This window comes from Babylonia areolata, chromosome 22 (genome assembly GCF_041734735.1).
Source record: "Babylonia areolata isolate BAREFJ2019XMU chromosome 22, ASM4173473v1, whole genome shotgun sequence".
In the NCBI taxonomy this organism is placed as follows: Eukaryota; Metazoa; Mollusca; class Gastropoda; order Neogastropoda; family Buccinidae; genus Babylonia; species Babylonia areolata.
In genome coordinates this window covers 8,515,209-8,587,297 of record NC_134897.1, presented here as the reverse complement: position 1 = coordinate 8,587,297, position 72,089 = coordinate 8,515,209, and the positions used below count along the sequence as shown (strand labels likewise).

Sequence of the window (72,089 nt, the reverse complement as noted above, 5' to 3'; positions counted from 1 at the left end):
TCCCAATTTGGAGTATAACAACAACCATAAAAAAACAATAAAATGAGATAATAAAAGCGTTAATAATAAAACTGATAATAAGAAGAATGATAAGATAGTAATAATGAAAAAAAAAAGTAGTTGTAGTTGTATAAATAAAATAAAAAATAGTTATAGTAGTATTTATAAGGTGCAAACTCCCCAGTGTGACCAAAGCAATTCCCATGAAATAATACATAAATACATTAGTGCATAACACTATTAATGGCAGACAACAGCACATGAAGACATACAAGAAAAGTATGTATATGAACAATAATACACATTGCAAATATTGATATTAATGATAAAATATACCTTACACACACACTCTCTCTCTCTCTCTCTCTCTCTCTCTCTCTCCCTTTCTCATGCACGCACACACACACACACACACAAACACATAGTATAGCTGAGTAGTATTAAAAGGGAATCTTAGGAACAATAATTGTAACTTTTGTCCTTAATGCTAAATCAATGCAATTAACAGTCAGGGATTGGTGGTGAAAGAGGGAAGTGAGGAGGGGATTAAAATGGTAATAAATTTGCTCAAATGTGGAGTGATGGCCTAGAGGTAACGCGTCCACCTAGCAAGCAAGAAAATCTGAGCGCACCGGTTCGAATCACGGCTCAGCCGTCGATATTTTCTCCTCCTCCACTAGACCTTGAGTGCTGGTCTGGACGCCAGTCATTCGGATGAGACGATAAACCGAGGTCCCGTGTGCAGCATGCACTTAGTGCACGTAAAAGAACCCACGGCAACAAAAGGGTTGTTCCTGGCAAAATTCTGTAGAAAATCCACTTCGATAGGAAAAACAAAACTGCACGCAGGAAAAAATACAAAAAAATGGGTGGCGCTGTAGTGTAGCGACGCGCTCTCCCTGGGGAGAGCAGCCCGAATTTCACACGGAGAAATCTGTTGTGATAAAAGAATACAAATACAAATACAACATTATCTTCAAACTCAATCCCATTTCTCCAGGGAGTTCTGAAAACTGACTGATAATTACCTGTCAAAATGGACAGCTTTGCTATGGTTCTTCCAAAAACTGTACCTCTATCTTGGGGAATGTAAAAGTCTTTACCACCTCCTCCTCTCTCCTTTGACTTAAAAGTGATAATAATAATTGTTTAAAAGATATTCAGGTTAGTGAGTGAGTGTGTGTGTGTGTGTGTGTGTGTGTGTGAGGCAAAAGAGATACGACAGGATGAGATATGGTTGTCTCTCTCTCTACATATATACATGTGTGTGTGTGTAATAACATTAACAACTGAATGCTTAAAGCTATTTTAGGACACACTGCACTCCACGCACTGTAAAACAGCCAAGGTCAATCAAGCATCAACATCATAAGCAAATAAGCCACTCTGCAGTATTTTCATGGATGTATAATATCTTGTTTAAAATTGAATGTTTCCTTAGTTTAAAAAAAAAAATCATTAGAGTAGACAGAATGATTTAGCTCCCTAAAATTTATTTAGGGCATTTCTCATATTAATATTACACAAAGGGAAAAATGGACTTCTGACATTCACATAACTCTGTCAATAATCATACAATTGTGTGTGCATGACAATACCACATGTTCTCTGTACTGATGGTGGGGTAACAACAAAAAACATTTTTGGAATTTATAAATGGCTCATACATTGGTCTGTTCTTATTCTCAGCTTGTCCTCACTCAGAATGTCCTGTGAATAGTGAAGAAGAAAGAAAAAAAAAAGAACAGAAAAAGGAAGAAAGATAATGGAGAACATTTTGTCCTTCCTGAAGCCTTTGTGGACAAACAGAGAATAAATAAAACGGATGGTAGTGTGTACTGTTCACCCTTCACCAAAAACTTTGTACAGATTAGCTGCAAAAGAACAGATCTAAAAAATGTATGGGTTTGGAAGACTGTTCAATCCAAAGTAGGCTAAAAATCAGTGGTCATAACTGAAGTCACCAGCTGACTGTGGGGGCTCTGAATGAATTTTTTTTAGTCCTGTATGAAGCATTCAGTTTTTTGTTGTAAAAAGTTCCTGATGATTCACATCCCTGACTACAAGCGAGGGAAAAGGAGGATATGAGGGTGAAGTGTTGGATCATCAGCAGATCAGCAAACTGAAGAAGAAAATGATAATCAGTGGGAAAATCTATAAGAAAAATATGGTATAAAAATTCAGAATTTAGTACATATATTTCTTTTCATTGACATCAGGTGAAGATTTTGAATTATTTGGTTTGGCGAGGAAGGCATAAAAGACCCCCATGTGGCTTTGTGAAGCTGACATCCCTCAAAGCAATATGAAATGAAATGAAAATTTGTAAAATACCAAAAACTGAGCATCAGGTTTAACCAAAGAGCCCCTTAAAGTACTAGCAGTAATAATTTTAAATACCACCACCAATTTCATTTAGTCCAGTTGACAATTATATGCCATTTCAGGACTAATTAACAATCCTGTTGTATCATTTTACTGCAATTCGTAATGATACGGATACTTCATGTTGTAGTTCTTGTGGGTGGGCACTGTCTTCCGTCGAGACAGCTGTTTTCAAGGAGGGGGTGAAGAGGACAAGAAGGGGAGGCCAAGGTCAATCAAGCATCAACATCATAAGCAAATAAGCCTGTCTGCAGTATTTTCATGGATGTATAATATCTTGTTTAAAATTGAATGTTTCCTTAGTTTAAAAAAAAAAAATCATTAGAGTAGACAGAATGATTTAGCTCCCTAAAATTTATTTAGGGCATTTCTCATATTAATATTACACAAAGGGAAAAATGGACTTCTGACATTCACATAACTCTGTCAATAATCATACAATTGTGTGTGCATGACAATACCACATGTTCTCTGTACTGATGGTGGGGTAACAACAAAAAACATTTTTGGAATTTATAAATGGCTCATACATTGGTCTGTTCTTATTCTCAGCTTGTCCTCACTCAGAATGTCCTGTGAATAGTGAAGAAGAAAGAAAAAAAAAGAACAGAAAAAGGAAGAAAGATAATGGAGAACATTTTGTCCTTCCTGAAGCCTTTGTGGACAAACAGAGAATAGATAAAACGGATGGTAGTGTGTACTGTTCACCCTGCACCAAAAACTTTGTACAGATTAGCTGCAAAAGAACAGATCTAAAAAATGTATGGGTTTCGAAGACTGTTCAATCCAAAGTAGGCTAAAAATCAGTGGTTATAACTGAAGTCACCAGCTGACTGTGGGCGCTCTGAATGAATTTTTTTTAGTCCTGTATGAAGCATTAATTTTTTGTTGTAAAAAGTTCCTGATGATTCACATCCCTGACTACAAGCGAGGGAAAAGGAGGATATGAGGGTGAAGTGTTGGATCATCAGCAGATCAGCAAATTGAAGAAGAAAATGATAATCAGTGGGAAAATCTATAAGAAAAATATGGTATAAAAATTCAGAATTTAGTACATATATTTCTTTTCATTGACATCAGGTGAAGATTTTGAATTATTTGGTTAGGCAAGGAAGGCATAAAAGACCCCCATGTGGCTTTGTGAAGCTGGCATCCCTCAAAGCAATATGAAATGAAATGAAAATTTGTGAAAATATCAAAAGCTGAGCATCCGTTTTAACCAAAGAGCCCCAAAGTACTAGCAGTAATAATTTTAAATACCACCACCTTTAATTTCATTTCAGGACTAATTAACAATCTTGTTGTATCATTTTACTGCAATTCGTAATGATACGGATACTTCATGTTGTAGTTCTTGTGGGTGGGCACTGTCTTCCGTCGAGACAGCTGTTTTCAAGGAGGGGGTGAAGAGGACAAGAAGGGGAGGAAAAGCGAATGATCACCTCTCACGAGGGTCTGTTAAGAAAGGTACTCTATTTTAATTTTAGTCTTGAATTACAATGACGATGCGCGACAGTGCGTGACAATGCGCGAACCTCAGCGAAGAAAGTACATAAGCACCATTTAATAAAACATACAAAAAGTATTACTAAAACAATATAATAACTATAAACTATGTTTTAATGTGCAGCACGGAACTTTAGTAGTACCATCGAATGGAAGAAAAAAAAATATAATACTTTATCACTTAAATGAATTGATCTGTGATAATAACGAAGACAATCGAATGGAAATGAACATCAAACAATTACAGAAACGGTTCGCCTTTACATTGGTTTTCTACAGTAGAGAAAATAAAAAATCCAATTAACAAGAAAAATACGAAATGTTTGATAAATAATGAACAAAAACATATAAATAATGATGATGATAATAGGACCTAACAGTAAAACTAAAGATATCCTCACCTCATCAGTGTGACAAAAGGCAAGACATTGAAACACTAGGACCCGTCCTGTTCAGCCGATTCTCACGCTCTGGCTTACAATAGCTGTGACGGGATCAGTTGAGCTATTTAGAACTGACATTGAGGAACGATGATTCCAGTAAAACCATATTCATAAGAAACACGCAATTACTTCCCCTAGCATCACAAGCAACAACACACATGCGATCTCAACCACACAATCATTCAAAGTGCCACAAAAATAAATGCTGTTACATTCATGACTGAATAACATAAATTATGCATATGGGACTTGCTCTCTTTCTTAGGCATATAGTATATACACATATGCACAAATTAATGAAACACTATTATGACTTTTAAGATACATACTTTTCAGAGCATACACTTTCTTCCTTTACAAAAGACATCACTTCAAGTGTTAATCTGAATTTCAAAATAACTGACCAAACCCCAAAATAACTAGCCAGATCCAGTGTACGCAAATTCGTATCTTTTGAATCAAATTGTGTTTTGACTTTTGTCATTGACTTACGTATCTACAATTTTCTTGCATATGCTCGCATGTGTGTCGTGTGTGAGCCGAGCCGAGAGACAGGCAAATTCTTTATTTTCGAGGATAATAGATAAGCACTGGAGCGCTTTTTTTTTTTCGTCCAGTCCCTGCCCTGAAGCGGGGTCTACTCTACACAATACTATATTATATATGTGTCATTGCGTGCACTACACAATGCTACTTAAAGTCATAGCATGCGAATTCAGTACTACATGTAATAATAAGATACACACACACACACACACACACACACACACACACACACACATATATATATATATATATATATACACACGCGCGCGCGCAGGCATAAGCATGGTATTAATAAACGACATAGAAAAACTAAACAAAAAAAACGGAACACACACATACACTCGCTCTCTCTCTCTCTCTCTCTCTCTCTCTCTCTCTCTCTCTCTCTCTCTCTCTCTCTCTCTAACACGCACACTTGCACATACATTGTGTATGTTAACAAATACTATATTAATGTGAATCTAAAACAGTAAGTCTAATAATATACAGAGAGAGAGAGAGACAAGACAAATTCTTTATTTCGAGGATAATAGATAAGCACTGGTGTGCTTTTTTACATCCAGTCCCCGCCCTGAATAGAGAGAGAGGTTTGTGTGTGTGTGTGTGTGTACGCACGAACCTTGCACGGTAACTTGGCACACACGAATTGTTTTTGCATGTGTACGTGTGTGTGTACGTCCACTTTGTGTGTGTGTGTGTGAGCTTCACATGCTTCGTGTTGTTCACGGACGGAATCGGCATGAATTCTGCCTCGGTCGGCCAACACATGCCCGGTACTGGCGTGTTAGACAGCACAGTTTTTCACTTTCCCAGAATAAACGTAACCGCGGAATGAAACTAGACTGTTTTAAGTTTTTAATTTTCATTGCTTCGCCTTCTGGTGTTTCTGCATGTTTTGTCACTGAAGGCCATGCTTCATATCGTCTGTGCAAGCTGTCGAAGAAATCTGTGAAGGATGAATGATCTCCAAACCTTTATTTCAGTTTCCCAAAAACATTTCTTCTACATTATTATTGTTTTTATTTTTATTATGAACATTTACGCCTAATCTTGACTGAAAATAAGCCTTAGCCATTTACAAATAGAACACATATGTAAATATCAAAAAAGGAAAAATTGAACACAAGATATCAAACAACATTGAAAACTATTCATCCCCCCCCCCCCCCCCCGCCCCCCCTCAGACCCACCCCCCACAAAATAAACACATGCACACGCGCACGCACACACGTCATAGCACACAATCGTAAATAGCACACAATCAAAAATACCACCAACAATTCCTCAAACTATCAAAACTCACCCACTCACAAATAGTCATTTTAGTTCATACTGGAAACGGATGAGCTGTTGGGAATTAATCTGGAGGGGGAAAGGTGTGTCTTCAGACTGGATTTGAAAGATTGCAATTAAGATGAGTGACTCAGAGGCTGATGAACTTGATTCCAAAGAAAGGGGGCTTGGTATGAAAAACTGCGTTGGCCATACATTTGGCTTCGAGCGGGGGGGGAGGGGGGGGGGGCCTACGCATACGGGTGTCAGAATGTCTCGGACACAATGCCATAGCAAAAGAAATCAGCTAAAAGTGGACAGAGGCAGTCTCTCCACAACAGCAACTGCTGTAATCAGGAAGACGGCTGCATGCGACACCGCTCAGCCATTTTGGAATCAGCCGTTTGAGGATAATGTAGTTTGGGAGCGTGAAGTTGGAAAAAAAAAATCAAATGACTATTGAAGATAGTTGTCTCTGTCAAACGTGTACGTTGGGGTGTGGAAACATTCTCCGGAAACGAATTATGGCTACTCAGATGACGAAATAAAAACTGTCGTGCACGTGAAAGTGCGCTTATACGTATCTTCGTATTTTGATCGGATCTCGATTTTACTTGAAAGAGACACTTTTGCATAACATTAACGAAATGTACGCGCAAGTTGCCCCATGAATGCTTGAGAAATCTCGAAGATTCAGACTATCAAGCAGTGTGCAGAATGAAAGAGACTGCAGCTGCTCTAAACACAAATTCAATCTTTCTCGAAAAGTCAAGTGACCGACTATTTGCCACATCAATGGGTCACTTCAAAATTGCATGGTATGGGTGGAGATTTTTCCGATCTCCCAGGTCTTGGGAGAAAGAGCGGGAGCGGGATTCGAATCATGAATCTCACGGTCTCTGTATTGGCAGATTAGCGTCTTAAAATTATTCTGCCGCCTTCCTCCTGCGGGCAACTTAGGGCAAGGTTGAGACGTTCATCTGCCAATACAGAGAGTCCGTGAGGGTCTGGTTTCGAATCCCGCTGTCACCCTGTTCCTAAGTTTGACTGGAAAATCAAACTGAGTGTCAGTCATTCGGATGAGACAATAAACCGAGGTCCCGTGTGCAGCACGCACTTGGCACACTGAAAAAGAACCCATGGCAACGAGAGTGTTGTCTTCTGGCAGTTGTACAGAAAAAATCCACTCTTGATAGGTTGCGGCCGCAGGCTTTAGGATAAATAGTGGTAGACTTTGGGGAATTAAAGAATATAGATCTGGGGTAGCATGGACATTCCCTGTGTCCTGTCCATGCGTGTCAAAACGACAAAAATACACACAAAAAATGACTCGGGGAGGTCAAGCAATAAAACTGTTCTGCTTTGGTAAGATTTTAACTTAAATTTGTATTGTAGATTCTGTTCATATAGGGTCACGCAGCCATCTTTGTGTGTGTGGTTTGTTTTTTGTGGTGCCGGGTTTTTTTGTTGTTGTTTCTTCTTCTTGTTCCTTTTCCTTTTCTTTTTCCTCTTTCTCTTCTTCTTCTTCCTCCTCCTCTTCTTCTTCTTCCTACTCTTCTTTTTCTTCTTCCTCTTCCTCCTCTTCTTCCTCTTATTCTTCCTCTTCTTGTTACAGGGCCGTTTTTTACCTTAGAAGTGCCTGTCAATACAGAAGTCAAATCAGATTTGATTATTTCACTAATCCTGTAACAAGACGAGATATCTTTAGCCATTGAAACACACACACACACACACACACGCGCGCGCACACACAAAGCAAAGAAAAATAGAGTTGGGGAGCGTTGCACTAGCGTCACTTGACGCAACTTTGTTGCAATAATAGGGCAGCTTTAGATTCCAACGCTAAATTACGTAATCCGAAAATGCGACAATTCACCTCATGATTGCAGTTCAGTATTGGGGGGGATTACATTGACTAGTTCTGGGATCTATAGCTGAAGTAGGCCCTATGAAAGATCCGATTTGCATTACATGCATAAAATATTTGTTCAGACAGAGTGGACTAACTGCTGTCTTCGTTTTTGAATAGGTGTATCCCTGTATCGCACGCACGTCTCGGACGCGTGTGTGTGTGTGTGTGTGAGAGAGAGAGAGCACGCGTGTGAGTGTGAGCATTGTGTGTGTGTGTGTGGGTCATGACTCGTGTTCAAGGAATGCAAGGTGGGTGTGTGGTGGGGTTGGGGGATGCGGTAATGTTAAGAGAACTTAATTATTACTGCATCGGTGTGTTGAATGTGTTCCACCTCTCTGTGTCTGTCTCTCTGTCTTACGCTCTCTCTCTCTCTCTCTCTCTTTCTCTCTCTTACACACACACACACACACACACACACACACACACACACACACACACACACACACACACACACACACGAAATAAACTGATTGACGAAGTAAAAACTGAGTCACAAAGTTCTAGAAGTTACCGTTGATAGTAACCTCTCTTGGTCATCCCACACTGATGATCTGTGCAAGCGCATCCCTCAAAAGGTGTTCCAGCTCTCAAAAATTAAAGCACGAAAATGCATTTATGCATTAATTCAGTCATCTGTTGATTATGCATCAGCTCTATTTATGGCATGTGGAGTACCAGTACATTGGAACCACTATGTAGAATCCATAAACGAGCTCTTAAGATTGTACTGTCAAAATCTACTCGTTTAACTCATGCATGGAGACTATCTAACCATGGATATTCTTCCACTGACACACAAATTACAATATAATAAAGCAGTGATGATGTTTCGTATAATGAACGGTTTTGCACCTCCAGCACTGAGTGTGAGATTTCAACGAAATCACTCAAGATAACACCGATAATACAGTCTTCCCAAAACCCAGAATTGACCTCTTTAAAACTAGCATTGTTTACTCAGGAGAGACACTTTGGAACTCTTTACCTACGATTATTAAAGATAAAAGCGGTATTTGTTCCTTTAAATCAGCTTACGAAACGTTTCTATTTCAGGAAATGAAAACTTCAGTGTAGACAACTTGTTGACTATCTTGTTAGATGCTGTGTTCGTTTTGTTTTTTTTGTTTTTTTTTTGTTTGTTTTTTTGTTTTCTTTGTTTTGTTTTGTTTTTTTTGGGGGGGGTTGTTTTGGGTTGGGGTTTTTTGTGTTTTTTTGTTTTGTTTTTGTTTTTTGTTTGTTTTTTCACGTTGACCAGGGTTATTGGAGACCCCCCAAAAAGTCATCGATCTATCATCATAAATGCAATCATCTTTGATTATAATAATATTTACATATTTACGCCTGAATGCTGAAATCTCAGGGTCTCACTATGTGCGTGGGGGTGGAGGGAATTAAGGAGACCGGGGTGCGGGTTGGGATAGAGAGTTCTAGTAGTTTGTTGTTGTGTAATACTAATAGTCTTTTTTCATTAGTTTCTCATGTGATTTTCAGTGGATTTTGGTCGTTGATACCTTTCTTGTTGACAGTTCTGTGTTCATGTGTTCTTCTGATGTGGCCCTAACCCACACATTCCTCTTTTTTTCTTTCTTTTACCTTAGGGCAAGGTGGAGAAAAGCATGTTTTGCCTATCTCATTACCCTGGAAAAATAAATTTTCGTTTCGTTTCTCTCTTTCTCTCTCACACACACACACTCTCTCTCTCTCAGTAAGTATAGCATACGCGGCAACGCGTACACACACACACACACACACACACACACACACACACACACACACACACACACAGAGAGAGAGAGAGAGATGAGAATGATGTTCCAGAAGTTGATTTTTACAGGATAAAAAGTAGGAAGAATCGAGCTGATTTTCATTCTTCTACGGCCAGGTCAGGATATGAACCACAGCCTATAAAGGCACTGCATGATCCTAAAGTGCCAAGAACAGTGGACCACTGAGCAGAAATGCAACAAAGCGACCTCAGTTTCTCTGAATACGTCAGTGGTTCTAAATACAGACAATGAGACAACACGTTACACTGTCTGCTGAAAAAAAAATTCGAGTGAAACATTGGGGCCAGAGAAAAGGCAGGAAAGAGAAAAAGTATTTCTGGAACTGCAAAACCGTTTTAGGCGTGATAACGACCGTCGATACCGAAAATATGTCTCAGTCTCAGCTTTTAAATATTCCTCTCTGTTGCCGCCTTAAAATATTCTTCCCATATCTGTTCTGGAATTGGGCAGGTGTGCCACATCTACCAGATTTCATTTTGATTTCATAATTTTTTGTTCAGTTTATTTTTTTTTTTTTTAATGTATTATGGAAATGCCATTAAATGTTTGTTCTCTCTCTCTCTCTCTCTCTCTCTCTCTCTCTCTCTCTCTCTCTCTTGCCCCCTCCCTTCTGTTTTTTTTTCCCCCCCCCCCCCCAAATCATCCGCTGACGGTAACGACCAAGCATTTTGGTTTGGTCCGTCCATCATCCAGGCTTCTGTGTTGTGACCACTGAGCTGAATAGGAAGGAGTAGCAGCCGCGGTAACATGAACAGCCCGCCACGCGCGACAGCCGGTTCTCCGCCATCTTGCTAGAGGCTGGCAGCGTACATTTCACTGCTGGACAGTAGTAGAGCACGTATAGTCATTTTCAGCAAAATATTTAATCGTTGTTTGGCAATAAACTGCGACAGTAGGTATGGGAAAGAGTATTTTTGTTTATAAAATATATATATATATATATATATAAAAGCAACCAAACGATCTTTTCTTTTTGACATCTCTCTCTCTCTCTCTCTCTCTCTTTGTCTTGACCATAATAATAGTAATGATAACGATTAATGAATAAGAATTACAGTATTATGTTGATAATGATAACAACAATTGAGAATAATAATGATAATAGTAACAATAATAATAATAATACAATGAATAATAATAATAATATAACAACAACAATAATAATAATAATGGCAACAGATAGTTGCCTTAGACGTATCAGTATCAGTAGCTCAAGGAGGCGTCACTGCGTTCGGACAAATCCATATACGCTACACCACATCTGCTAAGCAGATGCCTGACCAGCAGCGTAACCCAACGAAGAAGAAAAGAAATAAAGAGAGAAGTAAATGAATTAGAAAAAATATATATATTATAATAATAATAGAAAACAAAAATGAAATAAAATGAAATGATAATGACGAATAAGGATGAAATAAAATGAAAAAAAAAAGATAAATAAATAAATGAATGAATAAACAATTCAAAAAAAGATAAGATAGAAAAATGAATTTTAAAAAAATACTTTGAAAAAACACAAAAAAATTTGTCTTGGACAAAGTTCATGTAGCAAGTCGTATACTCGTAAGTCGACAAATGTCCATCAATAGGAGGACAGGCAGACAAAGAACTGTGCATGAATGGGTGTAAAAGGAAAGAAAATAAAAGGGAAAAAAAACGAAAGGAAAAAGAAAATCAGAAAACAAAAGTAGAGGGAAAAAACAAAGTGGGAAAAGTAGGAGGTTGGATGCCTAACAATAGACACCAAAAAACAGCGTCAGAGTGTGTGTGTGGGGGGGGGGGGAGAAAAAAGAAAAACAAAGAAGGGGGGGGGGGGGGGGGTAAAAAAAAAAAAAAAAAAAAGAAAGTGGGAAAAATAAGCTAGGAGGTTGGAGGTCCCACAAAAAAACAACAAACCAAAACAACAACAACAACAAAACAAACAAGAAACCAACAGCCGAAAACTGTGTGTAGTAGTCTTCAGTTTAACGTCTTCCACTTCAAGTGATATTAGACGGGGGGGGGGGGGGGGGGGTAGCGGGGGGAAGCGTGACGGGGGGGGGGGGGGGGGGGGAACGGTATTGGGCAGAGGGTGATGAATGATGTATGTGTGCGCATTTTTTTTTTGGGGGGGGGGGGGGATACAGAGCATTGGAAAAAAAAAAAGACATTAAAAGGGGAGACATAGGCACAATATAGAAGGAAACGCTAACATCAAACAACTGTAACAATTATAACAAATGTCCAATTGGACTATGCAGCAAACCTTCTGCAATAGCAGATAACATCTTGAAATTGTCAAAAATACATTCAAATGAATTTTCCGAGAAGTTTGGTAAAAACGATTTCAGACTCTGACATTCAAAGAGTATGTGTTTGCTTGAAATAGATTCTCCACAAATGCATTTAACATCTCTGCTGAACTTTGTTATAAAAGCGTTCAGCTTTACCCTGTTTGATAATGCCTGAATTTGCCTTAATCTGAATAAATTACTGAATGTATTTGATTGATTGATAGATTTCGCTTGTTGAATATTATTTATACTTTTATTTAAAACTTTGCCATTTTGCTGGTATACTTCCCTAACTTTGCTCCATGATGCTTTTTGACTCACTTGTGTAAACAAAGTGAGTCTGTGTTTTAACCCGGTGTTCGGTTGTCTGTGTGTGTGTGTGTGTCCGTGGTAAACTTAACATTGACATTTTCTCTGCAAATACTTTGTCAGTTGACACCAAATTTGGCATTAAAAATAGGAAAAATTCAGTTCTTTCCAGTCATCTTGTTTAAAACAATATTGCACCTCTGTGATGGACACAAAAATTTTTAAAAAAAGAAGCCTAATTATATGCAAACTGCATTTACTGTTATATTTATATTTTTTGTATTCTCTAAACTTGGCACTTTGACCTCTTATTCTGACACAACAACAAGAGGAGTCATTGTTATCATTTTTTGTTCAAACAGGAACTTCTTTTGCTAAGTACGGAATTTTTATTTATTTTCCAAACGTTTTGGTGCAGATAGTAAAAAAGGGAAATTACTCTGTAATTAATGCTAGGGGACTTAATTTATCACAAGTGAGTCTTGAAGGCCTTGCCTCTCTTGTTCTAGTATACAGACAAAGGCACATAAAGGTCCGTGGTTCCCTGTTGGTGTTTTGCACCTTTTCTTGCAGCCCTGTCAGCCCATTCATTATTTAGGAGACCAAGGAAACTCTGTGTGTGTGTGTGTGTGTGTGCCATCAACTTTACCTCGTTTTCTTTTTGCCCCCAGCCGCTCCCTCCTGTAAGTTTTCGTCGCAGTTAACATTTTACAGCTGAGTAAACAATTTCTCCCCCCCACCCCCCTCCTCCCTCCCTCTCTTGTCCATTTGTTTATATGCATTAAAACCAAAGTAATTTTCAACCACAACAGATTTGCCAGCTCAATTTGGAAGACTCAGAGAGAGAGAGGGAGAGGCGCGCGCGGCAGGCAGTAGCCCCCAGCAAGATGGCAGCCTACTGGCGCGCGGCCGGCCTCCCTTCTTCCACTCCATACGTTGAGGTTGATGGGAGTGACAGTGTGACGGAACATGGTCTAAGGGAGACTACCTCTACAACTCGACTGGGAAAAGGAAACGGTTTTATTGTCGTCCAGTGGTTGTAGAAAGTTAAAGTTTGTTACGTGGACAGTGTAGGTTTATTGATAATTCCAACGATGACAGACATGACAGCTGATCTTTTTAAATTGCGAGACGATAGTGACGTGGAGAAAAAACTAAGGTTGCTAACAGTTTCAAAAGCCGTTAGCCAATTCTCGACACAGCCAAAAGTGAAGGTGAAAAAAAAAAAAAGTAAAGCCCCGTCAAAAAAGAAATCTAAAAGCCCACGTGTGCCTCAGAAAACTGATAAAGAAATCTTGGAAGGCTTGACACGGGAGGTTGAAACTCTTCGAGCTAAATTAGCCGAGGAACAAGAAAAGCAGAAGGATGAGAGTAAGTGGCAGCGTAGCAAGTTAAACCAGAAACAAAAAACAACAATAAAAAACAAAATAAAAAAACAAGAGAGGCAAGGCCTGCAAGACGCACTTACTACAACAATTGAATCAAAACACACAAAAAATCACTTGCAAAACAAAAGTCATGTGCACCTCCCAACACAGAAATGTAGATCACACAAACTTGAAGTTGTCAGTGTTGGACTTCACATTGTTTTTTGTTGTTGTTTTGTGTTGTTGTTTTTTTTTCACTTTTTTTTTTAATTAAAGTCACGAAGGAAAAAAAATCAATTCTATCTCACATCTGCTTTTGTTTAAATGAAAGACTAAATGCACCTAAGTGTGACCAACACACACACACACACACACACACACACACACACACACAAGATAGGAAATAAAGTTCAGTTACATTTTATACATGTATAAATATATAAGATGTAACTGAACTTTGTTTTATACTAAGTAATGCATTATAAGCTTAATTATAGAGAAAACAATTGATACAATCTGAAAAACTCAATATGGGTATTAACAATGTGCCTGTCTGCTTTGTGATTACAATTAGTATTAGAAAAAATGATATTCACAATACATTTTCATCATATTACAGATTTTTGTTTTTGATAACCCTGATTCAGTAAGACCCAACATATATATATAATCACTTCATAATCTAGGCAATTTTTTTTAAAACAGTCACACTTTTTCTGGTGTAAACTTCAAAGTCATACATACATCTATTTGAGAAGTCAGCCAATACTCAGTTTCATACCCCACCTGAGTAGGTTTATCTGTTAAAATTGCCTGAATCTACCATGATAATGATTGCAAACCATACACTTCCTTCTTATGTGGAAAAAAAAAAGTAATCAAGAAGCAGGCACACTTCAATTCATCTGTGATGGTATTTTGCTGCTGCATTACATGCTCACACATGAAAGTCAAAATTCAAATGATATAGTTCAGTTACATTTTATTGTTCAGTTACACTTACATTTTATACATGTGTGTGTATAAATACATAAGATGTAACTGAACAGTGAGCTTTTTACTATGTATGAAAAACAAAAACTGTTAAATACTGAATTATAAACTTAATTCTTTAGAAAAGGTGTAATACAGTGTGAAAAAAATATAGATATTAACACTGTCCATGCCTATTTGTTTCAAATAATTGTTCAAACTCAAATTTGCTTTTTGTTTAAGTGGAAAAGGATTCAGGTTCTTATAAGAAATAAAGTTCAGTTACATTCCATACACAAGATGGTTCATCCCCCAGGAATGGATCAGTCAGGCCAGGGTCTGTTTTCCAGCAGTCTGAAATCAGTTATGTAGACTGCTATCAGTCATTCTATATTATTGTTACAGAGAACCTCTCTCTCTCTCTCTCTCTCTCTCTCTCTCTCTCTCTCTCTCTCTCTCTCTCTCTCTCTCTCTCACACACACACACACACACACACACACACACACACACACACACACACACACACACACACACACACACACAAACACAACAACCAACCTCCATTTATCATATATCTATTATCCTCATGAATAAAGAATTTTCTCTTGTAATCTCTCTCTGTCTCTCTCTCTCGTGCACATCTAATTTAGTAAATACATTCCACATTTGAATCCATTTTGTGCTCAAAACATGTGAACACAAACTACATAATACATTACAAATTGTATTTCTGTAATGTTACTATATACTCTGTGTGTGTGTGTGTGTGTGAGTGAGGGCTCACATGCTTTTATGTGTAGGCCTAGTGCTGAGCCCATGTAGATTTATTTGTGCTGTCATATATGTGAGACTGCACATTTTTTGCATATGTGTGTATGTGTCTGTGAGTGTGTCCGTGTGTTTAAATTATTTTATCTGTTCATTCATAAATGCACGTGTAATCATTATTCATATTATCATTCACATTATCTTCTTTCCTTTTCCCTAATATGTTCTTTTTTTTTTTAAAACAAAATATATGTATTTATTCATTAATTTATTTATTTACTTATTTATTCATTCATTCAGTTATCTCTTAGTCTTACTTCATTTCATTTTCCCTCAAGTCAAAGCCTGACTATAAGCGCATCGGGTGATGCTGCTGTCAGGCATCTGCTTAGTAGATGTGTAGTGTATAAACATTTATTGTCCAGTGCATTGACGTTTTCTTGAGCAAAAATTCAATATCAAATTCAAAGTTCAAATTCACAAGACATGTTACAGTATTCAGATCTATATTAGATTGTATGATATGAATAATATTGATTCAACCCACACATGTTCTATCTGGATTATATAGATGATATCAAGTTGATAGGATCTGTTGTTCAGGATGGCTGTGTTTCAAAGGCATGTGACACTGAGTGACTGACCCTGTTGTCTAACCCAGCGTCATCGTAGTGCAGGGCGTAGTCTGCCGCTGTTGCAGAAGCTGAGCCAGTGGGGAGTTGCCAGACTGGTCAGTATTGAGAGTGGATGGCTGACTGACTTCATCAGTGGTTGCTGTCTCTGTCGTGGTTGCTAACACCATGTGTGTAACAAGCATCGTCTGCTAGTCACATGACTGATGCCCTTTAGTGGTAACAGTCTCGGGGTAAATGTACATCTAGTTTTATAGTTGTTTTTTTTTTAAGTTGATATGAAAATTGAGTATTTTGTTAAACTAATAACATGTAGAGCCAGATACAAGTACTTCTAAATGTTGTATGAAGTGAAAAGGACTTAATTTTGAGAAAAGCCAAAACTTCAAATTTTCACGTTTCATCAATGGTATTAACTCATGGTTTATTATTTTTAACTGAAAAAGAATTGACGATTGATTGATTTTTGTTGATATTTTTGCAGCCGTGTACCCAAATGGTTTATCAGGGAATGGTACAAAAGAACTAACTAAATGATTTACTGAATTAAAGGATAGACAAGAATCCCCGCGCACAGGCCAGGAACATATAGAGGCCAGTCACAAAAGAGTTTTTCTATTGTTTTATTTACAATAGTTATAAGGAGATAAAGTGAAGAAGAAGAAAAAAGGAGAAGAAAATAAAACGGTGCCTGGAATTACACAAACAAATGTCATTAGCACAACATGTCGGCACAAGTGAATAGTAAAGCACATGTGTACATATTACAATTAAAGCCTATCACTTGGTTTGGGATAAGCAACAACATAAGATAATGCATATGTGTGAAGACCAAACACTGACATCAAATGACATTTCTAATACATTGAAATAGTGCAGTTAAAGTGATTAAAGCTAAGCTGATTTAGTGAAAGTACACTGACAGTATAGATTAGGTAAAGCTTATACTGTGTCAAAGTGACTCATATAAATTAGTTTATCATGTTGCACTATACTGGAGTAAGCTGTATAGGAGAGAGCATGACAACTGATGGAGTCTCCCGTCGGTCCGACGAATGAGTAGGCAGGCAGGCTTATCTGTCGGTGTGTGTCCTGCACTATTTAAATGTATTAGAAATGTCAATTGATGTCAGTGTTTGGTCCTTATATCTTCTTCTCTTTATCTCCTTATAACGATTGTAAATAAAACAATAGAAAAACCCTTTTGTGACTGGCCTCTATATGTTCCTGGCCTGTGCGCGGGGATTCTTGTCTATCCTTTAATTCAGTAAATCATTTAGTTAGTTCTTCTGTACTGTTCCCTGATAAACCACTCGGGCACACGGCTACAAAAGTGGCATCACCGACAGGATTTTGATCCTTGAAAATATCCTCACGATAGGATAGTGATGTACAACAAATTAGATGCAAAATCATTCCCTTTTAATGTTACAATTCTTTTATCCAAATTTAATCCATCCATAAACCACAGCCCTTTACCAACATGTGTACTTTGTTTCAACTTGGCGCTGTGAGCAAGGATGTGTCAATTCTTTAAGTATCTCTATATAATTTAAAGGCCCCTCGCCAAGCTAACGCTATCACAACTTGGTGCTTGCGAGCAGGGTTGTGCTAATTATTACAATCTCTCTTAATAGATTAAATTCACCTCTAACGCTATCACATACTTGGTGCTTTTGAGCAAAGGATGTGCTAATTCTTTAATATCTCTGATAATAAGCCCGCAGCCAAGCTACCGCTATCACATTTTTATGGCAGCTTGGGACATAATCCAGTTAAGTGATGAGGCGTTCACAAATCTTTCTCTGAATAAATATTTAATGGTCTCCTTCGCCAACTTTCCATCACACATTATCGTGTATTGTTGATTGAATATTGGATTGAACGGGCAGGTCAACTACTTGAAACAAAATGTCGTCCTTCACGGTTGCCAGGAATATGAGCACACGCTTTGAATATGTATAAATATGTGTACGCAATTGATTTTTGCCCTTGACCTTCAGGACTCAGCCAATAGGCAGTTAAAGTCCACTGGTGGTATTGATTTTAGTATTTTCCGAAAAAGACCACTTGGGCGAATGAACATACTGGAAGCCCTGTACACTGAGAGTAAAACACAAAAGCTTTTCTATGTATTAAGTATAAGTTCAAAATGTAATGTTTAAGATGAGAAAGATCAGTTTAAAACAAATTAAACCCCTTAGCATTAATACAGATTAATTTCCCTTTTTGCTAGCAGCACCAAGTTAAGTGCACCATAAATATAACTTCCATGCTTAGCAAAAGTTCCTGTTTGAACAAAAAATGATAAAAATTACTGCTATTAATGGTTTATCAGAATATCAAAATCAGTGTGCCAAGTTCACTGAATAAAAAAAATAAATGTAAGAGTAAACAGATTGTGCAAATATTTTGGCTTCTTTTTTATTTTTATTTTTTTGTGTGCCCAACGCAGAGGTGCAATATTGTTTTAAACAGGGTGACTGGAAAGAACTTAATTTTTCCAATTTTTATGCCAAATTTGGTGTTACTGACAAAGTATTTGCAGAGAAAATGACGGACACGCACACAGACAGACAGCCGAACACCAGGTTATAACATAGGCTCACTTTGTTAGCACAAGTGAGTCAAAAATCCCTGGTGAAAATAAACAGAGTGGACAGATTTGAGGTGTCATCACAGTCATCTGCTTGCTGGCATCTGGTTTGGTTAAAACACAGATCAATCAGTGTTGTTGGATGGGGTTGGGTCAGTTTTTTCCATGCCCATAAGTGTAGTCTACATTCTTATCAGCTCAACTGCTATTCAGGTTGTTCGATATGCGCGTTTGGTGTTAGAGAGGTTAATTTTGACATGCAGTTAACAGGTTTCGTGCTTGTTTTTGTTTATTAGGGTGGCGGTTTACTTAAGATGTAAATGATTTTTTTTTTTCCAGTAATTCATGTAGTAGTAGTGTAGGGACTGGCATTTGACTGCCAAGGCCTCACAGCCTTTTTTTTTAATGTCCCCTTCAATGTCTGTCTTCTTTTATTTGTGGGATACACATGTTTTCTTTTACACGTACTGTAATTCACTCGTCAATAAATTTTTCTTTTACATTGATCATGTCACAGAGATTTTTGAACACATTAGTATTTTGTGCAAATTTAGTTTCAATAGGTATTGCATTCCATATTTGTGCAATTCTATTAGCTAATGAATTTTTTCCTAAGGTTAGTGTTAAAGTACAGATAAAGTAGTTCAATTTTTAATTACATAGTACTGACTGAACACATTTGTGTGAGAAAAATAGGAATTTCATAAAATTGGAAAGCAAATTCCATTGATTGAATTTATTGTGTTTATAAGCTCTCCATCCCCTGTCTCTCTCAGAATTGCTTTTTGATCTCAAAGTCAAAAGTATTGGGTTGTCGGAATCTACACTTGTCAGCAAAGGGATGGCTTTGGTAGCTGAAGACCCATCTGTGGAAGCCCTGACATGGGAGGCTGAAAGTCTGCGGGAAAAAGAAAAGCTGAGTGATGCGGATAGTAAGTGGCTTAGCAGCTGGGTACATAAATAGAACACTGGTGAAAATACACTCAGCGGACAGATTTGGGGCATTGTCTGATTTTATCCCCTCCAGTTCCCCGGACACTGGCTCCATCTCTTTCTTTCAAAACTGCGCTCGCTCTCTCTCTCTCTCTCTCTCTCTCTCTCTCTCTCTCTCTCTCTCTCTCTCTCTCTCTCTCTCTCTTCCCCCCTTCACAAAGGCAATACATTCCATGATAGGAAGGTGATGTGTTGCATAAACTGTATTAAATATCTATAATACTTATGTGTGTGTGTGTGCAGTTAAAGTTTCAAGCCAGCAGTTGGAAAAAATTATACACTTACGACCTGAACCTCGACGTACGCTGAAGGGTCATCAGGGGAAAGTACTGTGCCTTGACTGGTCCTCTGACAAACGACAGATTGTCAGTTCTTCAGAGGTACAACTTTATATAGATAGATATAGATATATATAGAGAGATTGATAGATAGATATATACATACATACACACACCATGGTAAAGATTTGATCTTGGAAAGCGTGTTCAAAAAATAGTTTTGCCAGAAAATATGGATGTGCATGTGCACACAGATTTATGCATGCTTACAAGGACCTTCATGAATGCATATGCTCCATATATATATATATATATATTTATATATATATATATATATGTAACGGGGTGTCATGCTGTGCCAGGATGGCAAGGCGAGATGAGTTCTCGTAATTTGTATAGAGGGAAAGCCGTCAACAGGCAGGCAGATGCAGAGGTAAGGGGCTCAGGTGGTTTATTTCTTTTGGGGGGGATAATGCGACATGGCGAAATTCAGATTATAGCAAAGAAACCCTGAAACCAAACAATTACAACAAATAAATAACCATTCAGTCAAGAAATATACAAATAATAGAAATTCACTTAGTGTAAAGTAATATTATCAATAAAACAATTCCACCATATCAGCTTGATGGCAAATATTTAAGATTACCACAAATGATTTTAGTTTGCTTTAAAAAAAAATAAAAATAAAAAAAATCAAATGCAATTGCAATCAAGTTAAGCTGATTACAGTTTTGAATCCATTTAGTGAAGATGAACAAATCACACAGAAAAAATGTCAACTATAATAAACTGAATGACAAAACAATTCTTGAAAAGCAATAAAATCTCTTACCCAATATAATTAGTTAGATCACCAAAGAACATACCTTCTCAAAGTGACAAAGGCCGTAAGAACAAACTGCTGGTCCACATGTGGCAGAACTGGCCACATCAGAAAACAGACGTGAACTGCCAACTGACCACTTCAGAATGGAGATGTGATCACCAAAAATAAAACAGCTCACCGTTGTATTGTCAAGGTTCACATGACATAACTCGAAACGGTCCTGATAAAAAAAAAAGGGACAAAACTACTTTAAAAAATATATCTTAAAATAATGTAGAATTAACTCCCTTTGACTTAATTATACTGATTAAAACAAACTGATTATAAACAACTAATAACAGCACATGTATTCTTTAATACTTATAATAATCATTTAACTCTGCTAACATTTAATTCATAACATTATTACATACTAATAATTTCAACTCTGCTACATATATATATATATATATATGTGTGTGTATGTGTGTGTGTTTATGCATAATAAGCAGATCATACTTTTTCAGTGCACAAACACACATGCAGAGATGTGTGCACAAGCTCCTCACAAATGCACTTGCTCATACTAAAGAAACACGTATATATACATATAGCACAAACTTATAATAAAAAATTTTTAAAAGATAATTGATTCTGGTGCATAGTACATAAATATTAGAATAAAAAAGTTGTTTGAATGTCTTAGTGTACATATGGTTCTTTAACTCACTCAGTACGGCCAGTCCTCTCTTCTCCTCTACACAGACCCCTCAGATGTCCAGTGGGTATCTGAATGACCCAACCTTTAGCTTCCGTTGTCAGAATTGTGGTATTCTTTGTCAACATTCACCTCTTCAGTATAAGAGCCTTCCGCTTGCAATATTTTGATGATGGTAATTGGGCTGAAACACTGTTAACGTCGTCTCTTTCGCCGTTCGTATGGAGAGAGTTAACTCCGTGTTTTTGTCTGTTCATTTATCAGTGGGTATCTTCACAAGTAAAATGTGAGCATGACTATAAAGTACTTACGACTTAAGTACTTGATACTATTCAGTGTTCAAGAATATGGTCTTAACATTTGGTGGGACATTTTCTTCTGCAGATTCATCTGTGGTATTTCAAGAAGAATGGACTTCGAAATCAGTGGTCTGTTTGTTTTGTTCTGGAGACCTTGTTTCCCATAATTGACACATGAGCAGTTACACCACAGACATTCACTGATACAGTCATGCTGCATTTGATGTCTGTTACATTATGTTCATGCATTTATATCAACAATGTCTTTGTTTCAGGATGGACAGGTTTTGATATGGGACGCATATAAACGTAACAAGGTGCATATTGAATGGTGCAGTGGAGGAGAATCTGTACCTCTGTTTCTTTTTCTTTTCACCCACTTCCCTCAGCATGTTCACTTGTCTGGTCTGTGTCAGTATCTGTTGTTAGCTTGCTCGCTCTCTCTCGCTCTGTCTCTCTCTCACTCTCTCTCTTTCTGTGTCTTTCTCACTCTCTCTCTCTTTCTGTGTCTCTCTCACTCTCTCTCTCTCTCTGTCTCTCTCACTCTCTCTCTCTGTCTGTCTCTCTCCATATATACATTCATGCATTCTTGTTCTTCCCTTTCCCCAGTGGGGATGCCAGGGTTCTTTCAGTATAATAATAAATAGCATCCCCACCTGGAAATTCTGTGCCAGAAATGTCCTCTTATCTATTGTTATCCTAATTTCTGTCTTTTGTCTTCCTTCACTGTTGTCTCCGTTTTTTTTCTGCCTTCCCAGTCTGTTCACCTTTCTTTTTCCAAGCAGACTGTGACACTTTTTTTTCTCTCTCTCTCTCTCTTTTCCACAGTCTATGATGTACTCTCTGTGTTGTTTTGCTCTGGCGATTAGGTAGTTCAATTGTCAGCACTGGGATGGGCACTAGCTGTCTATTCTGCTGTGTTATTTGCCTACATAGCCATTTTATGGGGTTTTTTTTGCTTGGCTTTGAAGTATTGTTGTTGTTGTTTTTTTCCTTTTTTACAATTTTTTGCAAACTGGGGATAAGTGAAACAGAATGGCTGACATCCTCAGCACGGTCAAGTCTTACTTGCCCTAGGAGCTAAATGGTCAATGTCATGAACTGTGTTCTATGGGTTTGTCTTTTTTTTTTTTTTTTTTTTTTTTTACAGTGGATGTGATGATTTTGTGTTGACGTGGTTGAGCATTTGTATGGTTTACAGTCCTGATATGGCCCTGTGTGATCGGCTGGACTATAACTACAGTATAAGCAACAATAAACTATGCTCTTCCCTCTTTCCCTGTCCGTCTCTGTCCAAGACAGCGTTGGAAGTTCATCACTTCACTCCACTTTTCGCACAGCTGAAAGGCAGATGTGGAAGGCATTTTTTTTTTTTTTAAGGATAGAAGGAAAACTTGGATTGAATGTTAAAATCAGTTCTATTTCTTGGAGTTAGTGAAGAAGACGGACTGTGTGACCGTGGTCTTCCATGCTGAGTGTGTGTGTGTGTGTGCTGGTCAGGAATATTCCATAACCATGCCAACGACCTGGGTCATGGCCTGTGCCTTTGGACCAACAGGGGCTACAGTGGCGTGTGGGTAAGTGCTGCTGGTCCTCTAGCAGGCATGCCCACCATTACAGAGGGCCCATGTTTGTCCCGGAAAATTGATGAAATGGACAGGGTGTCCTGGAAATACATATCTGCTGCATGTCCTGGGGAAAAAAAATCTGACATAACATTTTTTCCTAAAGTATCTAGTGGGTATAAGTGTACTCTTAGGTGATGCTTCATTAAGAAGACACTTCATTAAGACTTACAGAAATGCTGCCAATTATTACCTTCGTGAAAAGCTGGAACTTTCCAAACAGTACTGAAGCTATTTTGTGAAAGTCCACTCGATTTTCCTCACCGGCTAAGTAACATTGGCAAGACCAATGCGCATGCAGGTAAGCACCACCTGTGTATGTTTGCTGAGATGTTCCTGAAAATAATGCCCTGTCCCTGATTCTAATGTGTGTTGCTCCTGAAAAGCAAATTTGGAGGTAGGCATGCCTGCTCTACCTTTTGTCATGCTGTCTTCTACTGCTGGCTGCAGCTTCCATGTGTACATGTTTCTGTATGGAAACTTTCACAAATGTCTTATGTATGCAAGGGTTTTGTGTTTGTCAGTGAGTGTTTGTGTGCATGATGTGAGTATATAATCCTGTTTCACTTTTCTGTGTGTAGGTATTTTTGTGTGAATTTATTCAGTCAAGTGAACAGTTAAAGGGGACCAGTACTTAGATTTCACAGCTGAGACACATATGAGGAAAAATATACATAAGACAGTATGTGTGTGTATATATATGCATGTATTGAATTCTTTCTTGTCTGAAGTGTCATTGTCAGACAGCAAAAACAAAACAAACAAAAAAGCATTGCAAGCAAGCCACTGAGAAACGACCTCATGCTGCCGCTCTTGGACTGCAGCCACCAGGGGCACACAATTACAGTCGGTTACTGGTGCATTAGAAAATGTCGGTGTCAAAATGTATGAGAGTGATGTACGGTATAGTCACCATGTGCTGGTATATACCACCTTTCTTCTTTTTTCTCAACTCTGTGAAGGGAGTGAATCCTGTCAAAACACTTTGACTTTCCTGTTTGTAGAAGGGTGTGCATGAAGTGATAAAAACAGTTGCTTGATGAAGATGTGACTGGTGTCTTAGCACGGAATCACCACAGAATTTCTGATCCTGTTTTCAGTATGTTAGAAAGGAACTATTGGGCACAGCAAATAGGAAACTTGACTACTGTAACTCTCTATTGTCTGGTTTGCCTGCTTCATCCATTCAGTCCCTTCAGCACAAACAAAACTCTGCTGCCCGACTCGTCCTCGGAAAGAAAAGATCTGAGCACATCACTCCTCTTTTGCAACATCTCCACTGGCTCCCTGTCTCACACCGAATAAAGTACAAGATCAGCACTCTATGCTACAAAGGTATTCACAAATCAGCCCCTTCCTATCTCTGTGGCTGCCTTCACCTCTACGCTCCATCTCGCTCACTACGATCAGCTTCGGATCCACTCTGTTTACGCATAACCAGATTCAAACTCTCGACTGTTGGCCGCCGTTCTTTCTCTGTCTCTGGACCTTGCAATTGGAATGAACTTCCTCTTTCGCTTCGTCAAGTCTCCACGCTCAGCTCTTTCAAGTCTGGTCTTAAAACCCAACTCTTCCCAAAATAGCCTCCCTTCCCTGCCTCTTCCTTGTCTTCAGTTTTTCCAGTTTTAGATTTATGCGTGCGTGAGAATGACTGGTGCGAAAGCGCTTTGATTTGTCTCTGCACAAGATTCAGCGCTATATAAATACCATTATTATTATTATTATTCACGATGAAAGTCCAAGGTTTTGTGCCTAATTTTCCCGGTGCTTTTTTTGTGTTCTTTAAAATGAATATTGACAATGTTTTAAGCCCTGGCATGACCCATTGTGGTCAGCTGGCCAGCAAGCAACAATGATGACAATAACAGTAAGTTTCTGAGTTTTCTGTGGCAAGCCAGACAATGTGTGTGTCAGTTCCTGTGTGATCTAATGCAGGCTACATGCAAATGTGAGGTGTGTCTGTGAGTTGTCTGATGTGTGTGTGTGTGTGAGAGGTGAGTGTATGTGTGTGAGGGGTGTGTGTGTGTGAGGGGTGGTGTGTGTGTGTGTTGACAGAGGCCTGGACAACAAGTGCACGGTCTACCCTTTCATTATGGAGGAAGACCCAGTTTCCAGGCAGAAGGTGGTGGCCACACACACCAGTTACCTCTCCTGCTGCTCCTTCACCTGCTCCGATTCTCAGGTAACCTGCTGGGAAACGGGTGTCTGTGTCAGTAGGTGGGGGTGTAGATAGAATGTTGGTATCGTTTTCTACATGTGTAATTTTTTTTATGCCAGTTTTTTTCTTGTTGATTGTGATTATCTCTCTTTATAGTAGTACGATGCTTTAGATTTATTTTGTTAGAATTTCAGCAGTGATGACCAAAGATAATTTTCTGGTTTTAAACTGGGTAATGCAGGCTTGTTATTACTGTTGTTTGCTGTGAGTAACTTAGGGTATTTGTTAACAGTGGTGTTGTCATTACAAGGTTCAAATGCATTGTCTCATAGCTGGCAGGCAGGTAGCTGTGATTGTATTTATCATTGTTGCAGGTTAGATATGTTGCTGGAAGACAGTTTATTATGACTTGGATACAGATGTTTATGTATTACTTTCAGCTTGAAGGCAAACTGAAGTGACTATAAAACTTTCAGTTTGGTTTGAGGTTGATGTTTCAGTTGTTTTTTCCAATGAAAAATATTTTGGACTTGTGCATTTTTTCCTTCGTAGCTTAACAGACTATGTAATACAAACTGATCCAGGTGTTCAGAAAAAAGTGTGTTTTAATTTCTAACTCTTCCAAACACAAGGAAAGAGCTAATGCCGAGAACAGAAAAAAGCAATATCCAAAGATGCACAAAGACAAGATACAAAGAATCAAGGGATGAGAAATAGGTGGGGGGTGCGGGGGGGGGTGATAGGCAGGACTGTAGAATAAGGTAGAAGACTGCATGTCCCCACCCCCACAACCGGAGGGGGATGGGCGGAAAGACAACCCCATTGGGTTTTTGTAAACCTCTATGAGTGGGCTTGGAAGCCATTTGTACAACGTAATTTTGTTGTACACAATCCAAAAATTTCGTCGCTGGATGGTCCTCATTTTTACAGCTTACCACATTTTGCCAGTCAATTTCTGGATAATTAAAATCTCCAGAGACAATAACCTTGTTTTTAAAACTGTTAAATACATAGTTTATTAGTTTAATTACACTAGCATGATCCTCATAATCCGAGTTGGGAGATCTGTACACTACTCCAAAAATGATGTGCTGGTTACTACCAGGTAATGATATTTTACAAAAAATCGAAGGAGAAAAGATCCAAAAGTTCACTTGACTCCTTGTGCACATTGAATTACAACAATACTTGAACATGTGTGTGGGTGTCAGTGTACATTGACAACTTGAGTGTGGGTGTCAGTGTACATTGACAGCTTCAGTGTGGGTGTCAGTGTACATTGACAACTTCAGTGTGGGTGTCAGTGTACATTGACAGCTTCAGTGTGGGTGTCAGTGTACATTGACAGCTTCAGTGTGGGTGTCAGTGTACATTGACAGCTTCAGTGTGGGTGTCAGTGTACATTGACAACTTCAGTGTGGGTGTCAGTGTACATTGACATCTTCAGTGTGGGTGTCAGTGTACATTGACATCTTCAGTGTGGGTGTCAGTGTACATTGACATCTTCAGTGTGGGTGTCAGTGTACATTGACAACTTGAGTGTGGGTGTCAGTGTACATTGACAACTTGAGTGTGGGTGTCAGTGTACATTGACAGCTTCAGTGTGGGTGGCAGTGTACATTGACAACTTGAGTGTGGGTGTCAGTGTACATTGACAACTTGAGTGTTGGTGTCAGTGTACATTGACAGCTTCAGTGTGGGTGTCAGTGTACATTGACATCTTCAGTGTGGGTGTCAGTGTACATTGACATTTTCAGTGTGGGTGTCAGTGTACATTGACATCTTCAGTGTGGGTGTCAGTGTACATTGACAACTTGAGTGTGGGTGTCAGTGTACATTGACAGCTTCAGTGTGGGTGTCAGTGTACATTGACAGCTTCAGTGTGGGTGTCAGTGTACATTGACAACTTCAGTGTGGGTGTCAGTGTACATTGACAGCTTCAGTCTGTGTGTTTGTGTGTCCTTGTACTCTGGGCTGACAACTTCATTCCGTGTTTCTGCATCCATGACTAGTTCATACCGTGATTGTGTGTGTAGGGCTGACAGCTTCATTCCTGGATTGTGTGTGTGTGTATGGCTGATAACTTCGTCCTGCCATTTCCTGGAGCTGAATGTAACACTGTGAACTTCATTGCCTGAGTTTGTCATTCATCACTCGTTTTTTGTGACCCATTTTCGAGTATTTCCACCTCTGGCATTTTGGTGTGCAAAACATGGGGATCAGTGTTTCGGTAAGTACAACTGAATCAAAAACCATTGTAACATGGTTGTGCAGTTTTCTTTTCGTGCTGGCACAAACAAGATCACACTTCATTCCGTCTGTAGAATCCGGCACACTGGATCTTTCCAACGGACCCATCTGTCAGATTTTCTCTTTCACTTTGTGTATCCCCCCTTCTTTTCCAAGCCCCTTGCTAGGTGCATGGAATGCCCCAAAAAGCATCCCTTTTAAGACACCTTTCTAATTGGGCCAAGTTTATTTTTACATCATCTACTATAGTAGAGAAATCTATATATATCTAATTAACATTTTTACCTGTTTTATACTTTTTTCATGTATGTTTTGTACTGCCGACAAGTAAAATTGTTAATTAGAATATAAGAATATCTAACCAGAAATGGACATGTTCATCAGAAACCAATATACTCATTTGGGTACATTTATTTTGGACTTCAACATAGAAGAGTAGATGGGTAAAAATGTTAATTTTGCCAGAATCTGTATGTTTTCATAAAATGTTTAAAGATCAAGTTTAGTTTTTCCAGGCTGCATAAGGTCCACCACTGGCCTCTCAGTCTCATGGAGTATACAGACAGCTGTTTCATGTACATGCGCACCATGAACAGATCAAAAATATATTACAAAAATAAATAAATAAATAAATAAAATGAGTGTTTGAGGCAAACATTGACGGTTACTGAGTGGTTACCAAACAATAGCTGTGGTTTATCAATGTCAAAGCTGGAAGTGTGTGTGCATGAAAGCACCTGTGGCTATGTGTGGAGCTCATTACACTGGCTGCATCGTCACCACTGTTTGCCCAGAAATCAGCATCATTTCACCGTGCCCTCAACAAGAAAAATGGGCAAGTTGACAAGTGGTCCTTGATGAGGATAGTAATAATGGATACTTGTTGAGCGCTTTCCTCCCTTAAAGGGAGCTCAAACCGCTTTACATTAAATGAATGCACACACACACACACACACACACACACACACACACACACACACAAAAACAAACAAACAAACAAAAGGAAGAGGAAGAAAATGATTTAGAGCACAAAAGTGTGAAATACTCAGACTGCATATATTACATCACTTAATTACACACACACACACACAGAGTTTGCATGGCTTATAACTGAAAAATGTATGGAAGGTCTATGGATAGGTGTTTTCAAAAAGATATGTTTTCAGACACAGTCTTAAAAGATTAACTTTTTTTTTTTAGCCATTTATATCAGCGGCTTTTGTGTGTGTGTGTGTGTGTGTGAGCAGGTCCTGACAGGCAGTGGCGACAGTACCTGTGCCTTGTGGGACGTGGAGAGCTCTCAGCTGGTACAGAGCTTCCATGGGCATGCAGGCGATGTCACGAGCATCAGCGTCACACGCTCAAAGATGGGGAACACCTTTGTGTCAGGGGTAGGTCACATGCACTGCACTTTATACTGTACAACCTGTGAGGATGTCTTGAAAGAGCATTCGTGTTGTGAGCGTGAATGTGTCGGTATACATGAGGGTATGCTGTGATATGATAGGTACATTGCTGTAGCAAGTGTGGGCTTGTGTGTGTGTGTATGCATGACATGTATGTGCATGAGTGGTGTAATAGCAGATTCAAAATATGCTTGTAATGAGAACAAATTGTGCCACCCACTAGGGAAGCAATGTCTGTCAGGATTTCATTTATTGATACTTGAAAAAGGCTATAGCAAAGTGAGGCAAGGGCAGAGCAAGAAAACTTACATACATGAACTGCAGATAAACCTACATTTGGTGTCGTATGCTGTACCATGCCAAACTGATGCAGCCTAGGTCTATTGGCTTGCTCTGTTTCGCCAAAATATGTGGACTAACTCAGTAATAAGACATCTCACTATATTTGTACACATGTGTATCGGTGCACAAGCTCGTGCTTGCAAGCACACAGAACATTTTTGTTACAACACAAATGCTGCCCTGTGGCTGGGCAATAAACAGTACTGATAAATAGAAGTTGCATAATGCCCATTCTTTTTTTTTCTTTTCTTTTTCTTTTTCTTTTTTTTTTTTTTTTTATTTTTGACTCACTTGTGTAAACAAAGTGAGTCTATGTTTTAACCCAGTGTACGGTTGTGTGTGTGTGTGTGGCTGTGTGTGTGTGTGTCCGTGGTAAACTTTAACATTGACATTTTCTCTGCAAATACTTTGTCAGTTGACACCAAATTTGGCATAAAAATTTTTATTACTTGTTTACACAAGTGAGTCAAAAATTCAGTTCTTTCTTGTCATCTTGTTTAAAACAATATTGCACCTCTGGGATGAGCACAAAAAATAACAAATGAAGCCTAATTATATGCAAACTGCATTTACTGTTACATTTATATTTTTTGTATTCTCTAAACTTGGCACTTTGATCTGATATTCTGACCCAACAACAAGAGCAGTCATTATTATAATTTTTTGTTCAAACAGGAACTTCTTTTGCTAAGCATGGAAGTTTTATTTATTTTGCAAACGTTTTGGTGCAGATAGTAAAAAAGGGAAATTACTCTGTAATTAATGCTAGGGGACTTAATTCGTTTTAAACTGATCTTTCTCATCTTAAACATTACATTTTGAAATTGTACTCAATACATAAAAAGCTTGGATTTTTTTGTTTAAGTGTATCACAAGTGAGTCTTGAAGGCCTTGCCTCTCTTGTTCTTTTTTAGTTTCTCACAAATCAGGAAGACCGTGTCCCTCCTTGTGACTCGTGATGTATACAGTTCATGAAGTGTATAACATTGAAGAAAAGTGTTTCATTGAGGTATTGATATTTTGAACTTGATTTTAATTTTACACAAATTGAAACATGTGCATGAACTGGTCTTTTTACATTATTTTTTATTGTTTTCAGTTTGATTTGAAATTTCCTTAGACTGAACAAGACATGTATGGTTTTTTTCCAACATTGTTTTTAATTGACATTTAACATTGTTTTGTGTTTCATTCAACTGGTATTAACTGATGGTTAGCCCAAGAAGTGATGAGTACAGTGGTGTTTAGGAAAAGAAGTGATGAGTGCGGTGGTACTAAGGAAAAGAAGTGATGAGTGCGGTGGTACTAAGGAAAAGAAGTGATGAGTGCTGTGGTACTTAGGAAAAGAAGTGATGAGTACAGTGGTGTTTAGGAAAAGAAGTGATGAGTGCTGTGGTACTTAGGAAAAGAAGTGATGAGTACAGTGGTGTTTAGGAAAAGAAGTGATGAGTGCTGTGGTACTAAGGAAAAGAAGAAGTGATGAGTGCTGTGGTACTAAGGAAAAGAAGAAAGAAGCACTGAGTGCAGTGCCGTGCGGCGCGACCTGTGATGGAGGGGAATGAGATCCTGGGGATTGAGAGAGCACGCTGCTCTCAACACATCCCTTTGGCTCGGACCTCTCCTAAGACAGGCGGCACACATTGGCCCGTGTGTGTCAATCGGCTACCCCTTCGTGGGGCTGGGTCAAGACTGGCAGTTTAGTGGCTGACGAAGGTAACCCCCGTAGTGCTCGGCTCTCTGTCCCCGGGAGCTGGGCATGATCGGGGGGGAGCACGTTGGAGCTGGGCTGCTGGTTGTATATCCCTCCCGAAACCTGGAAGGGGTCAAGCTGGTGTTCCCTTGACCCTGGCCCCTAAGTTGGACCCCATGGTGGGTGGGTAAGGGAGGGATGAATTCACATTTTTCTTTCAACATGAATCCTAAACAAATACACCCCCCCAAACTCGGAAAAAGACGACGACAGGGAACGGACGACTCAGACTCTGAGTCGGAGGTCGTCGAGACCTCTGGTTTTTGGCCATCATGGCTAGTGATGGAGGGCGCTGATGACGACAAGCCCTTGTCAGCTCTCAGCCCCTTCGCTGTCCAGAAGGGCTTTCAGTGCCTGGCAGGATCGCTCAGATCCATCAAGAGGCTGAGGAGCGGAGCGTTTTTAGTACAGACAGAATCCAAAAGACAGACACAGCTCCTTCTGAAGGCGACCACTTTCGTGGATAGGGCAGTGAAGATTTCCCCTCACAAAGGTCTCAACTGCTCTAAGGGAGTCATCAGATGCCCGGAGTTGAAAGGTGTGTCTGAGGCCGAGATCAAGAGCGAACTGTCCTCTCAGGGAGTGACCGATGTGTACAGGGTGACGGTGAGGAAGGGGTCGGACAGAGTCCCGACCAACACTTTCTTCCTCACCTTCTGCTGCCCGGATGTCCCCAAGGACATTCGGGTCGGATACCTGCTAGTTAATGTCAGCCTGTACGTACCGTCCCCTCTGAGATGCTTTAAGTGTCAGAAATTCGGACACGTGAGAGACAGATGTAAGGAGGAAGAGGCGTGTGGCACCTGTTCGAAGGCGGCGCACCAGGGCGATTGCGTCAGTGCAGCCCTGTGTGCGAACTGCGGAGGTGGCCACCCGTCCTCATCGAAGGACTGCCCCGCCTGGAAGAAAGAAAAACAAATTCAGAAAGTCAAGACAGAACAGAAAATTTCCTTCTTTGAGGCAAGGAAACAGGTGGAGGCCGCGTCGCCTAGGACGTCGTATGCCTCTGTCGTCAGATCCGGGACGGTGGACGTCGCAGTCCAGACGACGTCCACAGGAACGCAGACGGACGACTTAACCGCCTCGTCGGAACCGTCGGCCTTGGGTGGAGGCGCTGTGTCCACCCCTTCCCATCCTGCGCGGCAGTCCTCAGGGGCTGCTGGGCGGGAGAGAAAAGCCTCGGGCGGAGGCACGTTGTCCGCCTCCCGCCCCACCCCACCCCCCGGGCCCCCTCGCCCCGCCTCTCGTCTGCCTGGCCCTCGGGCTGGCGGAAGTGGCCGGAAGCCCCCCCGCACCTCCAAAACTCAAGGAGGGGAGGGCTGCGGCCACGGCGGGATCGGGAGGGGCCGAGGTGGTGGATATTCCGACCCGGTCTGAACCCGAAAAATTTATGTCAAAGAACAAATATTCCATCCTGGCGGACCTTGAGCCACCGCAAGTGGAGGAGCAGGGGGTAGCGATGGAATAGGCTGCTGCTTTATTTATTTATTTATTTTTTTTAAAAACCTTTTTAATGGCAGTGATCCACTGGAATATCCGGGGATTCTATGCCAACTTCCAGGAACTCCAGCTGCTTTGTCGTGCTTTGAAACCTTCAGTGCTGGCACTGCAGGAGACTCTGCAAAGAGATGGCAAGGTTTTATCTCTCTCTGGTTTCAACTCCGTTTTTAAACCCGCTCAACCGAAGCAAGAGGGGTTGACGGGAGGTGTCGCTCTTTTTATTCGAAAGTCCCTTTTATACAGTACAGTTCTTTTAAGCACCCCTTTACAGGCGGTGGCAGTCAGAGTCACGCTCGAGAAAACCATCACTGTCTGCTCTCTCTACCTTCCCCCTTCCGTCCGTGTTCTGAGGCAGGACCTCATGAACCTGGTCGACCAGCTCCCACGTCCGTTTTTACTGTTGGGCGACTTCAACGGACACTCCCCGCTCTGGGGAAGTGAGATGACATCGGCCCGAGGTCTTCTCTTAGAAAACCTTCTCTCTGACATGGACTTGTGCTGTCTTAACGACAAGTCTCCCACTTACCTGCATCTGTCCTCTGGAAAGCTCTCGTGTTTAGATCTGTCGGTCTGCGATCCATCGTTGGTCCTGGACTACGAGTGGAAAGTGCACGACGATCTGCACGGGAGTGACCACTTTCCTGTCGTCCTCCGCCCCACAGATGGAGAAGGTGACTCTCTGCCTGACCGCCTGTACTACGACAAAGCAGACTGGAGTTTTTTTACCACCAAGATAAGAGCGGAGCTGCAGGAAGAAACAGTATTGAAAAGCAAGGACCCTGCTGACGCTCTGACTCGGATCGTTTTAGATTGCGCCAAAGCAGCAGTCCCATCGTCTACCTCCAAGCCTCAGGTCCCTAGAACGCCCTGGTTCAACGCGGAATGTCGGGAGGCCCGCAAGTCTCGGAAGAGAGCGCAGCGACGCGTCTTTCGGAGACCGGAGTCCGATAGCGTTCGAACCCATCAACAGCTGAGGGCGAAAGCCAGGTATGTTTTTAAAAAGAGCCAGAGGAAGTCTTGGAGAGATTTCTGCTCTTCCTTAACCTCCAACACACCCAAGAAGAAAGTGTGGAGGGTTTTAAAAAGAATTAAGGGCAAAAACGCATGCCCGACCTTCCACCATCTTAAACTTTCAGACGCTCTGGTCACAGAGAAGAAAGCAGTTGCCAATTTGCTTGCCTCCACAATAGAACAGAACTCGAGATCTGCTAACAAATTTGCTCGCTTTCTTAAAACCAAAAACCTGTCAGAAAAAACACCATGTAACTTCTTTTCCGACAACACAGAGAATTACAACCTTCCTTTCACAATGAACGAACTTAAATCTGCCCTTCAGACCTGTACGGATTCCTGTCCAGGAATGGACGAAGTCCATTATAAACTCCTAAAGCACCTTCCCCAAACCTGTCTGGACACCCTGCTTAAAGTTTATAACCACATCTGGGTCACAGGCTTCTTTCCACCCTCCTGGCGGAAAGCCCTCATAATCCCGCTGCCGAAACCGGGAAAAGACCCCTCGAACCCCTCCAACTACCGCCCAATTGCACTGACCAGCTGCGTCTGCAAACTGATGGAGAAGATGGTCAACGGTAGACTGATGTGGAAACTAGAGACCGACGGCCTTCTGGCGAAGGAACAGTGCGGTTTCCGCAAGCATCGCTCTACCGTTGACCATCTGGTTCGTCTGGAAACCACGATAAGAAATGCTTTCGTCAACAAACAACATGTGGTGGCCATATTTTTTGACCTGGAGAAAGCTTACGATACCACGTGGAAATTTGGTATTCTTTCTGACTTGCACAAGCTCGGCTTCCGAGGACACCTGCCTCAGTTTATCCACAATTTTTTACAAGACAGACAATTCCAGGTGAGAGTCGGCACCACCCTGTCCGACATTCACGAGCAGGAGCTGGGTGTCCCGCAGGGGAGCATCCTGTCGCCTGCTCTGTTCAGCATCAAAATTAATGACATCGTTCAATCCGTTCAGAAAGGATCGGACAGCTCGCTGTTCGTGGATGATTTTGCTTTATATGCAACCGGCAGCACGTACGCCAGCATCCAGCGACGGCTTCAGCTCTGCGTCAACAAAATCCAGTGTTGGGCAGAGGAGAATGGCTTCACATTTTCGTCCTCCAAAACTGAATGCATCCACTTTCATAATTTTCGCCAATTCTATCAGGACCCTGAAATCCGTCTGGGAACATCCACCATCCCGGCGGTCAAGGAAGCCAGATTTCTAGGGGTCGTCTTCGATCAGAAGCTGAATTTTCTCAGCCACATTAAACAGCTGAAAATATCTTGCCTAAAAGCCCTGAACATCATCCGAGTTGTGGCACACACGAACTGGGGTGCTGATAAGAGGACTCTCTTGCACCTCTACAGAGCCCTGGTCCGGTCCAAACTGGATTATGGAAGTGTTGTATACGGCTCGGCCAGACCGTCCTACCTGAAACTGTTGGACCCTGTACACCACCAAGGGCTCCGTCTCAGCTTGGGTGCTTTCCGCACCACCCCTGTGCACAGCCTGTATGCAGAGGCGGGGGAACCGCCTCTTTCCAACCGCAGACTGAAGCTGACCCTGAACTATTATTTGAAATTGTTTTCGGAACCTACAAACCCTGCTTACGATGCTGTATTCAACAACCCTTTCGATAAGAAATTTACAGACAACCCAAACTGCATACCTCCTCTCGGACTCCGCATTCAGCCGCACTTGGAAAATGCCGATCTGGATGTCGGTGGCATCTCAGATTTCTCTAAGTTCCCTGACAGCCCCCCGTGGACCTTTACAACACCTGAGGTCCGATTTGATCTGGCCTCGTACCGTAAGGACACCACCAGTTCTCTGGCCTACAGAACCTACTTTTCGGAACTGTGCCACAAATTCCCCACCTTTCAAGGCATCTTCACTGACGGTTCCAAGTCAGAGGACGGAGTCGCCGCATCTGCGTTCTGTCCCGCCTTTCCTGACCGGCCCTCAACAGAACACATCCTGTCTGACAGCTCGGTATACACCGCGGAACTGACTGCACTGGTCCTGGGGTTAAAAATGGTTCTCTCTTCCAAACAGAAGAGATTCATGATCTTTTCCGACTCCTTATCAGCCCTGGAGGCGATCGCCTGCAGGAATATCACTCATCCCAAACTGCTGGAATTTTATGAAACTTTTACTCTCGCAACGAAGAAAGGATACGAGGTTGTGTTGGCCTGGGTTCCCAGACATGTTGGCATTCGTGGTAACGAAAGGGCGGACCTGCTGGCCAGGAACGCTGTAAAGAAAGAATTGTCCAGATCCTTGGTACCCTATACAGACATGAAGCGGAAGGTCAATTCTTACGTTAAAGATCTTTGGCAAGAGAAATGGAACACCCAGATAGACAACAAGCTCTTCCAGATCCGTCCGGACCTGGGGGAGACCCTCCCTTCGGGGGTGAAGAACAGAAAGGAGGAATCTGTGCTGTGCAGACTGCGTACGGGGCACACTTTTTTTACTCATTCTTACTTGTTGAAGGGGGAGGAGGCCCCTCGATGCGTTCCCTGTGACGAGCCTCTCACCGTGAAACACGTGCTCCTTGACTGTTGGGATCTGCATGACGTTAGACGCAGACATTACACGGCGGTTTCTTTGAAGACTTTGTTTCGTGATGTCCCTCCGTGGGCGCTGATGGACTTCTTAAAAGAAGTGAACCTTTTTAACCAGATTTGAAGGTTTTAAACTATGGAAGTTTTTTTTTAAACTTTGGAGTGGAAAGTTTGAAGTGGTGACTCGTTTTAATTGGTTGTTTTTTTAGCCTTGTAGTAGTAATTGACGCGGCGATAGCCTTGAGATGGCCTTAGTGGTCGGCGAGGCTCTAAGCACCATAATTTCATTTCATTTCATTTCATTTCAGTAGTACTAAGGAAAAGAAGTGATGAGTGCTGTGGTACTAAGGAAAAGAAGTGATGAGTGCTGTGGTACTTAGGAAAAGAAGTGATGAGTGCTGTGGTACTTAGGAAAAGAAGAAAGAAGTGGTGAGTGTTGTGGTACTTAGGAAAAGAAGTGATGAGTGCAGTGGTACTTAGGAAAAGAAGAAAGAAGTTATGAGTGTTGTGGTACTAAGGAAAAGAAGAAAGAAGCGGTGAGTGCAGTGGTACTAAGGAAAAGAAGTGATGAGTGCTGTGGTACTAAGGAAAAGAAGTGATGAGTGCAGTGGTACTTAGGAAAAGAAGTGATGAGTGCTGTGGTACTTAGGAAAAGAAGTGATGAGTGCTGTGGTACTTAGGAAAAGAAGTGATGAGTGTTGTGGTACTTAGGAAAAGAAGAAAGAAGTGATGAGTGTTGTGGTACTTAGGAAAAGAAGAAAGAAGATGAGTGTTGTGGTACTTAGGAAAAGAAGTGATGAATGTTGTGGTACTAAGGAAAAGAAGCGGTGAGTACAGTGGTACTAAGGAAAAGAAGCGGTGAGTGCAGTGGTACTTAGGAAAAGAAGAAGTGATGAGTGCAGTGGTGTTTAGGAAAAGAAGAAAGAAGTGATGAGTGCTGTGGTACTAAGGAAAAGAAGCGGTGAGTGCAGTGGTACTAAGGAAAAGAAGTGATGTGTGCTGTGGTACTTAGGAAAAGAAGTGATGAGTGCAGTGGTACTTAGGAAAAGAAGTGATAGTGTTGTGGTACTTAGGAAAAGAAGTGATGAGTGTTGTGGTACTTAGGAAAAGAATTGATGAGTGTTGTGGTACTTAGGAAAAGAAGTGATGAGTGTTGTGGTACTTAGGAAAAGAAGAAAGAAGTGATGAGTGTTGTGGTACTTAGGAAAAGAAGAAAGAAGATGAGTGTTGTGGTACTTAGGAAAAGAAGTGATGAATGTTGTGGTACTAAGGAAAAGAAGCGGTGAGTACAGTGGTACTAAGGAAAAGAAGCGGTGAGTGCAGTGGTACTTAGGAAAAGAAGAAGTGATGAGTGCAGTGGTGTTTAGGAAAAGAAGAAAGAAGTGATGAGTGCTGTGGTACTAAGGAAAAGAAGCGGTGAGTGCAGTGGTACTAAGGAAAAGAAGTGATGTGTGCTGTGGTACTTAGGAAAAGAAGTGATGAGTGCAGTGGTACTTAGGAAAAGAAGTGATAGTGTTGTGGTACTTAGGAAAAGAAGTGAGTGTTGTGGTACTTAGGAAAAGAAGTGATGAGTGTTGTGGTACTTAGGAAAAGAAGTGATGAGTGTTGTGGTACTTAGGAAAAGAAGTGATGAGTGTTGTGGTACTTAGGAAAAGAAGAAAGAAGTGATGAGTGTTGTGGTACTTAGGAAAAGAAGAAAGAAGATGAGTGTTGTGGTACTTAGGAAAAGAAGTGATGAATGTTGTGGTACTAAGGAAAAGAAGTGGTGAGTTTCAGTTTCAGTAGCTCAAGGAGGCGTCACTGCGTTCGGACAAAACCATATACGCTACACCACATCTGCCAAGCAGATGCCTGACCAGCGTGGTGAGTACAGTGGTGCTAAGGAAAAGAAGCGGTGAGTGCAGTGGTACTTAGGAAAAGAAGAAGTGATGAGTGCAGTGGTGTTTAGGAAAAGAAGAAAGAAGTGATGAGTGCTGTGGTACTAAGGAAAAGAAGCGGTGAGTGCAGTGGTACTAAGGAAAAGAAGTGATGAGTGCTGTGGTACTAAGGAAAAGAAGTGATGAGTGCTGTGGTACTTAGGAAAAGAAGAAAGAAGCGGTGAGTGCAGTGGTACTAAGGAAAAGAAGCGGTGAGTGCAGTGGTACTAAAGAAAAGAAGTGGTGAGTGCAGTGGTACTAAGGAAAAGAAGCAGTGAGTGCAGTGGTACTTATGAAAAGAAGTGATGAGTGCAGTGGTACTAAGGAAAAGAAGTGCTGAGTGCAGTGGTACTTAGGAAAAGAAGAAAGAAGCGGTGAGTGCAGTGGTACTAAGGAAAAGAAGCAGTGAGTGCAGTGGTACTTATGAAAAGAAGAAGTGATGAGTGCAGTGGTACTTACTGTGTGGTCAGGGGTGTGACAAAGTGGCGATGGTGTGGGACATGAGGACTGGGGAGTGTGTCCGGTTGTTTGAGGGGCACACGGCCGACATCAACAGTGTCCGTTTCCACCCTGCTGGGGATGCCTTCGCCTCCGGATCCGATGACGCCACTGTGAGTGAGGCCATGTTGGCAGTTTGTTCTGGCTGTTTTGTGCTGATTTGTCCACTTTGTGTATCTGTCACTCGTGCTCCCCCCTGCTCCTTCTGTGCAGTGCATTTTTGTTGTTGAATCTTTGATTGCACGTTTATACACTTTCTACTCCATAAGTGCAGCTGCACTGCAGTGTCTGTGGACCAGCTCTGCAACAGCTAAATGCACTGGTGAAGCCATGCCTCTCGCACAGAATGCACACATCAAAAACATGTTCAGTCCCCTTGAAAATCAGTAAAACAATCTTGAGGCTAAAGCCAAGAAGCTGAAAATACCTAGAGAGAATGCATTTGATTGAGAAAGCAAAAATGAATGTGTCCACAGCAGTACATAAATATCTTTATTCAGTCTAAGGGAAGCAGCTGGGTGTTATGCGTGAATCAGTATTTGGGGTAGAAAATGATGCCCTCGCTAACACAAAAAAGAAAGGAGCAGAAGTAGTTCTGCAAGATGCGGGACACCTAGTTCAGCAAGAAGGCAGATGAAATCCAGGGCTACGTAGACACCCATGACACAAAAGTGCTTCTACAATGTGCTTAAGGCTGTATATGGACCCCAGTCCTGCGGCTCCCACCCCTCCTCAACACAGATGGGACGCAGCTGCTGACAGAGAAGAAGCAGTTTCTGGAGCAGTGGGCTGAGTGCTTCAACAACATCCTCTACCGTCCGGCCAACAGCAACGAGGTCATTGCTCGCCTGCCCCAGTTAGAGATCAACAAGGACCTTGACACTCTCCCCACCGATGTTGAAGTCAGAAAGGCAGTGAAACAACTCTCCTGTGCAAAGCGCCAGGATCCGATGCAGTCCCTGCTGAGCAGGAGGCCCTGCCATGATGCTAAAGCTGATGGAACGAGGGACAGATCCCACAACAGCTGAAAGATCAATCACAGAGGCATCTCCCTCTTGTCTGTTGCTGGGAGTTTCTGGCCCGTGTCCTGCTCAACCGCCTTCTCCCAACATCTTGAGCAAGGTCTCCTCCCAGAAAGCCAGTGTGGCTTCTGTTCTGAAAGTGGGACTGCAGACCTGATTTTTGCTGCACGCCAACTCCAGGAAATATGCTAGGAGCAACACAGCGACCTCTTCATGACCTTTGGCGATCTGACCAAGGCTTTCGATACAGTCAGCAGAGAAGACTTATGGAAGACCATGGAGAAGTTTGGCTGCCCCAGCAAGTTCATCACAATTGTCCAGCAGTTCCACGACAGCATGACAGTGAAAGTTCTGGATGACAGAGATGAGTCAAAGGCCTTTCCAGTGACAAATGGCATCAAACAATGCTGCATTTTCACCCTGACTCTGTTCAATATGGTATTCTCTGCCATGCTGACAGATGCCTTTCAGGACTGTGAAGAAGGAATCCACGTCGAGTACAGGACTGATGGGAGATTGTTCAACCTCAAGTGCCTGGAGGCTGTTAAAATAGTGAAAGAGACTGTCATCAGAGACTTCTTGTTTGTTGATGACTGTGCACTCAGCGCCAGCACAGATTAGAAGATGCAGTGTGAAATGGACTGCATCTCACAACCCATGACCACATCGGTCTCACCATCAGCACCAAAAAGACTGAAGTTATTTACCAGCCTGCCCAAGGAAAGTCATACCAGGAGCCACACATCACAGTGAAGGGGCAGAACCTTCAGGCAGTCAACTTCATCTACCTGGGCAGCACGCTGTCTTGCACAGTGAACATAGAGGTCAACAACAGGATTGTCAAAGCCATCGCTGCCTTTGGGAGACTGTGAGAACGTCTGGGAGCAGAGAGGACAGGGCTACCACCAAGCTGAAGTTCTACTTTGCAGTGGTCCTTACCACCTTCCTTTATGCCAGTGAGTCCTGGACTGTCTACAGCAGACACGCCAAACAGCTGATCGCTTCCACCTGACCTGGCTTCTCAGACTCCTCCACATCAGGTGCAGGACAAAGTCCCAGATGCGGAAGTCTTGGAACGAGCTGGCCTCTGCAGCTTCTACACCCTCCTGCAGACAGCCCAAGCCAGATGGGCTGGACATGTGGTGGTCAGAATGCCAGACAGTTGACTGCCAAAGCAGCTGCTGTACAGAGAACCGTGTCAGGGCAAGTGCTCAGTTGGAGGGCAGAAGAAACGCTACAAAGACTGCCTCAAAGCGTCCTTCAAAGACCTGGGCATCTACATAAACACATTGGAGACGCTTGGTGTAGACCGTCCAGCTTGGTACAGCAAGATCACCACACAAGCCCGTGCAGCTGAAGCCAGGCGCATCCCCGATGTGCAACGAAAGTGTGCTTTGTGCAATGCCCGAGCAACATCCACTGCCACGACAGCACCCACTCACTGTGTCCCACATGTGGGCGAGCCTTCAGGGCCTGGATTGTCCTCATCAGTCACCTCCAGACCCACAGCCACCGATCTTCCATCTGATATTTGAAGCCTTGGTCATCTTCAAATCCGAAGGACAAACATCACAGTTATATCTTTATTTAGTCCAAGGGAAGGAACCGGGTGTTTGGCATAAATCAGTACTAGGGGTAGAAAATGTTATCTGATGTTATATAGTGATGAGGTAGGAGGCCTCTTCAGATAGAATTGAAATAAGTCTGTAGATTGGCTAATGTCATTGCTGTAAAATCTTTCTGTAGGTAGATTCAGCACATAAGTATAATGATTTGAAGATGACCATGGCTTAAAAAATCAGATGGAAGATTGGTGGCTGGGGGTCCAGAGGTGACTGATGAGGAGAGTCTGGACGCACAGCATGCTTTTGTTGCATTCAGTGATACGCCTGGCTTCAGCTGCACAGGTTCCTGTGGTGATCTTGCTGCGCCAAGCTGGACAGTCTAGGGCAAGCGTCTCCCATGTGTTGATGTCGACACCCAGGTCTTTGAAGGGCGCTTTGAGGCAGTCTTTGTAGCGTTTCCTCTGCCCTCCAACTGAGTGTGGACTGTCTGGCATTCTGACCACATGTCCAACCCACCTGGCTTTGGCTTTCTGCAGGAAGATGTAGACACTGCAGAGGCCAGCTCGTTGCAGAACTTCAGACATGATTACAATACAGACCACACAAGACATGTACACTCACAGCATAAAGTAACATTGAGGCCTACATCACCAACAAAACTGTCCCCTAAACTTGTAATATTTGGTAGGCTGTCAAGGCCTGACCACCACCATGCTGAGCTCATGAACAGGTCAGGACTGTGCCTGTTGATTTGAAGCAGATGCATGGAAAAAAAATGGATCAGTCTGCCCACTCAGGTGCCCCCTTGAAACTGAAATTAGCGATATGAAGGTGTGTAACTGAATGGGATGGGAGAGAGATGTAATGAAGTAGATTCCATATTGTTTTGTCACTGCAAATTTCTTGGCATAAAATTCCTTGTCCTTGTGAAGAGGTGTTGAGAAGTGGTGTCTGGACATAATTTTGTATATATTAACCCTTGCAGGCCTTCTGCCTGTGCAGCCCTCCCAGCCTGGCTGCATCAACAGGGAGGGGTGCTTCACTTCAGACACAATTTTATTCCAACTGTTCAATCAGTAGCTACCAAATTTTACATAATCATTGAAATATCATTTTGACACAAGTTGCTGGTCTCAAGACAAGGGATGCAATAGTTTACTTGTAACTTAAATTAGAAACAGAATGATAATGCTGTAGGCTATCTTCTTGATTCAAATGTCCGCTACTTTCTCCAGACTGGTTGCTGATTTCATCTCTTTCACTTTGCCAAGAATTTTCGGATGAATTTTAAGTCAGATCATCATTATCTGGGTTGGATTTGCTGCCATGGATTTGCTGCCAGAGTCTGTCTTAACTTCCATCTGAGCACCTCCTCTGCAGTGTTGTTGTCTCGTTCGTCATTTATCAGATGGATTCCCCCATCTCCTCGACAAAGGCGGCAGTACGTCGCAGGTCCTCCAGTCCTCCGTAGAGCTTCCGGGCCACTGGGATTGGGTCGGGCCAGTTTTTCTCTTGGAGCGCTTGGTGGAGCGGGCAGGACTGCAGCAGATGTTCTGTTGTCTGGCTGCCTGTTCGGCAAGGGCACTGCTCTGTGTCACCGATACGGAGTTTAATGTATAGGAGGTGTTTCAGGCGATTGTGGCCTGTCCTGAGCCTGAAAATGGCCACCTGCTCTTGATGAGTCAGCAGGTAGTACGGGTCTGCTCTGTCGTGGCATGGATGCTGCTGCTTCCACTTGTTCTGCAGCTTGGCCTAAATGATGGTCCTGGATTCAGAGTAGCTGGTAGACCTGTCCGTCTGCTCTTTCGTAGTGCCTTCCTTTGCCAGGGAGTCAGCAGTCTCATTGCCAAACATGTTGCAGTGGGAGGGAATCCACTGCAGGGTGACTGTGTGACTTGTGCAGAGGGAGGCGACAGAGGACAGATCGTTGAGTTCTGGATCTCTGTTGGACCAAAGGGCCTGCAAGATGGACAGGGCATTGGTCAGGAAGACAACGTTGTGCAGTAAGCCTTTGATATTTTGCCTATTGATGCAGAAAACCGGATAAAAAACACTAACCATTGGAATTCGGAGCAAAACTTTGTGTGCCTGTGAGGAAGGAAGTTAAGTTCCACTTACTTCCCTTCCCTTGAAGTTTAATGCGTAACAGTGAGCTGACAAACTGGTTGAAGTAAATGGGTTTCTTTGCCTGAGTACTTGACAGGCTGATGTGGAGAATGGCCATCAGCGCCACCCACGTAGCAGGCAGGTGCAGAGTTAGATGAGTTAAGCCTTCCAGATGCTTTTTTTTTTTTTTTTTCAGACATTGTTTTGTTCATTTGTTTGTTTCTTTGATAACATTAATAGGCTTCTTTAGTGATTAGTATATATATATATTTTCAACAATTATTTCTGTATTGCCGTTGTGCACGCCAGTCTGTCTGTGGTCGTGGTTATGCGCATGCACACATTGATACACACGTGTGCCTGTTGGCAGGTCCGACTGTTTGACTTGCGGGCTGATGGTGAGGTGATCTGCTTTGGCAAGGATAGCATCATCTTTCCCTGTAATGCTGTGGACTTCTCTGTCAGTGGTGGGTCCTGCTTCACAGTGAAGCACACACACACACACACAGGGCGTGTACATGTATAGATTATTCTTTTGATTTGAAACAGACAAAAGAAAGGGAAGACAAAGCGCCACACTGGGAGGAAGGGAAAGAGAAAGAAAGGGATTCAGAGAGAGAGGAGCAGAATAAAGGAGAGGGCATATGGCAAGAAGAATTACATAATGGCATGTTATGAATAACAATGATCATAATAATAATTGTGTTTTTGTTTGTTTTTCCTGTTTACCATCATCTGCATAGTTTGAATGAATGATGATGATCTGGATACTTATATAGTGCATATCCTCGGTCAGAGACCAAGCTCTAAGCGCTTTACAAACATGGGGTCATTTGCACAACAGGCTGCCTGCCCGTTTACTTGAACCAGTTTGTCAGCTCACTGTTTCCTGTGTCAGTCAATCAGATTTCAGGCACGCACACATACACACTCAGACAGACATGTAATGATTTTGAATGATTATTCATTGCTTAGAATGTTTTCGGAAATTTTAAACTCCAGTCCTGTTGGTATCCTCTTTTGATGTATTACAATTAATGTTGTTATTTATATTTACATTGTTGTAGGTTAATACTTGTTGATATGCATATACATATTCTCTCTTCCCCTCCCCCCCACCCCCACCATGACATCTCATTCAATACACACCACAATCTCTTTAGACTTTTTCTTATAATAATCTACCTTCCCTCTGATACATAACATGAACACTTTTTTACACTTATATTCACATGCACTCCCTTTCCTTTATCCACTACTTAACTCCTTTCCGTCTAGAAACACTTACAGTGAATAGACGTTAAACTGAAGATAACAGACATGTAACATTCAGGGTGTATGACTGTTTTGCTTATTTGCCCCACCATGTAGGCAGCTATGCTCTGTTTTCGGGGATCTTCTTGTTCCCATAACCCACCGAACGCTGACATTGTCATTTTCCAGGTGCTACCAGTAAAGTCCTAGTTAAGCAATGTATTGCTGGGTCAGCAGACAGGAACACACAGATATGCAGAAGCAAAGCATATGTACATATAAACGCAGACAAACATCATGTTTGATTTAATCATACTGAATAAATTGTTGATTTTCACTGTGAAGCTATCCCAACTGAAACAAGTACACGCACTCTGACAATGACACATGCACATGAATGCATTTGTACACATACACGCATCCCCCCCCCCCCCCCTCCAGTCACAGAGAAAACCACAGCCACACCCCATGTACCCCCTGCTTGTGCAGGACGTCTGTTGTTCTGCGGCTACAGCGACCACACAGTCGGCATGTGGGACAGCCTGAAGCTGACCCGATCTGAGGTGCTGTATGGCCACGACAGCCGGGTCAGCTGTCTGAGAGTGTCACCAGATGGCACCGCCCTCTGCACCGGCAGCTGGGACTACACCATCAAGGTGAGAACCTACCCTGCCTGCTGTTTCCTGGCTAGCTTTCACTCTGACTTTAGCGACAGACGTGGGTATGAATGAAAGTGTGACCCGCTTGTGAGGACTTGGGCAGGGGTCTGGTCCCTGTCCTGTGCTAACTACTACCCTGCCCAAGCAAAGAAATGGGAAGTAGCTGTGGCTGGTTGCCTGTTTCAGGATGTTACCTCTTCTGAACACACTGTTGATATCTCTGTGTGTACTTAATTTGATTGTTTTTCCTTCTTCTTCTTCCCAGTCTGAAGCTGCTATGTTCTAGGCCATGATGTAAAGATTAATGACAAATATTTGTGGTAGTTATTTCAGCAAATAACAAAAAACTGACAAACCCGATTGAGACAGAATGGGGGGGTGTCACCAAGCATAAACGTTGAAGGTTTTACCACACTTAGTACTGCCAGTTAGCTCCCCTGAGTTACCCCACAGACGACCTATTGGTATGAGTAAGAAGTAAAATCGCCAAAAAAAACCAAATGTTAGAATTTATTAACTGAAAACTTCAAAACTGATTAGTAACATGAGTTTGTTGGGGACGGGGACAAGATATAAAACTTTCTCCCTTCTTATGCCATCATACCGTGAGATGATGAAAGTATCCATATTTTTTGTTCGAAATTTGAACACGCTGATGACTCGCAAATGAATCCAGGAAAGCACAAAAAGTTGGAAACAAATTAGATTCAGAACACTGTATAGCCAGGATGGGCCCCCTTCATCTAATTCTGTTGTCTGCCTTGTGATTGAGACGTAACTGGGTCAGACACCATTGTTGACAGGCACTGTTCATTTGAACCAGTCACTGCAAAACTAACTCTCCTGTTCATGAGCACAGCAACACACACTGCATTTATTGGTCGCAGTGGAGAGTGGAAAGGTCAGTTAAGATATTCTTAGTTTATGACATCATTAGGCAGATTAGGTGCTGGTCCAAAAAATGAAAACTATCTGAGGCCCAGATGGGGATCTGTTGTCTGAAATGGATGTTAACAGGAGAACCTGGATTGGGCCCCTTCATCCAGAGTGAGTTACCACATGTGTAATCTGTGTGTGTGCAGTTTATTTTGTTGAACACAATTGCCGCAGATCTTGGTGTAGTGTGATTGGAAAACTTTATGCTGGAAACACAAAGATGAACAGCCAGATACAGGATAATGGTGCTTAACTTGAAAGATATATATATATATATATGCTATGATCAGAAGGACGCTGCCTCATGTGACAGTGTTTGGGACAAGATACGTTTAGTCTTAGTACTGAAAATTGGTAGCTCATTGAAGAGTATGCACTTCAGGGATGATCATATACAGCCTTTGGTGTATACTGTGAAAATGAAATAGAAATAAGTTGAAGCGTAAAGAAAAAAGTTGTTCTCTCTCAATTCCCTTGATGTTAGCAGTATTTGTTTGTTTTTTGTCATTTTTTTCAGAGTTTTTTGTTTGCTTTTAACTCTCTCCATAAGAACGACGAAAGAGACAACGTTAACAGCGTTTCACCCCAATTACCATCATCAAAATAGTGCAAGCGGAAGGCTCTTATACTGAAGAGGTGAATGTTGACAAAGAATACCACAATTCTGACGACGGAAGCTAAAGGTTGGGTCATTGAGGCACCCACTGGACATCCAAGGGGTCTGTGTAGAGGAGAAGAGAGGACTGGCCGTACTGAGTGAGTTAAATCTTAGGGGAGGAAAAGCGTGAGGAGAAAGTGAGGACACAGGGCAGTAGTTTTGTGTGCCTGTTTCAGGTGTGGGCCTGAGCAGACAGGAGGAGTTGGCATGGCACACAGTGACGCCCAGCCGTTGCTCCACACAGGAAGGAAGGACCCCCCACTGACCTGTGACAAGGGCATGGACAGCATCACAGGCAGCCTGCAGCTCTTGTCTTCACGGCTGTCTACAGCAGGCAGCACTGCACCTCCTGTCTTCACGGCTGTCTACAGCAGGCAGCACTGCACCTCCTGTCTTCACGGCTGTCTGCAGCAGGCAGCACTGCACCTCTTGTCTTCACGGCTGTCGACAGCGGGCAGCACTGTACCTCTTGTCTTCACGGCTGTCGACAGCAGGCAGCACTGCACCTCTTGTCTTCACGGCTGTCGACAGCAGGCAGCACTGCACCTCTTGTCTTCACGGCTGTCTACAGCGGGCAGCACTGCACCTCTTGTCTTCACGGCTGTCGACAGCGGGCAGCACTGCACCTCTTGTCTTCACGGCTGTCGACAGCGGGCAGCACTGCACCTCTTGTCTTCACGGCTGTCGACAGCAGGCAGCACTGCCCCTCTTGTCTTCACGGCTGTCGACAGCAGGCAGCACTGCACCTCTTGTCTTCACGGCTGTCGACAGCAGGCAGCACTGCACCTCTTGTCTTCACGACTGTCTACAGCAGGCAGCACTGCACCTCTTGTCTTCACGACTGTCTACAGCAGGCAGCACTGCACCTCTTGTCTTCACAGCTGTCTACAGCAGGCAGCACTGCACCTCTTGTCTTCACGGCTGTCTACAGCAGGCAGCACTGCACCTCTTGTCTTCACGACTGTCTACAGCAGGCAGCACTGCACCTCTTGTCTTCACGACTGTCTACAGCAGGCAGCACTGCACCTCTTGTCTTCACGACTGTCTACAGCAGGCAGCACTGCACCTCTTGTCTTCACGACTGTATACAGCAGGCAGCACTGCACCTCTTGTCTTCACGACTGTCTACAGCAGGCAGCACTGCACCTCTTGTCTTCACGGCTGTCTACAGCAGGCAGCACTGCACCTCTTGTCTTCACGGCTGTCTACAGCAGGCAGCACTGCACCTCTTGTCTTCACGACTGTCTACAGCAGGCAGCACTGCACCTCTTGTCTTCACGACTGTCTACAGCAGGCAGCACTGCACCTCTTGTCTTCACGACTGTCTACAGCAGGCAGCACTGCACCTCTTGTCTTCACGACTGTCTACAGCAGGCAGCACTGCACCTCTTGTCTTCACGACTGTCTACAGCAGGCAGCACTGCACCTCTTGTCTTCACGGCTGTCTACAGCAGGCAGCACTGCACCTCTTGTCTTCACGGCTGTCTACAGCAGGCAGCACTGCACCTCTTGTCTTCACGGCTGTCTACAGCAGGCAGCACTGCACCTCTTGTCTTCAGACAGTGTGTCTGGACAGAAGTGGGTGGGGCACAGGCTTGGTTTACAATGTGGTGGTTTTGTCCTTGTCGTGCCCGAGTCTGTGGGTGTCAGTGTGTCATCCAGGAGCAAGTCAAAAAGTGAATTTTTCTTTTGTAAAACGGGCAAGTCAAAAAGTGAATGTTTCTTTTGTAAAACGGACAAGTCAAAAAGTGAATACTTCTTTGATAAAACGGGTAAGTCAAAAAGTGAATACTTCATTGATAAAACAGGCAAGTCAAAAAGTGAATGTTTCTTTTGTAAAACAGACCAGTCAAAAAGTGAATGTTTCTTTGATGAAACAGGCAAGTCAAAAAGTGAATGCTTCTTTGATAAAACAGGCAAGTCAAAAAGTGATGCTTCTTTGATAAAAACAGGCAAGTGAATACGTCTTTGATGAAACAGGCAAGTCAATTAAGTGAATGGTTCTTTGATAAAACGGGCAAGTCAAAAAGTGATGCTGCTTTGATGAAACAAAGTCAAAAAGTGAATACTTCATTGATAAAACAGGCAAGTCAAAAAGTGAATGTTTCTTTTGTAAAACGGACAAATCAATAAGTGAATGTTTCTTTGATTAAAAAAAAGGCAAGTTAAAAAGTGAATACTTCTTTGATAAAACAGGCAAGTCAAAAAGTGATGCTTCTTTGATAAAACATGCAAGTCAAAAGGTGAATACTTCTTTGATGAGGTGAATACTTCTTTGATGAAACAGGCAAGTCAAAAAGTGAATGTTTCTTTTGTAAAACAGACCAGTCAGAAAGTGATGCTTCTTTGATAAAACAAAGTCAAAAGTGAATACTTCTTTGATGAAACAGGCAAGTCAAAAAGTGAATGTTTCTTTTGTAAAACAGACCAGTCAAAAAGTGAATGTTTCTTTGATGAAACAGGCAAGTCAAAAAGTGAATGCTTCTTTGATAAAACAGGCAAATCAAAAAGTGATGCTTCTTTGATAAAACAGGCAAGTCAAAAAGTAAATTTTCTTTTGTAAAATGGACCAGTCAAAAAGTGAATGTTTCTGTGATAAAACAGGCAAGTCAAAAGTGAATGTTTCATTGATAAAACAGGCAAGTCAAAAAGTGAATGCTGCTTGGATAAAACAGGCAAGTCAAAAAGTGAATACTACTTTGATAAAACAGGCATGTCAAAAAGTGAAAACTTCATTGATAAAACCGGCAAGTCAAAAAGTGAATGTTTCTTTGATAAAACAGGCAAGCCAGTTAAGTGGATGTTTCTTTGATAAAACAGGCAAGTCAGTTAAGTGGATGTTTCTTTGATAAAACAGGCAGGTCAGTAAGTGAATGTTTCTTTGATAAAACAGGCAAGTCAATTAAGTGAATGGTTCTTTGATAAAACCGGCAAGTCAATAAGTGAATGTTTCTTTGATAAAACAGGCAAGTCAATTAAGTGAATGTTTCTTTGATAAAACAGGCAAGTCTATTAAATGAATGTTTCTTTGATAAAACAGGCAAGTCAATTGAGTGAATGGTTCTTTGATAAAACAGGCAAGTCAGTTAAGTGAATGGTTCTTTGATAAAACAGGCAAGTCAATTGAGTGAATGTTTCTTTGATGAAACAGGCAAGTAAAAAAAAAAATAAAAAAAAGTGAGTACATTTCACAGAATAAACATGTTGAAAAGTGAATGTTTTTCATGCCAGTTAATGCTTGACAAGCATGATATAGTCTGAATGGTGAATAAGATCATCATTTTGTTGTTGTTTTTTTACAATGGACACAAATACTTAACATGAATCATACCTTGATGTTTCGTGCCATGCACCCTCTTTGTCTTGATCAGTGTCCTGCAGAGGGCACCACTGGGTCAGCATCACTTGTTAAACCTTGCACTATATCTAAAAATGTAGGCACTGATGCAACAGACATCCCTGGTATATGGCACACTCAGAGATGGCATCTGTTAAAATTTCGCCATAATTTGTAACGCTCGATCGCAGTTTGTTTGACGTTACACATCAAAATTGTACTGATGAGTTCATTTTCGACTACATAGCATGGTCACATGCTTTGCTTTGGAAACATTGCCCAAATGCTATAGACCTACTGACCACGAGGCCAGGGCAGTCACTTCTATCCTTGGTCTGTCTTGATGCTCAGCTAATCACGTGCATGTTTACATTGAAACGGCATCGAGTGGACCAGTCAGCTTAATCGTTTCCCTGAACAAGAGAGAACATGGCTAAATCAAATTGCATCTCAGTCAAACAGCGCCTGTGCTCAGTGGATTAACCCTTTCGCTGCCAGGAGAATAAGATTTAAGTGAAATCTATTTGCCAGGGTTTTTTCACAAAAAACGGGTATAAATTTTCCAAAAATTCTGTGCTCTTTGTTATTGGAGAAAAACCCATAAAAGTATATATTTTCTGAAAGGTAAATGAATAAAGAATACAAAACACATGCTATTTTCCCATTTTATATATTTTTAGTGACATGTTGTTGTTTTGAAATCAGTGTTTTGTTTTTTGTCACATTTTCAACTTGTTCATTACAAACATTAGTCAGGTAATTTGCACAAAAACATCATATTTTCTGGACAAATGGATATCTGCAAACACAAAATCATACTAGAACAACCACAATATATATATTTTTTTAAAGAAATAGATACACAATACATTGTGACTTCTCCAAGTGATAAGATGGATGTGAGGCCACGCCCCCTCAGTCTCCACCCCCCCCCCCCCCTCCTCCTCACCCCTCTCACACGGTCACTTGATTCAGTTCTCATCAGACCGCGTTGGCTGCGTGCCAAGAATATCGCTCTGCTGCTAATTCCGTCATCTGTCGTCTGCTAACAGCTGTACAGCTGACATCACTCACTGACAGTTGCATCTTGGCCACTCTCTTGATTGCTCCCTTTATTTTCTATCAGATCGTCCTATAAATGTTCATCTCTATCTTCTCCTTCGAATTTACGCTTCAGTTCTTTCTGAGCATCAGCTAAAGAAAGAAATCATTTTTGATTTAGTTCGTCACGATCGCATGTCTTGAGCACGGCGTCAGTCCGACATTTTGTTGAGAGAGCGAGGAGAGAAGTCAGGCAAACACTTGGACAGTGACCCAACCAAAACGTTCAAATAAAGGACTGCTTCATGACGTAGATGGGGTTTCTAGCTATGAATAGAATCTAGAGAGATTCCCCAGGCTAAAGCTACCACTATTTTTGCCAAGGAAGTGAATGCAAACCAGGGAAAAGTCAGAATATTTCGATGACGAGTTATCTCGTCATGCAGGCAGCCTAGGGGTTAAGCTATGGAGTGCAAGGAAGGAACGAGTGTTTGTACGCCTTGTAGGTGAAATGGACGTTTGCTGGTGCGGTCCGGAGTCGAGTGTTCCAAATTTCCTGATTGTTCCTGCAAACACTTGACAGGGGTTGGCATCTCTGCACACTTCTTCTGTCCCCTAGAGCAAATAAGACAGACAAAAGAAAAATGACTGCCTCTTATGATTTATTAATAAGCATTCACTTTTTGACATTTTGTGTTCCATCATCACAGCTAAAGCCAGTTCATAAGGTCTTCAATCTTCACTTGTTGAGTCTTACTACAAAGCTGTAGAAGGAACAGTTATTTGTGTGATTGATGTATTGGTGCTTGTGGAACAATCATCTTGTGTTGGGGAAAAGTTATGTGAACAACTCGAGTACATGTAGTCTGATTTGGTTTTTGTTTGTTCAGGACATATTTTATTCTTCTGTGCCATCTCTGTGGAATTACCTTAATGCTGCTCTGCTCTGCTCAAATACTTGTCAGAATATCAGCCCTGTGTTGATTTTGGTTGGGGGGCGGGGGGGGGGGGGGGGTTATTGATGAAGAAGATACGTTACCAGTATTTTATTTTCTCTTAGTGTTGTGTTGTAGAGGGTGTATTTTTCACAGTGCTATAACATTAGTATACTAAACAAATGTAATGTGTACTTTCTTGCCTGTCATTGCTGGATCTGATAGTAGTTTTCTGTATTTAGTTTTTTGTTTCTTTGAGGTTAACTTGGGGAAATCTCTTCAAATATTGAGGGATTCTCTTGTAACATTGGAGGAATGTCTTTGAACTTGCAGAGAATCTCTTGAAACATTGGCGAAATCTCTGGACAGAAAATTCATGTTTATTTTACAATTGCTTGTTACATTGTTGGTGCTGTTTTCAGTTTCTCTTGTTGTTGAAATAAGTATGTTATGAGGTTGTGGCGTCATTATCGCTGTGATCTTTACAATGCTTTAAGATCTTTCTTGACCACAGCTGACTTTGTTTGGAGCTTGTACTTAAAACTAAATGTTGGTGTCATATAATATACCATGTCTCATCAGTACAATGCAGGCCTATCGGTTTGCTCTGCAGGCCCAATTTCATGGCTAACTGTGATATGGCTGGGCCTTGTCGATGAAACCTTGTATGGTGACTGTCTCGTAAGGTCTCACCATTCTGAACTTCTCTCAGAGCGTATCAAAGCGGCTCAGTTCTTGTTCTTGGTCTTTTGTCTCTCCCTCAGTGCCAGGCAACGTAGGGCCAGGTACCATGGTGACCAACAGGCATTACGCTGCAAGTACTGGGTGCAATGCTGTTTCTGGCATTCTTCGCCTACTTTGTCCAGGAAATTGGTCCCCAGCAGAAAGGGAGTCTTCTCACTGTACTTGGTAGTAGGCACCGCCAGTAAAAGGCAGGGCTGGGGGCTTGGTGCCGAGTCCAGGTACTACCAAGTCAGCTTTGACAAATCCAGTGTATGGAAGAGTGTTGCCATCAGCACACTCAACAGACCCTTGATGTCCTGAAGTTCAAGGTGAGGGACGTGGGTACTAAAGTGCTCGCTCACTGTCAAGACTCAAGATCCAGTGTCCAGAAGCGCCACTGATTCTATTTCCACTGCATGGACACTTGCCTCACTGGCAGTTCCGACTAGGTCACTGGTGTCCTTGTCTTGCTGTGCAAATTGTTGCATGCATGGCAGGATAAAGGAGGCTCCTAGTAATCATGTAGACTGAGCACAGTCCATGTGGTTATTACTGTTTGGTAGCCAGTTTTATTCTATTTCCATGGCAACCAGTAATGCTAAGGACTTGATTTCACCATTTTTCATGACTTAACCAAATTCATTGCTGACAAAAAAAGATTAAACAAGAGAAGGGTAAGGGAAAATGTGAGCAGTTGTGAATGTCTTGTTCTTAAAATGTTTTTCAGTGCAATCTGTGAAAAGGACCTATTTAAATGTTGTCTTTATTATTTTTATGAGCAGATGTGTGAGCTATTTTCTTGGAAATCAAACATTTCATTTAAAAGGTAAGTTATTTGAGCAGATGTGTGATAATTTTCTTGAATGTGAAATGTTTCAGTGTTGTCACTTCATTTATCATTTCATTTAAAATGTAAGTTATTTTATGAGCACATGTGTGATGATTATTTTCTTGGATATGAAACGTTTCAGTGGTATTTAAAATGTTAGTTGATAGCTTTGTTCTAGAAATGATGTTTTTGCATGTCATGTAGTAAAAAATATGTACTACTGCATGCACCACCACCACCAATACAGATGTTCAGGGAGAGGATGGGACAAATGGCATGTGTTGAGTTTAAGGGATTGGGTAAGGTTGTGTTCGTATTGAACATGGACAAAACAGCACTGGACAGTTTGAATAATAGTGCAACTCTCCAACTTTCAGATCTAACGTCCTAGCAAACTGTGCTTGTTGTGAATTAGAATCTATCTTGATTTGATCAAAACAACATATTTCAATCCCTGATGTAAATAACATATGATAAGCTATTCTGAAACAATACAGAAATAAAGTAACAATAAGAGTTAATGAGCGATAGTAAAACTTAAGATCTCAATTCTTTTTAGACATTTTGCCATGCTGCTGCAACCATGTCTCTTGGAATGGCTTTTGACAGTTTGTTTTTGTCAGGGAAATATTTTACCAACCATGTTTCTTGGAATGGCTTTTGACAGTTTGTTTTTGTCAGGGAAATATTTTACAGCAAGTATCAAAATCCCTAAAAAGTTCAGAACCTTGAATGGATGGATGGACAAGTCATGCTAGGTTGTCTGTTGTGAATGAACTCTTTTCATATGACCAGTTAGAGAACAAAGAGTGATTTGCTGTGCACGTTTCTCTGCTGTCCATACCCACAACAGTTGTCATCCGTGTTGAGTAATGAATGCACCCTAAGACTGAATTTCAGTTACTTCAGGTGCTTGTCTATTTCAATAATTGTTTACAAAGTTCAGTACAAACTTTTCTTTGTTAACTGTTACCTGTGGATATGCAAAACATTGTTTTGAAAATAACTTGTTGCATTTTTTGGTTGTTAGTCGTTATTGTTAATGCATGCGTGTTCAACTTACTCTTGCCATAACAGTTCATGGCAAAATACTTTTCACATACAAGTGTCTGTGGTTTACGTTTTTATAAAGCAATTTATCATCTTTTTTGGTTTGTTTTTTTGTTCAAGTGTTTGCTCAGAGTTCAGTGGTAAGTATTTTTGGTTCACCCTTATCTGAGATTCTCAATACATAATTGTATTTTGGTTATTTGTCTGAAGTTATTTCATTCATGACTATGTTAAAAGATTATTCATTGTTCTTTCATGAACCTGAAAAGTAACTATAAAATGCTTTTGCTTGTATCATTGTTTCATATTTTGATTAATTGAGCCTGTAGTTTTTTTTCTCTTGATCCGTTTTGAGCCTTTTTATGTTTTTGATGTCGAAATTCAGTATTATACATTTCCTGTCTCCTTAAAAAGAAAAAAAATGTTCAGCTTTTTAACATGACTCATTCTGCGTGATTACAGTGGAGGTGGGGGGAGGGGATAAATGAGCTGTATGTTCAGCAGTTGATTCAGATAAATAAATGTTGAGGGAAAAGACAGGAGTTTGGAGATTAAAAAAAATATATATATATATATATTTTTTTTAAAGCAGGGAGGGGGAGGGTAGTGGGAGAAGGGGGGAGAGGAGTATGGGGAAAAAAGAGGGGAGGGGAGGGAGAAGAGAGAATAGGGGGGCAGAGAGAAAGAAAGGGGAAAAGGGAGAAGAGAGAATAGGGGGGAAGAAAGAAAGGGGAAGAGGGAGAAGAGAGAACAGGGGGGCAGAGAGAAAGGGGAAGAGGGAGAGAGGAAAAGGGGGAAGAGAAAGAAAGGGGAAGAGGGAGAGAGGAGAAGGGGGAAGAGAAAGAAAGGGGAAGAGGGAGAGAGGAAAAGGGGAAAGAGAAAGAAAGGGGAAGAGGGAGAGAGGAAAAGGGGAAAGAGAAAGGGGAAGAGGGAGAGAGGAGAAGGGGGAAGAGGGAGAAGAGAGAACAGGGAGAAGAGAGAACAGGGGGCAGAGAGAAAGAAAGGGGAAGAAGGAGAGAGGAAAAGGGGAAAGAGAAAGAAAGGGGAAGAGGGAGAGAGGAAAAGGGGGAAGAGAGAAAGGGGAAGAGGGAGAGAGGAAAAGGGGGAAGAGAAAGAAAGGGGAAGAGGGAGAGAGGAAAAGGGGGAAGAGGGAGAGAGGAAAAGAGGAAAAGGGGAAAGAGGGAGAGAGGAAAAGGGGAAAGAGGGAGAGAGGAGAAGGAAGAGAGAAAGAATTAACGAACGAGAAGGGGAGATGAGAGTGGGTAGAGAGGAGTGGGGGGGTGGGGGGGGGTGCAGAAAAGGAGGGAGACAAGAAGAAGAAAAATGGAGGGGATCCTAGCCAAGAAGTCACTTGTTCCCAGGGAGAAAAAAAAAATTTTTAATTCAAAAGCAGCTTTCATTTGTTTGTCTGCTTCCTTCCCTCCTGCTTCTACTCATCCTCCTCTCTTCTCCCCTACCCCTGTCTCCTCCCGCACAGGGGGCCAAGGCACTGTCAGGTCTGCACACGTCAACCTGGGAGATCTTTTTTCTCCACCCTAGGTCCCCACACAAAGGGCGCTAGCTGGATTTGAAGCCAGGTACACCGGGACACTTGGATTGAGAGCCCAGCGCTTTAACTGTCAGGCTGTAGCACATGTCAAGGTGACTTGCCGAGGTGTTTAGTTTGGAAGGTATATATGTAGTTGAGGTGACCAGTTTTTTTGTTGTTTTTTTAAGTTCCTTGCCTCTCCATCTCTCGCTTATCACTGTTCATCCCCATGTTTTAGAAGATTGAGAGAAATCAGTTAAAAAGACAGGACTTACAAGAAACTAATTCTCTTTTCACCACATGTCGGTGATCACATGTCGGTGATCACACTTAGGGTGAACACTGATCACAAGAGATCTTTCATGTGTAACAGAACAACTTGTGCATGTTTTCATAGTTTAATGTTCCATACAAACCACAGTAACTCTGAGAAACAGAGCTACTTGACATTCTAACGAGCAAAATCAGCACATAATGATCATCTGTACAGTACCCCCACCACCCCCTTGGAGTTAGCCGGCATGGACTTTATTATGCTGGCTTCTCTCATCATGTTACACATCAAAGGTTACAGAGTAGTGCTTGTTGAAAGGGAACAATACAAAAAGTGGGGTTGGGGGAGGTGTGGGGATACAGAAACTTGGTTAAAATGTTGGTTCCCTGTCCTTCATCAACAGATAGAGATCTGACAGTGGTATCATTCTCTCTACACTCGAAACAGGCATCCAATATGATTGTATGTACATGCTCAACACTCATTTCACTCCAGACCAAGAACAAATGGTCATCTGAAGAATATCTTGTCCAAGACTAGAGCAGAACCGCAGACACAACACTCACTCCAATGCCAAAGGCGGCATCAAAACAAGATATAGAAATGGACAACTAAGGATGTGGGATACTTGCTGTTCACTGCAGTTCAAAGATGTTGAAACTGGACAGGAAGGAGGGATTCACATACATAAATTACCAACCAGCATAAGAGCATACACAAGGCAAGACATTCAAGCAAACAAAAAAAAAAAAAAAAGTTCTTACACCCAGAAAAAGAGAATGGTGAAATGGTCTGAATACTTTCTCTCCAGCACAATACCAGCAAGTTCATACAATCTGACAAACAGTCAACTGCTCTAAACTAGAAGCACAGGAGAAAAAAAAGACAGACGGACTCAAGACTTGGTCAAATTTTCCATTTCCCACTGCAATTCTACTCCCTGGCTGCTTTCTCTTCCATCTCACAGAAAGTCATGACCAGTCATGTCAACATATTCCAGCAGGCAAGGAGCCCGACAACGAAACTCGAAATGGGATAAACTGATACGATGACAAATCATGAACCATCCAAACAAAGTAATCCTCCATTTCATGGACATCTCTCTGTTCACAAAGTACATGTTAAGAGAAGGAACAGAAATTTCCAACCAGGAACTTGTATGCCCAAACCACTGTACTAACAAAATTACAGCAAAACAAATATACCAACAAAATATGCCCAACACACAATAAGCAGATCTAGTGCATTCAGAGTGACACACACACCTGTATATCAATAGATTCTTTTCTTTCTGTCCCAACATATCTAGGATTATTAAAGTAACTGACAAGCTGTCCACTCCAGCAAACCTACATGAAGCTCCAAATGCAGTGGAGGAGGAACAAGTATCTAAGAAACTAACTGAACAGAATGAGCTGCTGTTTTTCCTGTGCTGGTTGATCCCTTTTCCACCATTTAACATTCCTGGATGAAGACATCCGAAGAGACAAGGCTAACCTAGCTTTCCTTGATGCAAACCAACACCTGACCCTCCACAGCAACCAGGAATTTCAACAACTGCTGTACTTCTTTAAATATAGGAATATGCACTCAGCACCTGGTAATGAAGAAACAAATTCATCAACTGCTGGCCTGACACAGGATGACCAAAATTATTTTTTAATCCTCAAACTAAAAAAAAACCTGATGTTGATAATCCCACTAATAAGCTATGGTTACACTGAAAGAGATGGCATATTCTCACTCCGCCAAGGTTGCATGGAGGGCGAACACTTCAGGTCACCTTTCCCCCTGACACCCATCACTGGTTCAAACAATGGGAACTCATTCCCATCTGACTGTCCCACCAACAGCCTTGAACAATTGACACACTGCCAGTTTGTATTTCACCAATGGCACTGCTACAACACACACCCCAAAAACATGGCAGAACAAAGTAGAAAGCAGTCACTGACACATCTTACGGGCAACAATTAAGCACAACGAACCAACACGAGGTAAACAGCCGCCCAGCATAACGCAAAAAGCCAACATCACGATTCCTCTTGCATATGTCACATCACCAAACAGACCGACAGACCAGGTGGACCCCAAAACATCAATGCGGATGTTGGTTCTTCAACATGACCGGGATAGAGCACAACACTGAAGGCCTCAAAACTCTCCTGCCACACGACTGGCCTCAACACTGCTGCTCTTTCTCACTGCCCACATGTCCCTCTGTTCCCAACACTTGTTCCCTGCTCTTTCTCACTACCCCCATGTCCTCCCTCTGTTCCCAACACTTGTTCCCTGCTCTTTCTCACTACCCACATGTCCCTCTGTTCCCAACACTTTCCCTGCTCTTTCTCACTGCCCACATGTCCCTCTGTTCCCAACACTTGTTCCCTGCTCTTTCTCACTACCCCCAATGTCCTCCCTCTGTTCCCAACACTTGTTCCCTGCTCTTTCTCACTACCTCCATGTCCTCCCTCTGTTCCCAACACTTGTTCCCTGCTCTTTCTCACTACCCACATGTCCCTCTGTTCCCAACACTTGTTCCCTGCTCTTTCTCACTACCTCCATGTCCTCCCTCTGTTCCCAACACTTGTTCCCTGCTCTTTCTCACTACCCCCAATGTCCTCCCTCTGTTCCCAACACTTGTTCCCTGCTCTTTCTCACTACCCACATGTCCCTCTGTTCCCAACACTTTCCCTGCTCTTTCTCACTACCTCCATGTCCTCCCTCTGTTCCCAACACTTGTTCCCTGCTCTTTCTCACTGCCCACATGTCCTCCCTCTGTTCCCAACACTTCTCTGCTCTTTATCACTACCCACATATCCCTCTGTTCCAAACACTTGTTCCCTGCTCTTTCTCACTACCCACATGTCCCTCTGTTCCCAACACTTGTTCCCTGCTCTTTCTCACTGCCCACATGTCCTCCCTCTGTTCCCAACACTTCTCTGCTCTTTATCACTACCCACATATCCCTCTGTTCCAAACACTTGTTCCCTGCTCTTTCTCACTACCCACATGTCCCTCTGTTCCCAACACTTTCCCTGCTCTTTCTCACTACCCACATGTCCCTCTGTTCCCAACACTTGTTCCCTGCTCTTTCTCACTACCCACATGTCCTCCCTCTGTTCCCAACACTTGTTCCCTGCTCTTTCTCACTACCCCCATGTCCTCCCTCTGTTCCCAACACTTGTTCCCTGCTCTTTATCACTACCCACATATCCCTCTGTTCCCAACACTTGTTCCCTGCTCTTTATCACTACCCACATATCCCTCTGTTCCCAACACTTGTTCCCTGCTCTTTCTCACTACCCACATGTCCCTCTGTTCCCTGCTCTTTCTCACTACCCACATGTCCTCCCTCTGTTCCCAACACTTGTTCCCTGCTCTTTCTCACTACCCCCATGTCCTCCCTCTGTTCCCAACACTTGTTCCCTGCTCTTTCTCACTACCCCCATGTCCTCCCTCTGTTCCCAACACTTGTTCCCTGCTCTTTCTCACTACCCCCATGTCCTCCCTCTATTCCCAACACTTGTTCCCTGCTCTTTCTCACTAACCCCATGTCCTCTCTCTGTTCCCAACACTTGTTCCCTGCTCTTTCTCACTACCCCCATGTCCTCCCTCTGTTCCCAAAACTTTCCCTGCTCTTTCTCACTACCCCCCCACCCCCACCCCCACCCCCCACCTCTCTCCACCCCCTCGTCCTCCCTCTGTTCCTAACACTTGTTCCCTGCACGCACTGCCATATCCTAAACCTTTGGCCCCCTACTTTCATTGTCTTCAGCAAAGACAATCAAAAAAAAACTACAACAAAAATAAATTCCACCTGCTAGAATCGGTTCCAAAATGGTGCCCAGGTTCAAAGTCTTGTACCAAGTTTGGTCCGACACCTATGCTGTACTCTGCCAAAAGACCATGTTCATAACTTACACAGTACCTTTCTAACCAAGGGCTCCAATGAAACCAAAAATTAAAAAAAGTGCATAAAAACTAGTGAATAGGCTCCGAGGGTCCTTTACCCTATGTACAACCAAAAAAAACACCACAAAAGACCCCCACTTTTGTTTCTTCTGTACAACAAAGTTCAGAACATATGACCATAAAAAATCATATAACATGCAGAAAGAGTCTAAAAACAAACAAAAAAAAACTTACTGGATGAAACAAGGTCAGACTAAATAAGTGTGGATGATGATAATTTATCCCAAGCATCTCACTGTGGAGGGAGGCAGGCTGGGAAGAAAGCTGTCGTGAGCAGCACAATCAACTGACAGGGGGGAAACACTTTTTGTCTGAATGGCGGCGGTGACACCCATGGTTGAGGATACAAATACACAAAATACACTCCCACAAAAAAAAAAAACTTTCAAAGAGGCCAGAATGACTGTTTTTCCCATTCAGCATAGATTTATCCAATAAAATCTTTAAATGAATTTGATATTTTTAATTAAAAAAAAAAAATTAAAAAAAAGTCTGTGGGACCATCTGGCTTAAGCAGCAGTAAACAGCCAACATCCAAACTTACTTTCTTTTCCTCTTCGACATAATTTTCTGTGATGCAGAAAAATAAAGCTCAACTTGCAAAACAGGCAGATGAATTGTGCATGGACCTACCACTGTTGCTTCCAGCCCAGCTGACCACAGACAGAGTCAGACCTGCTGGACACAGTCAGACCTGCTGGACACAGACAGAGTCAGACCTGCTGGACACAGACAGAGTCAGACCTGCTGGACACACACACAGACTCTCAGGCCTGAGGTGGGAACACTGCACACAGCACGGGTCCAAGGTCAGACCCAACACCTCACCTGCCAGGCCCTGTCAAACAAAGTGGCTGGGGAGAAGGAGCAGTGTTTCTGAATGAACAACAATCTACCACAAATGTGACCAGACAGATAAACATATAGACGCAGAAAGCCAAGAAAAATCAAGGCCGCTCAGAAAAGAAGAAAAAAAAAAGTCTTCATTTTTAGGTGAAGCAGTACAGACGCAGTAAGCCAAGAAAAATAAAGGCTGCTCCAGAAAAAAGTATCATTTCTGGGTGCAGCAGAGACACAATATTACAGAATGTTAATGCTGATGATGAGCACATTTCTAGTTGACAAGATACTCTTTGCCACACAAAAGATTCTTGGAGAGGAAAAAACATAAATGAGGGAAGCAATGCAAAGCTGACATCAAACTTGTGACAAGGTTAACGCATTATGTTGTCACATGTACAGTCTTACCCATAAAAAATGTGCAACCGTCTTCATTCTTCATCAGTTTCATTTTTTATGTTCAAAGTTCTAGTGCCATTTTTACATTCAAATCAAACTTCTGGTACCATTTTTAAATTCAAACCAAAGTTCTGGTGTAATGTTTGTATTCAGATCAACTTTACTTTGTTTAGTACACCATATCCCTCATAAAAAGAAGGTAAGATAGTGCAATTACATACAGTAATCAACAAGAAGTTAACAACTGATGAAAAATGAAAACACAAGTTGCAACTGCTTCACAGACAAAGCTGTATATTCAAAACATTTCAACGCAGACTGTTCCATTCACATCCTACCGTCCATGAAAATAAGTGTGCCTGCATCTCTTTAACCAAAAAAGCAGCATATCTTTTATGATGACTACAACCAGGGAACCAGGACATGACCAATAAATATTTCTCCTGTAAACAACAGCAGTTTCACATAACATTGACCAGTGTATGGACGATGTTACGACATAAGTATTTTTTTTACGTTGTGACAGTAACACAGATGTTTGGAAGGTTGTCTTGGTAGCTTGAAGTTTAAAAAAAAAAAGACAATATAGGGAGAGAAACAATGTTAAAGGTCAGAATTTCCTTTTTTAATTAAAAAAAAAACAATGAATCAGGAATGAAAAATCCTGTGAGACAGTCGTCTAATGCAAAGTAGTAAGTTTTCCAGGATTGTGCCCCAAGCTTCACACAACACCTGTTGTAAGCAATGAACACATAATTTCATCAGAAACATTATTAAAATAAAGACAGATGAAATCCTCTCAACTGTGAGAAAGAAGGAAATGATGTAAGAAATAGTGTTTTTTAAAAAAAATTCATCTTGAGAAAACCGTACATCTTCACAGCCACAAAGCATTTTGTGAGGAAAATTTCACTCTACTCATTTAACCCGTATTTTTCTTCCAGTCATGTTCTGGAAGTGCTGTACTGATACCAGCCATTGTGGCGAAGTGGTTAGTGTGACAGACTGACGACTGGGAGGACACCAGTCTGAGCCCCATCTGACAAGGGTTTTTTCAGAGTGAAATTAAGTTCAAATGAGAAGAATGGGAGACACACAGTTGAGGGTCATCCACTCTGCAGATGCATCTCTGGGTGTGCTGCTCAAATATCCTGACCAACACTGCTTTTGTCTGCATCTCTCTGCCTGGTTGAGATGCCAGGAAATATTTTGAGAGAAGAGGCTTCTCAAGTAGTCCCAAAATGGACCTCCATAGCAGCAACATCATCAATCATTGTCCCACCATTTTTCATCATCATTGAAACATACAAAGCAAAATGTCCCAAATTCGGGGCTTAAAAAGAAGAAGGAAAAAAAAAAGAAGATACATTTTAAAAATCATCTGAACATGGCATGTTTGACTGTTTAATTTACAGAAAAGACCAATCAATTGAATGAGCTGTTTCTGACTGACTATGACAAAGAAAGTCCAACAAGTACAATGTTGAACAAGGTGTTCAAATATCCTGTGTAAAGGTGGTAGGCTGTGTGGTTCATGCAGCAGGAATATCACAGGAAAAGATGGTATCACATCTCAAGCCTATGGTCTCTTTTTTCTTTTTCCCTTGCCCTGTACTCCTGACTGTAGCACTGCAGATTTTACGTTGCCCTTTTCCCTGGACATGTTCATAGTGGTTTTCGGTTTTTTTTGTCTTTTCTTTTCTTTGCACCTTCCTAACCATTGAAACCATCAGCAATTTATACATGTACAACATTCCCCAACATTGTTCCCAGATAATTTGTCAAGTCAGGACAAAAAAGTTTTAAGATTCAACCAATTTTACCCCTTTTTTTCTTTTTTTTTTTCTCTCCCATCCTCAGTTGCTTTCATAGCTCTAGAAAACTGCACAATGCTATGTACTGGAATATTTCTTGTTGCCAACGCAATTCTGAAGCTACTGGCGGTCACTTCTGCACTTCCACGTTTTCTTGAAACACAAGAATCTAAAACCTTAGTCCGGTTGCCAACCAGTGAGCAATGCTGGATCCCATTTTCCAATCAAGTATTGTTTCGTTAGTCAGCCATTCATCTATTCATTTCTTTATCATCATTGCTTACACAGCCCAGCTGTCCACAATGGGCCAGGAAACGCTGCTTTTTCATGTTTTCTTCAAGCACAGAGCTAAAAACAGTTGCCAGCCAGTTTAAGGTTGCATCCAATTTCCCATATAAGCATTTTCTATTTTCTGTTTCACACCGGTACGGCTATTTATCTATCTATCATTGTTGCTTATAGCCAAGCCGACCGCACTGGGCCAAGAAAGACTTGCAGTCAAGACCCAAGCAACCAAGGACAACACCACTGTCCCTAAAAAAAACTGGGTTTTTTTTTTAACATTTATTCTAAAGCTGTAAATAATACCAGAAATGTAACAATCGTTAATTCACTGCATGAAGACACATCCTCATACTTTTGTTTTCCGTCTGCCATCTCCAGAAATCCAAATTTTGGTCCTCCATCTACAGTCCCAACACTACAGTATGCAGAGAATAAAAGCAAAATAAATGTTTGTTCTCTCCTTCCCTGGACACTGATGCGGCACAAGCAAAAGCAGCACCCGCAGACAGACAGACAGACCTGAACAGTTACTTTCCTGAGCCACAGTGGTGGTTTTTCTGTGTTATATATATAGCACTGTTACATGCTCCAGGCAGATTAGATAATTAATCTGAATGACCACTTCCCCCAATTAAAATCACCTCACACAAACAAGCTCTCACACAAACACACACACACACACAAACAAAAAAAAACATCAGCGATTATTTACAACAAAGATTTCAACAACAAAAGAAAAGAAAACCCCCCATCAAAATCCACACACACTTTTAAACACAAACATTCATTCAGACACCGTCTCATCTGGTACACTAAGTTCCTTTGAGCACACACACTCACCAATACTCACGGACAATGACGACAACTGGATACAATTATTCACATTGTGCTTAATACCCCCCATGCAACTCTTACTCACTCACTCCCCAAACTCGTCCAATGGAAGAGAACGACAAAGGGTACAGTACACACACACACACACACACGCCCAAGCCAAACTGAGTACAGGTATGCAACGTGGGTAGGTGTGGATATACAGAGTACAATGTTTTCAGCACGTCAACCCTTTGGCCAGCCCCGGGACACAATGAAAGACCATGTATAGACTCTGCATTTAAAAAGGAAGATCAAGTCTCACAGAAGTCCTCTTCTTGCCCCAACTTTTGTCACTGTCGTAAGAGTTCCATTCCTGATTCAAACTGTCTTGTGTTTGAGGTGTTGTTGGCCCTGCAGTACCGTAAAAAATTTTTTTAAAAACCCAACAAGCTGCTTTTCGTTTTCCAAGCTTTAAATGCCGTGTTCCTTCAGACCATTAAACATACAAATACATAAATAAATAAATAGAATCGATCAGGAAAAATAGAACACCTGAAAATATAAAGTTAAATGACAACAACAACAACAACAAATATGCGTAAAAATATAAAGATCAATGAAATAATGAGACAAGAAAAAATAATACAATACATAAAATCATATAATTCACTGGAATAAACACCAACTTTAAAGACGAACAAAATACCTTTAAGAAATATAACTCCCATCCTTCTGGTAATGAAAACAATATGAGGGTAGAGAAAATGACACAGCGATCTGAGGTTTCACACGCTATCAGAATGTCACAATTGCCTTTCAGACATGACAACGGTCCCATATGATGGGTGAATGTTTACACAGCATCCCTCAAAACACAGGGGTTGTACGCTTGATCACAAGGCAAAAGAGTTCCCTGTTCTGTGTGTGTGTGTGTGTGTGTGTGAGCGTGCGTGTGCAAATACTCATGGTGTATGTGTGTGGGTGCATGCCTCTATGTGTGTGCGTGTTTGTGTTAATATAAATGTGCGTGTGAGCGTGTGCGCGTGCGTGAGGGGAAAGGGCTGGACACTACAAATTATAAGCAGGCCTGTAAAATCTGAAAGAAATAATCTGGGATGCATTTTACTTTTCTCTTTCAACCAACATATCAAGAGACAAAATCTAAGACCCTCCATCCTCAACTGTGCCCCACTCTGGGTGTCTACAGTACATACAGTCCACATCTGTTATCTCCTTCAGGTAAAAACTGGCCAGCAAGCACAACATGCGAGACAGAAATGGGCCATGGATCCAGTCTGGAAACTCACCAGCACTTTCTCCCCCTCCAACAGACCTCGAGTGGTGGCATGGATGCCAGTCATTCAGATAAGATGATAAACTGAGGCCCTATGTGCAGCATGTACATAGCGCACATGAAAGAACCCACGGTAACAAATGGGTTGTCCCTGGCACAATTCTGTAGAATTGTGATAGGAAAACAAATACGCCTGCAAGCAGGGGGAGAAAAAAAAAGGGTGGTGCTTCCAATGTAGCAATGGGTTCTCCCTGAAGACAGCAGTCCTACTTTCACATAGAGAAATATGTTGTGACATAAGAGTAATACAATACAAAACAAATAAAATTCCAACAACGTTTAGGGCCTTTGAGGGAGTTCATGTAGTCATTGATGGACTTTTAAAGACTGTTACTTTTAGGAGAGGGGGTTCCCCTATTTAAAGACTGTTACTTTTAGGAGAGGGGGTTCCCCTATTTCTTTACATAAAGAATAACTGCGAACAGCTGTCTAGAAGACAAAGAAACAGCAACAAACAGACAAGCTCACTGAAAGAAAGGATAAACTGCAGGCTGTAAAAAGCAAAAAGGAAAAACCTCTCTCACTACATTTCAAATTTATTCCAACAGCAAAAAGTGTCATCATCACCATTGTCAAAGTAAAACACATTCACATCATACTTTTGTTTTCCTGAAACAGATCAGGAGTGACAAGAGCAAACGACAAATAGGGGAATAAATCTCTTCGCTTAAAATATTGGGAAGGAAAGTGGGCACCTTGTATCAAAGGTACAAAGTGGGCGTTCCTTTCTCTCCACACAAACACGCACACACACAAAGCGCACATACTAAAAAGTGAAAGAAAACTATTGGAGGCTAAAAAGAGACTTCATAAAAGAAGAAATTCAGCTCAGATTTGTGTGAGTGACCCCTGGACTATTTGCCACCATGTACCTATGAGAATGAAAATGTATCAATAACACATAAATAAATAAATAAATAAAGCTGAAACAAAAAGCAAACCATTTCAAAAACAAAACAAACAAAACAACAGAAGAAAGAAAAAGACTTATTTAATCAAATAAAACGAATACATAATGAAAATACTCCTGTTTAATCATACAAAATCAACCCCCCACACCCCCACCTACCCCCCTCAAAAAAATCACAAAAAAAACAACAAAAGCCATGAACAGAAAAAAAACAATAACAAAAACTGATGAACAAAAAACAAATCACATGGTCCAGATATCTTATCACGACTCCGCCAAGCACTAAAACGAGCAACCCCCCCACACCCCCCCACCCCTGGACTTCCAAGTCAAACACTGCCAACGAACCAACATGGTAAACTTGTCCCCCCCCCCTTGTCCCCTATCACCACCACCCTCCCCCTCCATCCTACAGCCCCCTCTCTTGCAGACCAACAACAAGGGAGGGGATGGGGGTCAGAGGAAGGTCTGGTTCAGATAGCCCATGACAGGTCTGGCAGCAGTACCACCCCGAACAATGCCAGACCTGCCAAGGGGGGTGGGGCGGGTGGGGTTTCCCTCCTCCTCCTCCTCCTCCCTGGGCCTCTCCTCCTCTTCCTCCTGGGGCTTTAGCGGCAGCGTATCCCGGGGCCGGCCAAAGGTGGCAGCCAGTCATTTCTGGTGCTTGGCCTTGGGGCGCTTCTTGCGGCGGTGGAAGCAGCCGCAGCACCTGCGGGTGGCAAGAAAAAAAACAACAACACAACATTCACAGTCACCCTACCCTAGGACCACACCACACACCACCACCACACCACCAAGCGGCTAGCCAGCCCTCCTGCCTGTCCCTGCACCGCTCCCACACATGTGACCAGGCAAAGTTCATTACTCTTTGTCTTTGCACACCAGACAGAAATGTTTGCACACAAAAACAAACTGAATCAATTTGTCTGCTACACAGCTGGTAAAAGAGAATGACGGACATTCCCATACTGATGTTCAGATTTCATCTTTTGTTGTTGTTTTGTTTTGTTTTAATCGCTGATCTTTTAAATATATGAAGCTCTGTTGAATCTGGTCAAGGCTTTTATTCAAATTCCAAGACTTTTCCATACTTTGATTTTCAAAACGTTTTTTTCCAAGACTTTTCAAGCCCTGGAAATGGTTCTCTCATTTTACCAAGACTTTTCCAGACTTCCAGGGTTCTCTGTAGGAACCAAGCTCTTACTTGGTGTGTGGGGGGAAGGGCCCAATCCAACCCCTCACCCTGTTTCTTTACAAAAATAATGATACTTTCCTCAGTCATTCCAATAACATACAGATGGGAAAGCTGGTCACAAACCACTCTCTCAAACACATCCAAGTGCATCATCTTACACTCGAAAAGATTTTGGCTGATATAGAGAGAGCAAAAAACCCCATCCTCGAGCAAAAAGGTTCGCACACACAAAAAAAAAAAAATTGTCAGAAAACGCATTTCCTCCTCCAAAGCAAAACCGTGAACAATGATGCAGCAATCTTATTTTCAGTCCACAACTGACTCCAAACAAAATACACTGAGAAAAAACACAAGCAAGAAAACTGGCAACTACAAGTAGAAAAACAACAACAAAAAAATCTACGAATAGGGAAGAAGGCTCAGGGAGCAGGTTGGAATCAGGAGGTTTGCTTGGGGCTGGGGTCTGTGGGGTTGGGAAGCCGGGGAGGGAGTGAGGGGGAAGTGGGGGCAGGGGGTGTTGTTTTTTTTGTTTTTGTTTTTTTTTTTAAATCTATTTGTGTCCATTTTTGTTGTGTGTGGGTGGCACGTTAGGCATGCCGGCCTTTCTTCTTCTTGCGTCGACGGAAGAAGCAGCACCTGCAAGAAGAGGAAAAGCAGATCCTAACAACCTTCAGTGTGTGCACACAACAACCAACTCCTACCTCACTGCTTCTCTTCTATCTCTAACAACCTTTTTATTCCCCCCCCCATCTTGTCAACATGAACAGGTTAGTCGTTACACTGTTAGCTGCACGGCAAATTTTGGGGGGCAGGAAATAGTTGGACAACTAGTTTGAACAAGACACCTTTGAGGAATTAAAAAAAAAAAAAAAATTTTTAAGTCAATGTAAGAAAACTGTGTAAAAAAATTTCTTTAAAGGTAAATATCCATAACAAACTCTCAAAATGACAAGAAAAATCCAAATGCATGTAAAAACCAAACACTGCATGCCAATGGAAAAGAAAAACAAAAAATGGATAACAAATTACCAACTTGATTACCCAAGAGCAAATTCAAATCCACAAAGAACAAAACCTGCTACAATGGTCAAACTTTTTTTTTTATTACTTCTATAATCATAATATTTAATATATGATCATCACATTACAAGTACAAAACACCATATCATGCTTAGTTACCACTACTAATTAAAATCATATTTCTTTCAGCCAAACACTCTTCTTAGTGCTGTTCTGAACTCACTTCATGTTTTCTAGAACTTTGCAGCTTTTCTTTTACATTCAATATTTCTGGAGCCCAGGTCACATCTACAAAGCAGCACAAGAACACCAAATCTGATGGGTGTAATAGCTGAGTGGTTAAAGTGGTGATTTTCAATCTGAGGATCCTGGGTTCGAATCATGGTCAAAACACCTGGTGGGTACAGGTTGGAGATTTTTTCTGTTCTCCCAGGTCAACAAATGTGCAGACCTGTCGATGCTTGAACCTTCTTCATGTGTTTTCACAGGTACATGATTAAACGCACACAGTAAAGATCCTGTAATCCATCTCAGCGCTCCGTGGGTTGTGGAAACAAGAATGTACCCAGCACACACATCCAAAACAATGGAGTAAGGCTGCCTGGCGGGGTAGTAAGAACGGTCAAACATACGAGTGAATGTTGGGAGTTGCAGCCCACAAGCACAAAAGAAGACAATGACAAATGTACATGTCCTCTCCATCATCATCTATCCGTGAAAGCCAACCACCTCATCACACCAGCTGGTTGATAAATTATTCTTCATCCGACCTGTTGCCACTATGCTAATTCAAACCAAACTCTAGATTTGAAAAACCAAACTCAAGATTTGGAAAAAATGCATACATCAAGAAACTGCTAATGATCACACTATGAAGTGAAACATTTTACATTCTCCACTTTTGTTTCTTATGTCACTGCTACCCTTCACCTCCTGCTCTTAAAAGAGTGTGAACTTCAGAAACGCATGCAATGAAAACAGGAATCAGTACGTTTGGAGGAGGAAAACTTTAGGAACAATATGATATACAAGGACACACAAATAAACAATGAACAGTGACACCAAGTATTATCATTTTCAGTCTAAGGCATACCCCTATTCTTCATCCCAGCCCTTATTCAACCCCATGTAACCCCTAAATCAAAATCAAATCAAAAGAAAAATGTTCAGTCTACAGCAGTCATTTTGCTTTATCACTAAGCGCATCAAACCCTTGCATCAGTCGTTTCTATAACAGAGTTACCTTTCACTGAGCAAGTGATTGAATCAAGAAATGACTACATCTTTGTTCAACCAACAGCAAAATCTATAGGAAAATAGTTTTCTTGATTATCTAATTCTTTACACTGGGAATGAGACTGGGAGGGGAAGAAAAGGAATAACTGGCAACTTTAAATACAATTTCCCCCCCCCAAAAAAAATTATGTTTAAAAATGGACAGGTCCTAATCTCTGCAAAAGTGTACCACAAACACTTAAGACAACAAAAACAAATGTCCTGGCCCTTCTGCTTCTTCAAATGAATCTGTGGAAGCTAAACATCTGCAACACTGCAATGCCTTCTCTGTCCCAGAAAAAAAAAATCAGCCAATAAGTCCCAAGAATCAAACGTCCACCAGAACGAAGATGACAGAAATAATAAAAGCCTTGACCCTTCCACTACAGAACTGGTCACAAAACTGCAAACCCTACACTTCTGAGATTTTGAAGTACTGGTGACCTCACTGCATTTTTGTGAGGAATATCGTTATTTTTTTCTCCCCCTCTTTTCTCCCCCAAGAGGAATGGATGCAAAAACTAAAAAGTAATTACGCTTATTCCACAAACCTTTTGTGCTAAAACATTTTCTCCCTTTAGTTTCACCGCCAAAATACTCAAAACTATTAACATTTTCATAACAACTTTTCCCTAGAAAAAAACACCAAAATACTGCTTCCCATACTCTCCCTAAACACAGACACGAAGAGAAAATAGAGAAAATAACCCCAATGAAAAAAAAGGGGGGAAATACGTACTTGGTCTCATCCACGACCTCAACGTCGGGCTGAGCGGTGATGGGGGTGTTAGAGTGAACGGCTGTCGGGTCGTCCGTCGTCTGCAACTCTCCATTTGTGGAACTGACCACCTGCAACCACGGCAACAACAACAACAACAGTCAGCGGCCTGTTTAAATTCCTGAAACATGCGGCATGATGAAATATCTCCCTCCCAACCGTGATTTTAGGTCTGTTCGATTTTCTGCTTCCATAACTCATTTAGCTCTGAACACCACAACAATCCATGCTATAAGCATGGATCATAGAAGCGTTCAGTACTGACTGAGTTAACAGGAATTTTAGGTCTGTTCAATTTTCCGCCACATTTGGCAAGGGAGAACTATACCCCCACCCTCCCACCGCCTTACCACGATTCTAGGTCTGTTTAGATTTTAACTTTCTACCAAATTATACACGAAAAACAAATCTCCCCCAAACCACAGTTTTAGGTCTGTTCACATTTCTGCCATATTTGGCATGGTGAATCTGAGAAATCCCCCCACCCCCCTTTCACTCCCAAAACAAACCACAATTTTTTTTTTTTTTTTTTTTTTTTTAAAGCTCCATGCAAATTTCCTGCCACTAACCACAATCTTGGGTCCCTTTAACCTTCTGCCCAAAATTGGCACAGGTTTAA

The 72,089-nt window shown here is 41.7% G+C and overlaps 2 protein-coding genes and 2 long non-coding RNA genes across 13 annotated transcripts in view; 2 read left to right on the top strand and 2 right to left on the bottom strand.

The window, feature by feature from the left end:
• The window catches only part of LOC143297262 (uncharacterized), a 29,572-nt gene extending 18,909 nt beyond the window's left edge, over nt 1-10,663 (top strand). Inside the window, exon 3 of the long non-coding RNA XR_013057237.1 lies at nt 10,545-10,663. This is a non-coding gene — a long non-coding RNA (uncharacterized LOC143297262). The remainder of the gene's footprint in view (nt 1-10,544) is intronic.
• A 2,772-nt stretch (nt 10,664-13,435) lies between these two features.
• Nucleotides 13,436-47,410, top strand: LOC143297259 (guanine nucleotide-binding protein subunit beta-5-like). Of its 4 annotated transcripts, none has more exons than XR_013057235.1 (11): nt 13,436-13,804; nt 16,242-16,271; nt 20,006-20,142; nt 22,141-22,182; nt 23,366-23,442; nt 25,546-25,672; nt 29,146-29,289; nt 38,865-39,005; nt 43,956-44,052; nt 45,354-45,495; nt 47,269-47,409. XR_013057235.1 is itself a non-coding variant. In XM_076609503.1 (11 exons), exons 1-11 carry the CDS (start codon nt 13,528-13,530, stop codon nt 47,278-47,280), a joined length of 1,251 nt encoding a protein of 416 aa, XP_076465618.1. In that variant the 5' UTR covers nt 13,436-13,527; the 3' UTR covers nt 47,281-47,410. The 4 variants fall into 4 exon arrangements, 2 of the variants coding, with proteins under 2 accessions (XP_076465618.1, XP_076465619.1); XM_076609503.1 differs by having other exon boundaries at nt 45,329-45,495; nt 47,269-47,410; XR_013057236.1 differs by lacking the exon at nt 43,956-44,052 and having other exon boundaries at nt 45,329-45,495.
• Nucleotides 47,411-56,920: 9,510 nt separating this feature from the next.
• On the bottom strand, nt 56,921-60,437 carry LOC143297145 (uncharacterized). The gene is made up of 3 exons (XR_013057218.1): nt 59,890-60,437; nt 59,296-59,829; nt 56,921-59,029 (listed from the first exon to the last, which is right to left on the bottom strand). It is a non-coding gene; the product is annotated as an uncharacterized LOC143297145 (long non-coding RNA).
• A 66-nt stretch (nt 60,438-60,503) lies between these two features.
• LOC143297379 (casein kinase I-like) overlaps nt 60,504-72,089 on the bottom strand; it is a 55,126-nt gene continuing 43,540 nt past the window's right edge. For 5 of the 7 annotated variants that reach the window (XM_076609690.1, XM_076609693.1, XM_076609689.1 and 2 more), the window contains 2 exons: nt 71,432-71,541; nt 60,504-67,911 (listed from right to left, as the gene is read on the bottom strand). In XM_076609690.1, coding sequence (XP_076465805.1) covers nt 67,854-67,911; nt 71,432-71,541 — 168 coding nt within the window. In that variant the 3' untranslated portion in view covers nt 60,504-67,853. Of the gene's footprint in view, nt 69,034-71,431; nt 71,542-72,089 lie in introns of all 7 variants that reach the window. The other 2 variants (XM_076609695.1, XM_076609692.1) reach the window with 1 other exon arrangement.

Bases quoted from the DNA above. Each gene is read 5' to 3' on its own strand.
- LOC143297259 (XM_076609503.1), top strand. From the start codon at position 13,528: ATGACAGACATGACAGCTGATCTTTTTAAATTGCGAGACGATAGTGAC. The intron at 22,183-23,365 runs GTGCATATTGAA...TGTGCTGGTCAG, and splicing joins ACGCATATAAACGTAACAAG to GAATATTCCATAACCATGCC. The intron at 25,673-29,145 runs GTAACCTGCTGG...GTGTGTGAGCAG, and splicing joins TCACCTGCTCCGATTCTCAG to GTCCTGACAGGCAGTGGCGA.